This window comes from Tenrec ecaudatus, chromosome 4, assembly GCF_050624435.1.
Source record: "Tenrec ecaudatus isolate mTenEca1 chromosome 4, mTenEca1.hap1, whole genome shotgun sequence".
Taxonomy (NCBI): Eukaryota; Metazoa; Chordata; class Mammalia; order Afrosoricida; family Tenrecidae; genus Tenrec; species Tenrec ecaudatus.
Genome location: NC_134533.1, coordinates 122,417,387 through 122,489,475, shown reverse-complemented (window position 1 = coordinate 122,489,475; position 72,089 = coordinate 122,417,387).

The window sequence follows — 72,089 nt, the reverse complement described above, 5'->3', positions numbered from 1 at the left end:
AGTCTGGCTAAGGCCATTGGGACCCCGGGTTCGCTGGCTACCTCACCAGGCATGGGGAAGGTTCTGAGTAACCCTGATGTGCTGAGTTCCAATACCTCTAGCAAGGAAAGGAACCCCGAGTTTTCTTTCCCAGAAACAAATAAGTCTATCAGCTACCTGGAGTCAGCAGTGCCACAGGTTCAAGCAGTGTCTCTGACTCACTGGGGCTGACTCTCTTGATAAAAAGCTGGGGCTATCTATCTGGAGGGTCTAGTTGTCCCTTTACTATTAGGTGAGTATGCAGAGCTCAGCAATGCAATTATCCCAATTGGGATTCAGATCTGTTGGCTGCAGTGGTCTCCAGCATCCAGGACCTCCAGAATGCCACACAGACATCCTTGTGATACCTCAGAGGGACAGACTATCCTGGGCTTCCTTCCAGCATGGGTGTGTGTGTGGGTGGAACAGGGGCACATGCAGCTGGCTCATCTCATGTCTTCTGGACATGTTATCAGGAGAGACCAGTCACTGGAAAAAGAGACCATTCTTGGTAAAGTAGAAGGGTAGTGGAAGTAAAGGAAGGTCCTGGACAAAGTTGATTGATGCAATGGCTGCAATAATAGGCTCAAGAACAAATGTGAGGATCTCACAGACTGGGTGGTATTTTATACATGAGGTTGCTATGAACTAGATTGATTCAGTGGCATCTAACAATATTTATCTATCTATCGATATCCATCTATCTATCTATATATCTTTTCCAACAATTTTATTGGAAAATAATTCACACATCAAACAATTTAATAGTTCAATTACATCAAGAAGAATTGTGTGGTCATCATTACAATCAATTTTAGAACAATTTATTCATTTTTGTACTAATCATTTTTAGCTCCCCATCTTCCCCAACCTCCCTACCATACCACACCCACAAGGTCACCATCTCTACAGATTTACCTACCCTGGATTTCATATACAGAAAAACATTAAAAGCAAGCAAACAAACAAACCCCAACAACGTAAACAGATAACAATTCAAACAGATAAAACATCAATTAAAAAGAAAGCAGAATATATTAAAAATGAAATTGGTAGCAAGGGAGATCAAATGATAGAGTTTAAATTTTAAGCAAACTGCATCTGCAACAATCCACTTTTCAATGTATTCTGCATGTTAGCAAGGCAACTAACATCCCTGGTCCATGGTCAGAGGGGACTCACCAGGGGCTTAATCCATGTGCATTTGCCCTTCACCTTTTTACCTTAAACCGTAACAGCTTTAAAATGGGTTGTGGTAGTTACATAATCTGGCGTCAATTGTGGAAGGGTGGAGTCTAGCCTGTGAATCAGATCACATCTTGATGACCTCATTTGGAGGTGCTAAGGAGATAAATAGCTCGCTGGAGGTGGGACACTCCCTCCCTCCTTGAGAGAGACATTACTGATGATGAGCCTATTATGAGCTAAGCTGATGCAATGAGACCTCCAGATCTGGAGGAGCCATGTGGAGACCCACGCCAGTGCTGAGATGCTTCTATTGCCACTGGATCCACATACTTTCTACCCACTGGCTTGCGATCTTCCAGCATTTGGCATCATTGCCTGTATTTCATTAGTCTGACGAGGAATTTATAGATTGGTATCAGACATACAGGCTAATACCAGACTTATGGACTTGATCTGGACTGGGCTGGAATGTTCTCAATATTCAATTGCTCTTGTATATAAAACTCTTTCTTTCTTTCTTTTTTTTTTTTAAGAGAGAAAAGCTTTTAGTTAGTTCAAGGATCATTTGTTGGCCTTTAGGAGTGTTTTCCAGTCCAGTCTGTTGGGGCACCATGCCCTGACCCCAAAGTCCACCTTCAGCATTCCCTAGGGACCTCGCCACTCCATTCCCTTGCTGTTCTGTTGCACCCCCTTAGTGTTTTGCCTCATTGTGGTGGGATCAGATCAGATCAGATGCAATTCCCCCACTGTGTCTCCGGTGTTGTTCCCTGTAGGGCTCTGGGTCAGTGAGGGGCATTATGTCTCATAGTGGGGCTGGTCATGTGGTCTTCTCTGTGGACTGGCTGATAAAAGCTCTTTCTTATACACATAGGAGTGTCTGTAAATTTGTTTCTATAGTCAACCCAGACTAACACATAGGTCAAACAGGAGATTAAATGATAAGATATCACATTGACCTAACTATATCTGTTATAATTGACTCTGTCTAATAACAAGGTATTCATACTCCTCAACTATGATAAAAGGGTATTCAGTGGAGGCTTAATCCGTGTGTGGACACTGCAAGTGGATTTTGGGTTTTCACTGTTATCCAGGTCCTTCTGCTCACAATTAAAGCTCTGATAACATTCCCTCCTTTAGATTTGTATTTTCACAATCCTTAGATTACACAGGCTCCTGAACTGCTTCCATATGGACTTGGTTGACATTTCAATTAGATGGTTGCTTGTTTGAAAACAAGCCTTTAAGACCCCAGATGCTATTCTTTCTGATAGCCGGGCACCATCCAGTTTTTTTCTCACGATGCTTTACTATAACACCCATATCTTGACGCTGAGCATCAAGCAGGGCCATGTCTTAAGAACGAATTGTACCTAGATTTGGGATAGAATTAAGAGAAAGCTCCCAATCCATTAAGGCATCTGTGGTTTATATGTGTCTGTTTTTTACCTTAGAGACATTATTGCCATCATTTTTTGTTAGATAACTTTATCAATAATCAATGGGGCATCATTTCTCCTGCCATTCTGGGTCAAAGCAACCCTATAGGGTCATGTAGAACTGCTACTGTGATCTACTCACATAATTTGGACTTTTTAATAAGAGAATCAAGTCTCTGGAGAAAGACATCATGGTTGGTAAAGTATAAGGTTAGTAAAAAGGGGAAAATTATCAAGGAGATGGATTGGCATAGTGACTTCAATAATAGTCTTACAAGCAACTATAGTGAGGATGGTGCAGGAGCAGGAAGTGTTTTGTACTGTTGAATATAGGGCTTCGATGACGTGGAATCGACTCAACAACACCTAACAGCAGCAACACAATGAGCAAATCATTAATTTATCTCCTCTTTTCCATATTTGTACTTTGACGGTTTTTCTTAATTAACATTGGCCAGAAATCCTAGGACAGAGGTAAGCAAACTACATCCCATGGGATCACTTTTGACCGTTGCCTGCTTTTCTAACTACAGTTCTATTGGAACACGACAATAGCATCCCCTTGCCTATTACCTGTGGCTTTTATGCAATACTGACGAAGTTGAGTAGTTGTGCCAGAGACCACATGGCTTGCAAAGCATGAACCATTTGCTCTTTTCCTTCCCCCAGGGTGTCAAGTACGTATGAATTGATAATGGATATTATTGCTTCCCCCCCTTGATTTTAATGAAATGCTTATGTAGTTCCACTAAGGTTAGGACTATGGTGGTTTTCTAAACATACTTGCATTCTTTACAAAAAATTCTCTTTTCAACCAACATGGGTGATCGTGAAGGGCAAAGGAGACCACGTCTCAAACAACAAGGGCTGGGGCGGGGTGGGGGCGAGAATCACATCACCGTGAATGAGGGGGAGTGCGTGATGGGGACCCAATGCCCATCTGTAGACAGCTGGACATCCCTTACAGAGGGGTAGTGAGGAGGAGATGGGCCACTCAGGGTTCAGTGTAGCAACAGTGAAACTCAAAACCTTCCTCTAGTTCTTGAATGCTTCCTCCCCTCCCAATTATCAGGACCCCAATTCTACCTTGCCTTGCGGACCTGGTTATACCAGAGGATGTACAGCGGTGCAGTGGGGACCTGGAGGCACAGGGAATCTAGGACAGATGAACCCCTCAACACCAGCGGTGGGAGTGGCGACACCAGGAGGGAAGGGGGTGTAGAAAGGGAGAACCGATCTCGGAGATCTATGTGTAACCTCCTCTCTGGGAGATGGGCTATGGGGAGGTGGGTGAGGGGAGACGCCGGGCAGTGTAAGATAAGATAAAATAATTATTTATAAACTATTAAGGGAGCAGGGGGAAGGGGAGAGCGGGGAGGGTGGGGGAGGGGAAAAAAAGGAAACCGAGCTGATTCCAGGAACCCAAGTGGAAGGCGAATTTTGAGAATAACGAGGGCAACGAATGTATAAGGGTGCTTTGCTCAATTGATGTATGTATGGCTTGTGATAAGAGTTGGATGAGCCTCAATAAAAAGATTTCTTAATTAAAAAAGATACTCTTTTCATTAAGAGATAAGATCTCGGTCTCTTCACCTTGAAATTGTGGCTGCCTCAAGGAACACGGTGCAGGGAAAGCGATGCTATTTGACTTTCCCAGCAGTGAGCAAAGACCTTTCCTGGGTCTTTCTCCTGGGGCACTCATGTGGGCACCTTCAGCTGCCATGGAAAAAATGGAGCTCCAATCTGTACTGAAACATGCTGCTGCTCCATATGGACCAGAACATTATTGATGTATACACACCTTAGAGTAATCAACCATCTGCGATCAAGGAGGCTTCATTTGCCCAACGACCAAGTTCGGAAGGGTTAGGAAAGGAGGAATGGATACAAGAAATACAAGGAGGAAGTGGGATAAGTGATGGTACAATGATGGGATGTCAATGAATGAGATGGAACAGACTGTGTAGGCGTCATTGAATATACAACTGATGAGCTCCATTTTATACCTTCACCCAAATTCAAAATAAAGAAAAGTTTTTAAATCGAGATATTCTTAGTTTTCCACCTGGAGATGCCACAGAGAGAGAGGATGTTTGGGAAAGCAAGCTGTTGCAGTCTTTTCAGCCTAGGCAACCAATCATAAACTGAAAAAGTCTGAGACATGGTCCCAGCTTCAGTTCCCTCTGACCACAAGCACATGAAAGATCCCTTCATGAAAAAGCTACCCCAATCAGATCAGTCAATGCCAGGTTTGTGGGAAAACAAGTAATTATTCCCCCATGATGCTGGTTTTGATTGATTTGATACACAGAAATAGATGAACAGTATGCAGCCTCCTTAATTACATTAGATATGTCTTTAGCACACATTGCATTGGGCAAATCTGTGTAAGATCTCTTCAAAGTTTTGAAAAGCAAGAATATTATTACTTGGAGCAGTAAGGTATGCCTGACCCAATCCTTCATATTTCCTATCACCTCATCTACATGTGAAAGTTTGACACAGAATAATACATTTGAATTTTGGTGCTGTCAAAGAATATTGAAAGTACCATGGATTTCCAAAAGAACAAACACATCTATCTTGGAAGAAATAAAGTCAGAATACTCCTTTGAGGCAAGGATGGTGGGACTTCATTTCATGTACTTTGGGCATGTTGTCAGGATGTTGTGCTGGGTAAAGTAGAGGGGAAGAGAAAAAGTGACAAGATGGATTGACCCAGTGGCTTCATCAATGGGCTCCAACATAAGAACAAATTTGAGGGTGGCACAGGATTGAGTCACGGTGGGTCATGTTGTACATAAGGTCACCCTGAACTGGAACTGACTGGATGGCCCCTAACAACAGCAACATGCCTTATCGTGCTAAGGAATAATTCAGGAATGCCTACAGAATTTTAAAACTAAAAATGCATATGTTAACTAATAGCTTTTTAGAAACTGTGAAAATGATTGTCTGACTTTTCTCTTTAGAGACAGTACCATGATAAATGATACGAATGGATTCCCAACACTAAACTAAGTAGCCCTGGTGGGGTAGTAGATTGCACACACGTCAGTGGTTCAAACCCACCAGTTTCTTCTGGGAGAAATGAGGCTGTCTGCTGTCACAAGGATTTAAAATCTTGGAAACACACAGGGGCAGTTCTACTTCACCCCGTAGGGCTGCTCTGAGAAAGAATTGCCCCGGGCAATTGCCCCGGGCGAGTGGGATGAACACGGAATCATCTTTGCATCCCTGAAATAAAACCTGCTTGGTTGTTACCGTGTACGTTTTACATGTTACTGAGTTCTGTTTGATAATTTTATTGAACCATATTTGACTTATGTTCACAAGTGAAATTTCACTGTGGCTTCTTTATTTTTGTGATATTTTCGCTGAGTTTTACTTTCAGCAGGGGTTGAAGCTTATATAATGTTGAGGTATTCTAAGAAATAGGGTAGGGAATTATCATTTGGTTCAGGGCCTTAAGACGGGCACCTTGCTAATGAAGAACGCTAAAATTTAAGCTTCAGTTGATCATATATCTATCTTCATTTGTGAGGGTTAATCTCACTTTTTGACTGTTTGCTGAGTGCTCGGCTCGGGAGAAAGATGCAGCCGGTTGCTTCTGTGAAGATTTACAGTCTCCCAAAACCCTAGATAAAGTTGTTCAGAATTGGAATCAGCTCAATGGCCGTGGGTGGATACCATGAATTCAATGATCAAATACAGAATGCCTACCTCACAAGGCAGAGGCATTGACAGATAGACAAGCATGCCTTTAGCAATACAGTTGGACCAGTGCTATCTCAAAGGAAGGAGCAGGACCACAGAGGTTCATGGGAGGGGTGCCAAACCCGTAGCAGAAGAACACTTTAAAGGTACAAAACACTTAGATACGTATTCTCCCATATGCTTACTGCACCACAATATGACGCAGAGAGTCAATGACTGGAGCAGTTAATGTGCTCAACTGCTAACCAGGGTTGGCGTCCACCCAGACGTGCCTCTGAACAAAAGCTTGAAAGCCTTCTTCTGACAACTCAGACATGGAACGCTCTGTGGAGACCACTGGGGGTTGCCCTGCATCGGAGATTTGCTGTCTACGATTTGTGTGAGGGAGATGACGCAGGCGGATGCATGCTCACTGAATAAATCCCGCTAAGGGCTCGGCCTGAGCAGCGAAATGTAGTGTCACCTTTCAGGCTCTCCACCGGGTCCTTGGATTCACTGTGTTACACCATCTTCTCAAGAATACCATTGGAGGGGAATTGAGTCATGGCTTGACAGTGCAGAAACTAAAACGACAGAGACTTAAGTAAGTAAAATCAAGTGATACAGCTGCCTCAAAGCAAGGAGGTGATCGGGGATTTGAAAGCAGGTGGGTCCTCTGATCCAAAGACCTGTGTTTCCACCTTCCTCCTCAAAAAGGGCCCAGTCTGTCTTACCTCCTCCAATTGTTTCCAAATGGAAGCATATGTCTGGGCTGGTTGTTGAGTCTGAAATAAATAGTTCCTTTTAGACTGTTGAGACAGTCAAATGCTTTCAATATGCTCTCAAGGTTGGTGATTGGGGCTGAATAGAAGCCAGATGTCCTGGATTTCAGAGCCATATCTTCTCCCCCACCCCCAGCTCCAGCCCCATTAAATGGAGGAAGCTATGGAGAAACCAGACCACTGATACTGCTTTTCCCATATTTCTCTTTGTAAGGAGGATGAGGTTGGGCCAGAGCAGACTGTGGGCCCGGGTGAGATGTGGACGGGAAGAAAAACAGCCAGGAAGAGTGTGCAATCACTTATTCCAAGCCTGTGGAATCCGTTTGCCACCTGACCTTTCTATCTGCCCTTTCAGTTGACAGCGTAGACTGGGCTTCCGGCTAGGAGGAAGTGCCTGCCGTCAGGCTGTTGATGACTAAAACAGAACCATCAGAGCACGTGCCAGCTCTGCTTCCCCCATGCACTTGGTGGATGTTTTTCTTCTTCATTTTTTGTTTTCTTACTGTTTGTCAGGATGGGGTGCCTTTGAACTTCTTTAGAGACCTGGTTTTCATCAGAACATGCAGGAGTTGGGGGCGGTGGGAAACGGGGTGGATGCGATCTTTCAAAACAGTCGATTCTGCACCCAGCTAACTCACCCCCTTCTGTCTTTGTCTGAAAAGGTTTTTGACACGGTGTTTCTATACGTGGCCTGCCTTCCCGACGCTGGAGTGACAGCTATTGTCGTAATATAGGGAGGGAGCTATGTTTACTTAATGATAGCATGTCGCAGCTTGTCGTTTCTTTATTTTCCTTTTCAATACTTGCTGTCACGGGGACACGCCATCGGCCTTCAGTCCTGGGGCTGTGGTGGAACCTCCTAGGGTAGAAAGGTGGTTAGAAAGATGATTTATTGGTAAAGCTGGGAAATATCAGCGCGAACACAAAAATATTTCTGCATGCCTGGCTTAGCTCTCTGCTCCCCCATCTCGACATGAAGCAGAGTCTGTGAAGCACAAAGGTCAGCCTCACCATGCGAAACACCCAGAGCGCCTCATCTTCCCCTGACCTTTCCTGGTCTGCTTAGCTCCTAGACCCGAGGCATTGTGCCTGGAAACAGCAAGCAAGCGCTGATCGGACCAGATCTCAGCTGGTGGCAGTCAACTTGTGGCCGCTGGATGTAGCTTCCTGATAGCAAGAGCAGCAGCATAAAGTGTTTACATCCTGTTGGATCAGCTATTGTCCTTCCCTTCGGTTCAAACAACCAAGTAGAAAATACTTCAAAATGCACCATTTTCCCCAATCTGGCCCATATCTACTGAGATCCAGCCCTCTCCCACCTCATCTTCTTTGTCCCAGCTTTGTTTCTTTATTTTTTTAAAAAAGAAGAAGCAGTTTGCTTTCAAATTATGGAACATTTCAAACATACATAAAGGACAGAAAAATACATAGACACCTGTGTACCCATTACGTTATGGCATGTGTAAACCTCAAACACATAATGCTGAGTATAAAATAATCCTGAAAAATAATATATACAGTCAAATTATTTATGGAGATTTTTAAAGCACTCAAAGACAATTTTGTCTCCCCCTGTTGAACAGTGGCTACTGTTCTTTGTGATTTGGTTTTAATATCACCCCTCCAAATTCTTCGCTTGCTCGGCGGAGTAGTTGCTCCTCTCCCATGCCTCAAAGCCAGGCGTGGACACAGGTTCCATTGCGCCGCAGTGCAGTGCGTTTTTCATAGCCATCTCTCCACTGAATTGTGAGCCCCTTAAAGACAGCAAATGGTCACATTCTTCTTTGCATACTCGAGATATAACCTCATGGCTATAATCTCATTGGAAATTCAGTAAGACTAAAATATCATTTTTTGTGGCTTTCCAAAGTCCTTTATTAGGCCCGCCAGGGCGTGAGCTGCACTTGGTGGGGTAAATGATCATTATATGACACATAAAAACAATCTAAAACTAAGCACAGGAAAGAATGATTTGAAGTTGGATTCCACGGCCTGATAGCAACTGGCTTACTGGTTTTAAATGTAATGCCATTTAATTTTTATTTTTATTACTTTTAAAAATCGACCATTCCTTCTTTTTTCTCCTCATTCACTCATTCATTCATTTGTGTGACACATATTAATTGAACACCATCTAGATGGCACTGCACTAGCCTTTGGTGATAAAATAATAAGCAAAAACAGTCTTCATCAAGCTTCCTGTGTAGGTAAATATCATTTGGAGATTTTGAAATTATCCTAAACAATACACAGCATGCAGGCTGGTAAACGGTTGGTAACCGCTTGCACAACTGTGTTATGCTAGAATGCTGATAGTAAGATGAAATGCTTCCTGGTGCTTTGACAAAGTTCTGAGGACTTAGAGATTTTCCTGACGCTAATTGGGAGGGGTGGGGATTTAATTCACTCTGTTCGGCTCTTCTCTCTGTAGCAAATTGCTTAATGTTGGACCCTTTGATGCTGGCAGGTACTTTTAGTGGAATATGAGTGCCGTTGCCCTTTCTTACAACCTGCACTGTTATGTGGGCTGAAACCAATTAGACCTAAATTAATTAGCAAGAAAATGATGGGCCCACTTGCTGAGCCATTCACAATACCACGTGAAGAACGAGAACCGTGTTTGAAGGATGCTGTGGGTTTCTGGCCAACCAGGATGATTGAAGTATTTCCAAATATGGAAGTAAATTCAAGCCATTACGGGATTAAGCGATCCACTTCTTTTAACCCATGAAAGCCCTCCGTTATGAAAGGCAAAGCAAGAAACTATGGAGAACTCCTTATAGACTCTATGGATTTTAATAAACATTGGGATGAATTTAGATGCGCAGACTCATTATGTAGTTTGATTTTATAAGCCCCCAAATAGTCGAAGAAATTGATGTCAGAAAAACTTAGAAGGATCAATATCCCAAAGCACTGTGTAAACTGTAGGCTAGAAGTCTTTCTGCTGAAAGACAAACTCACCCCTTTCTCTCTCTCATTCTCCTCATCAAGATATTGTTTTGTTTTATTTTTTGTTGATGTTAGATGCCATCAATTTGGTTCCCACAGTGACCTTACTGCCTGGTCCTGCACCACCTCACAATTGTTCCTACAATTGAACCCATTTTTTTGCAGCCATGGTGTCAGTCTATCTCCTTAAGGGACTTCCTCTTTTCACTGCCCCTCTAATTTAGCAAACATGATACCCTTCTCTAGGACTGGCCTCTCCTGACAACATGGCCCAAGTATGTAAGATGAGGTGTCGCCATCTTTGCTTCTAAGGAATATTCTGCCTGTACTTCTTCCAAGACAGGTTTGTTTTCCTTTGAGCAGTCCATGGTACTTTCAGTATTTTTCTCCAGCACCTCCATTCAAATGCATCCATTTTCTTTGGTCTTTATTTCAAAGTCCAAATTTCACATGCATGTGAGGCAAGTATGCCCGAGCCAGGCACACTTTAGTCCCCCAAATAACAAAGTAATTGAAATTGCTTTTCACTACTTTAAAGAGGTCCTGTGGAGCAGATTTCACTATTACAGCTCATCTTTTGCTCTCTTGACTGCTGCCTCCTTGAGCAGTGACTGTGAATGCAAGTGAGACAAAATCCTTGACAACTCAACGTTTTTTCCAGTCGTCACGATGTTACCTATGGTCCAGTGGTGAGGATTTTGGTCTTCTTTTCTCTGAGTCATATTCCATACTGAAAACCTACAATCCTTGATCTGCATCAGCAAGTGCTTCAAGCCCTCCTCACTTTCAGCAGCAAGGTTGTGTCGTCTGCATACCGCATGTTGTTAATAAACCTTCCTCCAAACCTGTTGTTTACCACATTCTTCTTCATATAAGCCGGTTTCTCTGATTAGTTGTTTAGCTTATGAATTAATTAAATATGATGAGAGAATACAACTCTGAAACACCTTTCCTGATTTTAAAACAGGCAATATTCCCTGGTTCTGTTCACACACTTGCCTCTTGATCCATGTCCAAGTTCCTCAGGAGCACAATGAAGTGTTCTGGAATTCCCATGTTCTCACGGTCATCCAGAGCTTGCTATGATCCACACAGTGGAATGTCTTGGCACAGTCAATGAAAACGTAGCAAACACCTTTCTGGTATTCTCTGCTTTCAGCCACGAGCCGCCTGACATCAGCACCAGTGTCCCTTGTTTCCCCTCCCATTCCAAAGCTGGCCTAAACCTCTGGAAACTCACTGTCTATGTACTGCTGCAACCACTGTTGGATCATCTTCAGCAGAATTTTACTTGCAAGTGATGTTAATGATATTGTTCTATAACTTGAGCATTCTGTCACTTTCTTTGGAATGGGGACCAATAAGGATCCCTTCCTGTCAGTTGACCAAGGAGCTGTCTCCCAAATGTCCTGGCACAGACGAGCGAGGGCTCCCAGAGCTTCATCAGCCTGCTGAGACATTTCCGTTGGTGTCCAGCAATACCTGGAGTCTTGTTTTTGGCTAACGCTTTCAGTGTAGCTTGAAATTCTACCTTCAGAACCATTGGTTCTTGGTCCTATGCTACCTACTGAAATGGTGGAGTGTTGATTCGTTCTTTTGGTTCAGGGTCTGCATATTCTTTCATCTTTTATTGATACTTCATGCACAATACAATGTTTTGCACATAGAAGTATTCAATATTGCAACTTAAGAATTGAGCTTTTTCTTGAGTTCTTTTCAGTTAAAATATGCTAGGCCTGTTTTTACCTTTTGGTTTTATAATTCAAGGTTTTTTCACATTTCGTTATAGATTTTGTCTTCGTCTTTTTGAGCTGTCCTTTGAAATGTTCTATTCAGCTCCTAGGCTTCATGCTTTCTTCCATTTGCTTTAACCACTCTAATATTAAGAGCACGTTTCAGAGTCTCTTCTGATATCCATGTCCGTCTTTTATTTCTTTCTTGATTTTTAAGTGATATTTCACTTTCCTCATACATGGTGTTCTTGACTTCCTCATCAGGTCTTCAGTCATCGGTGTTCCGGGCGTCATGACATTGAGGAGGTTTATTTGTTTTATGGGGACCTTGTCAGTTCTGCTGTTGAAGCCTCACCTCCCACGACAGCGCCCCTGGTTTCATTCCTGGCCGACGCACCTCAAGCACAGTCACCACACCTCTGTCAGTGGAGGCTGAACAAATTTCAGCAGAGCTTCTAGGCGAAGATGAACTGGGAAAAAATGCCCTCATTTACTTCTGAAAGTCACTCAGTGAAACCCTATGGAGCTCAGACCTTTGTGCCTGGGGACCTCATTAGTCAGGGGAAACGAAGAACTACAACCCTTACTTTATATCCTAATTAGTTTTAAATCAAGTTTTGTCTTTTCAGATACTTCTTTCCAACTGCCTTTTAGGCCAGGCTTCTGTTTCCATTCTTCTAGTTTATTTCTCTGGTTGTCTTTGATGCTCTTAGTCCCTTTGAATTCCTCTAATTCTCCTTCCTAGAGAGTTCCCCCCCCCCCTTTCTATACAAAATAATGTCAGTGTGATTTTAACCACCTAATGATTTCAGTTACCATGCTTACGTGGATGGCACCCAGGTCTCAGAGACCTGATGGCATAGTGATCATGTGTTGGCTTGCAACCTGCAAGGTCAGCAGTTTCCAACTGCAGACTCCTTTTTGAGTTCCAGAATCACATACCTAGTGACTAGCAGGGCATCTCCACATTGGCATTCCTTAGGCATTAAAACCTTACATGTACATAATTGTTTAACGTCTTCTTTCTTAAACCTGATCTCCTGCATTAGGTACCCAGTGATGCTGTAACAGAAAATACCTCCAATGGGTTGCTGTAAAGAACAGGAATTTATTGTTTTATGATTTGGGAAGCTAGATAGGTGAACCAGGGCATCAGCTCTCGGGGAAAGGACTTCCTGGTCAGAGGCATTGGGAGTTCCTTGGTTTTCCTTGATTTTTCATGTCCACTGTATGTGTGTATCCAGGCCTCTTCTTCTCCTTCTATAAGTTATCATTTCAGAAATGATGAGGCTTAGGACTCACTCTATTTTGATATGACTTCATTAGCATAACATACTGAAAACATTTTTATTTCCAGAAAAGTTCCTGCTTATGTACAAGGGTTAGGACTTGCAACACCTATTTCAGGTGGACACAATGCAGTCCACAGCACCAGCCGTGACTGCCATCCCTTATGGTCCAACTGCTTAAGTTAAAAATCTAAGCATCATATTGACTTCTTACTCTGCTTTGCCTCCTTATATCAATTTTCAAAATAGTTGATTTCATGTTTGCAAGTTCTCTCAAACATATTCATTTATCTTCATTTCTGTTGTTACCTTCTTAGTAGAAGACATCATTTTTTTCTTTAATTGCTAAGAACCCTTCATGTATAATCACACATATTATCTTATACATTTCTAATCCACATTCGATATGGCCAGGCTGATCTTTTTAAGGGTTGAGTGAATAATGTTATTTTCAAAGTGTTCATGGTTCTCCAAAAGCCTGCGGCTTAAACCCAAATGGTTTACCATGTCCTTCACGAGTTAGCCTTTTGTCTTCAGCAAAATTTTACTTGCTGATAGTATTTTTCCCAATAATTACTGCAGCCTTTGGCCCACTTCTATAAATCTCTTGCAGTCAGTTGGCCAGGTAGCTAGTTGTCTTCCAGCTTTCTCGGCATAGATGAGTGGTGTCTCCAGCACCGCATCAGTTTGTTGGAGCATCTCAATGGTATTCTGTCGATTCTAATGCTGTCAGTTCCAGTTGGACTGATTCCACCAGTAAAATCAGTTCTTGGACATAAACTCTCTCTTGAAATGGTTGAAAATCAAGCCTTTTTTATTTTTTGGTACAGTGGGTATGTACTTTCTTTTATAAAATTTTTATATGCTGCACACATTCTTTCCTTGGCTTCAGGGACAGTCCTCTTATGTCTTTTTGTTTCAGCCCTTTCTCGTGATTCTATTCCAATACCTTTCACAAATCTTACCCACCCCAAACCCTCAATGTCAGGATTCTCCTAATAGTTTTTGCCAATCCATCATAATAAGATTCCTCAAATTCATATCTATTTTGAATCTCACTCTTAAATTCTAAGTCCAGATGTCAAACTATGAATTGCACATCTCTTCCTGGAAGCTTTGCAGACAATCTCAATTCAAAATAGCCCAACTCACACTAGTCTTCCCTCATTCTAACTTGATCTTAGGTTTCATATATACTAAGGATGGCGTCACACACAACCCATTAATTATCAAGTTTCGTTTACTCCCTCTCCATTTATCTCCATGTCCATCACTGGTCAATGTCCAGGACGTCATTAGACGCTGTATGGCGACAGCAGGCTCTGGACAGGCCTCTCATATCGTCCCGCACAACCTAAGCTTTACACAAAAGACCAAATAGTTCTTCTAAAATTGGTATTTGCCCACGCTGATTGCACGGTTGAAGGGTTAATGCTCCCATCAATGCCAGAACATTCTCCGACTCCGGAACGTGCATTCAAGATACTTAAAAGATTTTGCCTCTTTCCTCAGTTTCTCCTTCGGCTCCTTCCCTCTCAAGCTGTTCCCTCTGACCCTTTGAAGCTGGACTAATCCTGGGCCTCATCATAGAATTTTCACTAAACATGACCATTTTCATTAAAGATTTCTTGAGCATATTAAGCAGGAGGAGATTGTTCCCTCTGAGCATCCTTAGTGCTCCTGGAACATAGGCGCATCTCTGTCTGTTTATCTAGAGTGCAGTGTCCATGTTATTCTCTGTCCCTCCCCATCCTATTGCTGTCAGCAACTGCTGACCTCCTTAGAAGCAGGGAATGTTTTTTTTTATGTCCAATACCTGTAGACATGCAGCTGACCTTTATTACATTAATAGTATATATTTTTCTACATGTAGGTCTGGGATTAAAATAAGGCCCAACCTTGCATATATTCCTTAAATCATGCCTTGAAGCATTCTACTTGACCCAGAAATGCAAATTGTTTTAAAGATATCTCACCCTTGGTGTAGTTTATAACAGAGAGAGCTATGACTCAGTCTTTGCATTTCTCTGATCTTTTTTTTAATCATTTATGTTCTAACGTCTTAGACAGCAGAATAGAACAAACAAATAATTCAGTATTTTAGCTTCACTGGCCTTTGAAATACACTTTTCCCCTGCCTATCTATGTTCCTTAAACCAATCTTAGGAAGCAGCTTATGGGAAAAATTGGTAAAAAGGAAGAAAATTAGCTCTTTCCATTAAAGTTCATGTTTAAGTTCATTTAGATCCATGTTGATGAGGTTTTCCATATATTGTTCAATGACACAGAGCAGGAGCTTCCTATGCAGTCAGGCCAATAGAATAGAATTAAACTATAACAACCATATTATATTAATCCATAATTGATCACTTGCTGTGCTCAAAGTATAATTATCAGCACTTTCTGTCTAGTATCTTACCTAATTCATACACTAATTTTAAGAAGGATCAATCTGTGGAATCATATAGAGCCTAGACAGGACATGGACCATTTAGGAGACAAATACCCAAATATCAGTTCTATCTTGCTCCGTCACCGAGAGTGTGGATTGAAAGAGAAGAATGGGGTAAGATGAATGAAGCTGGAGAGTTAAACTGAGACATCTTTAAGAATCTTACAAATCGTGTCTGGGAGTCTGTGCTTGTTTCTAAAGAATCATAGGGAACCGCTGGGGAGAGATTTTATTGTCCACATGTTTATAAAGATTGCTCTGATTGCAGAGTGAAGAATGTACTCAATGGCCATAAGACTGGAGGGAGAAACACCAGTTAAGATTACATAACAATCTAGGTAAATCATGATAGTGAATCGAACAAATGTGGTAGGATCCATAGAGTCCAGAAATAATTAGAAAGTAAGATGCACCACAGACAGGAAACCAGCCTCGTATTAAAGTTATTAAAGTGGAACCTTAAGCAATTCAGGAAGCAGCTGTTTTCTCATCTATAAAAAGTGAGATAGAGACAATAGCAATATTACAGGGTTCTTGGGAAGATTATGACATAATACCTCTTGGGAAAGACAGAATACTGACCCCAGTAAAGTATCCATATCCTGGAAACTAGGAATGTTACATTACCTGGCAAAGGAACTTTGCAAATGTGATTAAGATTAAAGACCGTGAGATAAAGAAGTTGTCTTGAGTTATCAAGGTGTTCTAAATCTAATCACATGAGTCCTTAGGATCAGCCCTGACCATTTAAAGGCTGTGTGGTCAAAAGAGTGTGACTTTAAACCCTGAGTTTTTTTTTTTTTAATGTTATGTTGGGGGCTTTGGAAATGAAGAGTGGGGACCATGAGTTGAGACTTGTGGCATTTTAGAATGGTCTCTATAAGCTGGAAAAGTTAAGGAAATGAATTACTGTATTCCCTAATGCCTCCAGACAGGATTGTAACTTTGCTGCTATTTTTAATTTCTCTCAATAAGACTTGGATTGAACATTTAATCAGTATAATTGAAAGATAATATAGTTAGTAATTTATGTTATTTTAAGTGTACAGTTTTGTTGCAATTTGTTATACCAGCAATAGGAAACAATTCCACACGTAGTGGGTTCAGCCTCATACATAGCAGGTATTCAATATAGTGAAGTTACTCTCACCAAATTGAATCCATTGATTGTGGTCTCTGATTCCATGTGGTGGAAGAGAACATAAGAAGGGTGCTTGCGATCTTGGGTCATGCATTAGTCTGGGAACTTTAGAGAAACAAATCCCCAGAAACTCATGTATAAGAGAGAGTTTTATATAAAGCTTAAGTGGGCATCAAGAAAACATCCCAACCCAGTGCTGCCGAAACCCACAAGTCCAACATTAACCTATTAACCCATATGCCCAACACCAATCCACAAAGTCCTCCTCCATCTCACAAAACAGACACAATGATGCCGACTACAGGAGAAAAGCCAAGTCAGTGAATGTGTAAACATCTCAGCGCTGGCAGGGGTCTCCACATGGTTGCTCCAGCACCCAGGACTGCATTGGGGTAGGTTCATGTGGCTTCTCCTTTCAGGAAGTGAGCCTTGCCAGCTGAAGCAGGGAACTGGCTAAGGCAGTTGCACCGGAGTCCGCCATCAGAAAGCAAGAGACCCGAGAATTAGAAAGGCAAGGCTCACCGAACCATTTATCCCTCCGCCCTTTAATTAACCCCACCTGTGTTTATCAGCCAGGTTGGAACAATAAACTAACTAACTCAGGTCAGAATCCATCCGCCAGGAAAATTCTGTAGCTGTGGTTTACTTTGGAGAAAACGGAATTTGGGGAATCTGAGAGACATCCAAGTGGACACAGTGAGTCGTTGACTGCATTTAGGGTAGTTTCGATAATTATCATAACATGGATGAGATTGCTTCATTATTCCCAATAGCTATAATGGAAAAAATGTCTTGTTTCACTGGTCCCTGGTCCTCAAACTGACTCTCAGTGCCATAGACCCTGGATTGCCTAAGTCCACAGGGGACATATCTGTATCCCTGTCAACTCTTTGGGGGTGGACTCAATATCTTAGACATGGCCATTTGGTCCAAGAGGATTCTGAAATTAGATGTCATTGCCCTTTCTTGATGTAACACAATTCAACCAAATGAAAATTGCTCCTACACTGAAATCCGTTCCAGGGTATGGACTTGAGTGCTAGTAACTACAGGGTGAAGGATTGCCGGTGGCATAGTGGGTTCCCACTGGGCTGCTAACCGACAATCTACCAGCTGCTCCGTGGGAGAACGACGAGGCCTTCTGCGTCCATCCAGCCAACCACCCGGTCCACCTAAAAGGGGCAGTTCGATTCTGTCTTCTGGGTGGTCTGTAAGTTGGCATAACTGATGCCTAAGAGTTGGCATCTGTTCAATGGCAGTGGGATTTTACTTGAAGGGTGATGCTGCTCAGAGTGATTTAAAAACAAACAAACTAGCAACCCGTTTTTATTGTGTTTTATGTCAAGATTTACAAGGCAAATTAGTTTTCCAATCAGTAGTTCATCCAAACATTTCTCTGTGACATTCGTTGTAGACTGAATTGTGCCAGCACTCTCCCAATTTCTTCCTTGGGTTTCCCATGATCTTTCATTCGGTTTCCCTCTCCTTCCCTTTACTCTCCTGTTTCATTCTGAGAAAATGTTGTCCTTTTGGTAATATAGTAAATTGTTCTTAGGAGCACATTCTTCGCAAGTGTTTCTGCTTGTTTTATATTCCTCTCTAGTCTTTGGCTCAAACGTGACCTCTGGGAGTGTATTCATTTTCGTTAGAAAATTGTCTCTTATTTCACTAAGATATAGATCCAGTAGAGGGATTGCTGGGTCATATGATATTTCTAGTTCTGGCGTTCTCAAAGAAGTACCATACCATTTCCACAGTGGTTGTCCTATTTTACAGCCAAAACAGTAAAAATATATAAGGATTCTTGTTTCTCCACACCCACATGAGCGCTTATTGCTTTCTGGCATTTTGTTTTTGGTTATTTTGTGCACATGTGTGTGTGAAAATGTCTACTGATGATAAGCAGTGATATATCTCATTGTTGTTTGAGTTGCACCTCTCTAAGGGCTAGTGGTCCTGAGCGATTCTTCATGTGTTTGCTAGCCACCTGAATATCTTCCTGATGCCGTTTCTGTTCATGTCTTCTGCCCACTTTATAATTGGATTACATGTGATTTTGTTCCTGAGGTGTTGAAACTTTCTCTAACTGTTAGAGATTCGTCTCTTGTCCAAGATTTTGTTGCCAACTCCGCCCCGTCTGTAGGATCTCTTTTTCTCTTTTTGGTGAGGTCTTGTGATGCACATACATGTTCTGTTTTTAGGAAGGCCTAGCCATCTATCTAGTGTGTCTTCTGCTCTTTGTGTATTTTTAGTTATGTTTGATAGTGCATTTATACTATGTATTAGGACCCCCGTTTCCCTCTATTTTTTCTTTGATAAACTTTATAGTTTTAGGCTGTATATTTAAGTCTTAAGTTCATCTTGAGTTTATTTTTGCATAGATCTTTTAAAATTTTTCTGCAAATGTAGATCTAGTTTTACCAGCACCATTGGTTAAAAAGATGATCTCTGTCCATTTAATGTGCTTTGGCCCTTTATTAAAGATCAGCTGCTGACTGAGTGGAAGGATTTCCATCTGAGCTTTAAATTCTGTTGTGTTGGTTGATGTTTCTATCACTGAACTTTGACTATGGTGGCTCCTTGAAGGTCTCGAGACTGGGGCATGTGAGCCCTTCTGCTTTGTTCTCTTTCTTTCTTAGTGAGTTGCTTATGTGGAGTCTCTTTCCTTTCCATCTCAAATTGGTGATTAGTATTTGCATCTTTTAAAAAAATCATAGAATCTAGGTCAGAATTGTATTGTACTTACACATCTCTTTGAGATATATTGACATTTTCACAATGTTACATCTTCCTAACCATGAGCTACATAAACATGATACATCCTTCCATTTATGTAGATTTCTTGTAATTGTGTTGTGTGGTTTTATTTTTGGAAGTCTTTGGTGTCTCTGATTTCTTTTATTCCTAACTACTTGATATTGTACACAATTATTATAAATGATACTGGTTTTCTGATTTCCATTTTAGGGTTCTCTTTGTTAATACACAGGCATCTGACTTATTCTTAAATGCTGATTTTGTACCCTGCCACATTGCTAAATCCTTCTACTACAACCTATATTTCTCTTGTTGAATTTCTAGGACTTTCTATGTATTGGATCATATTTGCAAATAGAGATGGTTTAACTCTTGCCAATTTGGATGTTATTTATTTCTCTATCTTGCCTTATTGCTCTAGGTAGGACTTCAAATATAACAGTGAATAGGTGTGGTAATTAAGTATATCTTTGTCTGGTTCCCTGTGTTAGTCCGGGTAGACTAACAAATCCATAGAAACTCCTATGTGTATAGGAAAGATTTGCTATAAAGGGTAATTGTACATTAAGAAAGCATCCTAACCCAGTCCAGTCCAAGCCTATAAGTCTGATATTAGCCCATATGTCTGAGACCAATATATAAAGTCCTCTTCGGACTCTCAAAACATATGCAATGACATCGAATGCAGGATGATCACAGGCCAATGGGTAGAAAGTATTTGGATCAGTGGTGGTGTAAGCATCTCAGCGCTGGCAGGGGTCTCCTTGTGGCCTCTCCAGTTGCCAGGGCACGGGGTCTATCAGCATAGTGCCATGCGTGTTGGTAGTAGAGAGTCTCCAAGGGAGTGAGTAGTGAGAGTATCTCAGCCTCCAAGGAGAAAATTTTGAGAATTCTCAGAATCCTCAGGAGAAGGTCATGCCCACACATTGTCTATGACCTGATTGACAGACTAGACCCCACCCTTTCACGCTTAATCCTCAAATTGACACCAGATTATATAACTACTACAGACCATCCCTTGTTAATTTGACACTTTCACATGACTCTTTAGCCATATATAATTTTCAAACAATAATAAAATCCTATCTGTACCTGAAAGGATAAAACTAAAATGCATACAATTAAAAAATGTGCCACCCTCATTTAAACATAACATTCTATGAATGAACAAAACAAAAATACACTATGTGTAACAATTGCAGTTAAGTAATACCTACACCTTCATCCTATAATCCTGTAAATATATATTCCATCACCTATGAAAGTTTATAAACCAACCGCTTCATGCCTTTATCCACCCAATTTGAGTATCCAAGATCTATACTGCACACTTATATCAACCTAGTGCTCTGAGGAAACAATCATATCCTTTGATGTGAAGAATCTCATCCCAGTTGAAACCTGTGAAGTCCTCATTCATAAGCAAAGTCAAATCAGGACAGGCTATCCATAATGTCTGCAGCAATATGAACTAGTTCACAGGTTCAAATATCTTCTCTTCATCTGGTTGGGTCTGGTTAGCTCAATGTGGGCTGCCTCACTTAGCCTCACCAGGAGGCCCATTGGTCACCTCACTTTGGACCACGGGCTCATAACAAATACTTAACAAGCCTATCCCCCTCGTGCTAGGTCATGAACTTCAGACCATACCACCTGCTCTCATCTTCTCTCTAGTTCCCATAAACCAGGTCCACAGGTGTCAGTGAGTAGTCAGACTCAACCTGCCTCTTTATTGCTCCATTTCTCCCACTTTCACTGAACAAGTGGATCCAGGTGGTCACCTAGCAAGCATTTCAGCCTGCCTACAGGCTCCCTTTAACATTCAGTCCCAGAGAGGAGTTTTCTTCATGGTTCCAGATTTTTTTCCAGCTACTGGAACAAACTACAGGTTCAAACTTCAAACTCCATAGAGTTCCTTTTTACTTCAATCTGTCAACAGCCCCTAGGCACATCTCTTGGAATGCAAATGTATGGAATACTCCAAAGCACTGGGTGGGATTGATCTCTTCAGAGATTTCTTGGCAGGCATGTCCTAAACCCATTTAAGGATCTAATTTTAATGGCTGAAGACCAGTGGGCTTACAAGCTCTCTATTTTCATACTTCCCAATAAACATTTCTATAAATCATGATATTGATAATAAGCAGAAGAGATCAGTATAAACAAAATAGAATCGGATACTAAATTCAATTCTTAACAGTCAAGGTCAATCCTTATATAGCTTATCTAAATGCTTATTTAAACTATTCTATTGATACAAAATATGGAATTAGGCCTCAGAGAATATCAAACCAGATCCAAGTATTCTGTCAGCCATTTGACCTTGTGTTAGCCATGTTCCTTAAGCAGCATGTTTTCTGAGAAATTCAAATGGAAATTTCTATCCCTGAGCTCAAAATAGATATTAACAACATTCATTTTTGCCATTCAAACAGGAATAACCAAAGATTACAACCAAACAAAGTATCAAAGCTTTAACTTCCCATATTGTTTCCAGAAAACAACCCACTAAACTGTGTAGCCATATCTGACTTTTGGCTAGCCAAGGAAGAAACACTACCATGAGGGAGAGGTCAAACAAACATCCAGTCTCCATATTTGTATTTTTTTCTCCAGTACCGCACTCCTGGGACCATAATGTCCAGTTAGACTAGAGAAACAAATCCATAGAAACTCGTATGTGTACAAGAGAAGAGAGTTTTATATAAAGGGCAATTGTACATTAAGAAAGCATCCCAACCCAGTCCAGTCCAAGCCCATAAGTCTGATATTAGCCCATATGTACAAGATGAATCTATAGAGTCCTCTTCTGACTCTCTTAACACATGTAACAATGCTGAATGCAGTATGATCACAGGCCATTGGGTAGAAAGTATTTGGATACAGTGACATTGTAAGCATCTCAGCACTGGCTGGGGTCTCCACATGGCTTCTCTAGTTCCCAGGGCACTGGGTCTATCAGTGTCCTGCCATGTGTCTTGTCAGTAGAGGGTCTCCAAGGGAGGTGAATAGTGAGAGAGAGTCTCTCCAGCCTCCAACGAGAACATTTTGGAATTCCCGGAATTCTCAGGAGAAGGCCATGCCCACACAGAGGCTTCATTGGCTGTGACCCAAATAACAGACTAGACAGACCTTCACTCTCAATCCTCAATTTGACACCTTGCCACATTCCCATTCATAACGAAGAAAATAAAATAATAAAAGAAAATTGAATGGGGCAGAAATTAAAAGAAAGACAAACAGCAAAGTAAGGACACAAGTTGGGAGGGGGATTGATAAGCTACTGGGTGGTGAGGGGCAGGAGATTAGGGAGGAGCACTTCTAATTGCTTATCTATTCTTTAACTTAACAAATCCATTTAAAACATTTTGTTGGCATAATCTTCACATATCATAAAATTTAATCTTTCATCATTACTGCAACCAATTCCATACTCTTTGTCTTTAGCTCCCTATTTCCCCTTATCCTCCCCTGTCATGTCCCTAGACAATTATCAATCCAGTTACTGTCGCTGTAGCTCTGCCTATCCTGGATTTCGTATGTAGAACATCATACAAAACACAAATAGGAAGCAAATAAGAACCACCAAGAACAACTAGACATAAAGTAGGAAAGCCTCAATAAAGAAGAAAGTAGAAACTCTTAAAAAACTGAAGCAACCTTAAAATATGTCAAAAGGGAGATCAAATGATAAGAGGTTACCTACGCCTGCCAGAAGCCACTTCACAATGCTCTCTGTCTGATAGCAAGGTTCCTCACCTCATGGGACATTACAGGGGATTCACAGGTTTACTCCATGGGGAGATCCTGCAAATAGATTTTGACCTTCAAAAGTCACCCATAGCCTTCTACAAATGAAGTAGTCACAATTTAAATGATGATACTCTCTCCTCCTTTGTTAACCAATAGTTCTTGAGTGATGATTGTGTTATGGGTGCTGTACTAGTGGAAGAGGAAATATCAGGTGCCCATAAGGAGTTTATTTTCTGCCGGTACAAACAAGAAAGTATACAAATATATACTCTACTTATGCTAAGTCTCATGATAGAGAGAGGCAGCTTGCTATTGGGACCTGGAAGAAGCATACAAAATCATTTTAATCATGCCAGTTACTCTTTTGGATTGAATTATGCTTCTTCACCAATACACTAAGACAACAAATTCCTGTTCTTTAAAGCCCCCCACACGTGGCCTTTTTTGATATTGCAGTACAAAGTAAATAAGATGGATATTTTCTCTAGGCGAGGCACTTCTATGGGTTGATTATGATTTTCAAATGAAAGGGCTTTGTGTTTTCCCCTGGGTAGCTCATCCTTTGAAGTCTTGGCATTTGTATGCAATAAGGCTCTAGGATAGACTAATGCAAAGATGCACAGGTACACAGCTTCCTAATTTACACTGTCTACCAATTACTCCCTTACTCTGTATACCAAAATGCAACTGTCTTCCCCAATTCATGACCGAACAACGAGAAATCGTACATAACACCTTACCATGGGATATCCAGTCAGCAGTTAGTGTCTGGGGGCTGAGGACGAGGTCTACAACTCTACTATGTCCTTGGACATGCCTAGGGCATGCATGTGAGTTAAGAATGGAGCTCCATTGGACCACTAGGAAGCCAGTTCTCCAGAGTGTGGGAACTAGAACTTCTAGAACAGCTTCATCACACCCTGGGCCTTGCCACCAGCGCCCAGTCCTCTAAAAATAACCACAGCCTTACAAGCTGCTATTTAGCAGGATCAAATTGGGGCTCATGTTCCCCTCTGGCATCCCAGCCTATGAAATTTTGACATTTGTTCATATCCACAATAGCACATCATTTGACTGTCCCACCTGTGCTCAGGAGTTTCCTTTGATGTCCTGTACTTGGCCTGTCTGTCGACCCACTCACTGACTTGGCCGTAGACTCTTAGTCTCAATTTGGCTGACATAGTGTCTCTGAGCCTAATATCAGATAGAAATCTAATTGTGGTCTCTGTTTAGTTGTCCTATATGCCCCAGCTATTTTATGTTTAAGAGCATTTTCCCTAAATATTCTAGAAACTTTGATGACTCTACATTCCCATAGCAAACATTAAAATAGCTGAGCTTCTCTTCTGACTCCAGTCTGCGTTCTGTCCCTATATTCCTTTACTGTACGTCACAAAGCCAATGCCCCAGCCAATATGGGTCTTCCTAGACACACACCACATTCCTGCTCATCCTTCAGATTAGCCTGTTCACAAACTTTGGCCACGACCTAGTATAATTTGCACGTACCTCCTCCCTTTCTCTGACAATGATTTCCCTATATGTTTCCCAATAGACCATAAGCATTCTGATGTTGAATACTGCTTCGTTCATCTGTTTATATCAAACATCCCGCACACTATATTAGCATTATATCTTGGCATTAAAATAGATGTTCTATTGTTTTCTGAAAACAAATGACTAGGGATATGCTCCATTTGCTATCTGCATGGAATTTTGAAAGTATAATTAATTCTGTAGTGGTTTGGAGAGATAAAACCAAAGGTTTTACTTAGGAGACAGTTTCGAATATGAAACCCTCCCGAAAATAAAGGATGTTATCGGGGGGAGAATTGAAGAAGGTCACTGAAAGTGGAGAAAACAATGCAGGCCATTCAATGACTATCAAGAAGTCCGGAGTGTTTCAAAGCACGGCAATATTGTAGAAAATGACCCATAATTGTGCCCAGATCACAAAGGACCATATTTGTCTTGCTAAGGAGTTCAGACCTTGTCCTGTGGGCAGTGGGAGTGGTCCCTGGCCCATTAAAATTTATCAATATCAAAGTAACATGGTTTGATTTCATTAGTGTGCAACGGTGTGATTATTTCTTCCTCCCTACCTTTTTAAAATTGTGTGCCTGCATTTTCTGCAAAGTAGCTCCAAGAAGAAGTTATCATCTGAATTTCCCTCCTAGGAAAATACGGTTGGCCTGAAAGAGATTTTATTTCCTCTCTTGGTTCAGCCAAAGGTGCACTTGCCACTAAAGGTCACTGTTGCACCAGAGATGTGAATGTAAAGCAAGGGCTCCTCTCTCTAAATGGATTCCTGCCAAGGGAGAACCTGACACCCTCCTGAGCAAGTTGGAAATTCCCCAGAAAAGACATCATTGGGTCCCCATTTAAGACTGGCCTGGTGACCTAAAAAATATGGCTAAGGAAGAGCTGTGTTGGAGACAAGGGAGAGATGGTGCAAGGAGGGAAGCTGGGAGGCCTGGGGAGGGTTAGGCAGGCATGTAATTAAATACCGAGATGTTCGTGTGATCTGGATCTCATTATCCTGTGTCTGGCTTGGGAAAGGCTGGATGCCCCTTTGGGTCAAGGCAGCTTTCCTCCTGCTGCTTCCTGGTTTGAATCTGGTCGACGTTAAGAAGGGTTATTATTGTCCTATGAGCCCATAGAGGTCAGGGATGTGAAATCAGTTGGACCTATCAGGCTGCAGCCTGCAGGGATGTCTGGAGAGTGAAGGGGATTTTCCAATTTTTCATGAGCTGACTCCAGAGCTGATTAATGGCGATTTTGGTGTGGTCAGAGCCCTGGTGGCTGAGTGGTTATGCTTTGGGCTGCAAACCACAAGGTCAGCAGTTAGAAACCACCAGGCACTCCGGTGGAGAAAAATGAAGCTCTCTACTCTCATAAAAAGTACAGAAACCCAAAGAGGCAGAAGTTTCTGCCCAAAAGTACAGAAACCCTGTCCTGCAGAGTTGCTATGCGCAGAAATCGACTCCATGGTAGTGAGTGGTGGCTTTGGCTTTGAGGGGCCATCAAGTTAACCTTGACTCATAGTGACTGACCCAAGGCACAACAGTAAGAAATGTTCCGTGGGCACACACCATCTCCGGGTAATTTGGTGATCAGACCTTTGTAATCCGTACATACATTGAAAAAAAATCATATGATTTACTTTATGCGATAATAGAAAACTTCCATTTTATAATTTTTAATAAAATGTGTAATGTGAATAAGGTGAAAGTTTACAGAGCAAATGATGTTCAATTTGGTAGTCCATGTACACTTTGCTTCAAGTCATTGATTGTAATCCCACTTCATCCCTGTCTTTGGGCAGATGCTGCCCCTTTGATTTCAAATAACCGATTTGCCTAAGGAGTGCTTAGGTTCCTAGTGTTCATGCTCATTTTAAACTGGGAAATTACTTGGTTCAAAATTGAGTGATGGAGCTTAGTTCAGTTCTAGGCCTGACTGAGGGCCACATACCCTAGGATTCCAGAAATCTCTATCTGATTAGTAAACCTGACATTTTTTATTTTGAGTTTTCCCCACATTGTCCTCACATTTGATGCGGACCCCAGGCCCCCTGGGCGGTGTAGTGGGTTATGTGAGGGCTGCTAATTGAATGGTCAGCAGACTGACTCCATTCAGTTGCTCTGAGGAAGAAAGATGAGACCTTCTGCTCCCGTAAAGATTTACAGCCTTGAAATGGGGCAGCTCTGCTCTGTCCTAGAAGATCATTCACTAGGAGTTGAAGTCGTCTTGGTGGCACTGTGAGAGGTACCCAAGACCTCATGTGATCTCTCTGGGCGTGCTCAGTAGTGGTAGTCAGGAAGCAGCTAGGTCTTCTGGGCTCAGGGTTGTTGGAGCTGATGTTCACAGGGTCCTTTGTTCTATTGGATTTGGACTGGTTGTTTCTATTCATATTTTACTTTCTTCACTCTTATTTACTCGTTAGGGAAAGACAAGTAACTGTCTCTTGGATGGCCACTTAAACATTTTTAAGATCCCAGTTCCTACTCACCAAAGTAGGATGTAGAACATTTTCACTGCGGACGATGTTATGTCAGCTGACCCTATGTTCCCTAAGACTTCAGTCCTCAGTCCCAAGGCCCAGTGACTCATTCCCTCAAATGCTTAATTATGTTGAAGAAATTTTTATAGCCTTGCCTCCATATTTTCATTGATATATTCATTGTAGAAGTTAGTACATCCAGAGGGGGGATACTGCCCCATAAAATGGAATTTTTTTCAAGCTATGTATTAAAATATTTTCTAAAACAACTTTATCACCTTCAATGTAATCTCCATTACACTTAATGCATTTCTCAAATTGGCGATTCCATTCCTGGAAACATTTTCAAACTCCTGTTTGGATGACTGACAGCACCTTCCTTGTATTTTTCTTCACTTCCTCTATGTCATCAAACCCCTGTCCTTTCATGTCCCTCTTCATTTGAGGAAACAAAAAGAAGTTGCATGGAGTGAGGTCAGGTGAGAAAGGTGCATGGGGCAAGAGAAACATGCTGTTTTTTTTCCCAAAACTGGAGCACTGAGATGGCTGCCTGAGCAGGTACATTGTCATGATGGCAAAACCAGTCCCCTGTCTGCCACATATCAGGTCTTTTTTCTCTCAAACTGTTGCGGCTGTCTTTTTTGCATCTCTGAATAGAAAGCTTGGTTAAAGTCCAAGTTGAGGGTGCCAGCTAGAGGATGCTTGCTTTCTGTGTCAGCTCTGGGGACAGGCCCTTGTCTCCTTTCAGCATCTGCAGGCCCCGCGCTCCCTGGACGTCTCCAAGTGTCTGGGCTTTAGTCTTTCCCTGGGTCTAGACAAGTCCCCGTCCAGAGTCCCCACATCCACTCCTGGCTCTTCTTTCTCAATGTTCTTACGCTGCTCTCTGTCCCCTGATCTTTGATCTCAGAAAACAGACTCTCAAAAAATATTGTCTCCTGTACAATGTACCCAAATGACCACCTTTTCTCCTTTAGCCAGAATTGCTCCCCACCCTTTGCCCCTTCCTGTTCCTTCGCTATATTCTGGGCTTGACTGCCTGGAACCAAAATAGCTCCCACAGCGTGTGTGTGCGTGCGCGCGCACACACACACACACACACACACACACACAAAAGTTGGACATTGAATAAGGAAGGTGAAAGAAGAACCAAGGCATTTGAATTGTGGTGCTGGTGAAAACTACTGAAAGGCAAACAGGTTTGTCTTGGAAGAAGAGCAGCTAGAATAGTCCCAAGACGCAAGGGATAGGGAGACTTTGTCCTACATTCTTTCAACATGTTGTCAGGACGTAAAAGTCCCTGCAGAATGATACCACGCCTGGTCAAGTGGAAGGGCAGTGGAATAGAGGAGGGCTCTTGACAAGATGGATTGGCACAGGGGCTGTGACAATGGGCTCAAACATCAGAACAGTTATGGGGATGGCAAGGACCATGCAACGCTTTGATCTGTTGTTGGCCATGCCTTTCACGGGGCCACAGTGAGTTGGAACTGACCTGATTGTGCCCAACAACAACAACAACAACAACAACAACGTTCTTTTGCTTAATTAACCTTGGTAATATTGTATATTTCTCTCTTTGCCCTTTGTGCTTGTTTATACCTTAAAAAATCTACTTATCAGAAATTAAATATTGCCCCTACTGCTTATTTTTGATTGCCATTTGTTTTCTCTATATATTTTCCATCATTTTATTTTTATTTTATTTTTGTTCTTGTATCTAAGGTATATTTCTTGTGGACAACATATTTAGGGATGCTGTTTTAAAGTTTTTTTCATTGACAAATTTTTTGGATCATGTTTTTTATCCATTCTACTACTCGCTACTTCTTAACCGGTATATCTAATCAATTTACATTCAGTAATTATCGATAGTTGTGGGTTTATTTCTCTTGTCTTGCTTGGTGTGTGAGCATCCATGCATGTGTGTGCTTTCTCTTGGTGCTGTTAATTTCTATGTTCCACACAATTTTCTGTGTTGAGTTCATTTTGTTTATGGATGTCCCTATCATTTTTTTTAATTACTGGGGTGTCATTGTTTACAAAGTCTTTTTAGTTTTCTTATTTTTATTGATAAGTTTTATTAACTTTCTTTGGAATTATTATATAACTTATTATTTTTCTTCCCCTGCTGTGTTGTATCTTAAGGTCATCTTGACCGCTCATGAGAAAGTTTTGTAGTTATACTCCTTAGTCCCATTTTTACTTTGTAGTTATTCTTGCTTAAAATTCTTATCTCTGGTTTCCTGCTTTCAACTTTTTGCTTCATTTATTTTACTATGGGTATTTCTATGTCTCAGATTCTGGGTGATTTTGTCATGTGGATTAATCTCAGGTTGTTGTTTACCATCCTTGGTTCTCCCTTCAGTGTTGTTGTTGTTTTTAATTGGTCTGGTTTTTATACGTTTCCTTAATTTATGTTCATCTGGAAGTCTCCTAATTTCATTGTTGTATTTGAGGGACAATTTTGCTTGATACATAATTTATGGTTGGCAATTTTTCTTTCTTTCAATGTTTTATATAATATTCCATTGTCTTTTTGCCTGCATAGTTTCTGCCAAGAAACCAGAGCTTAGTCTTATTGGTTTTCTTCTGTAGGTAGATTTTCATTTTCCCTGAGTTGCTTTCAGAATTGTTTCCTTATGTTTGTTTTTGGAAAGTTTCATGTTTGGTGATTTTCTTTGGGGTGTTTTTTATGAGGGGTGAGTCGAGCTTCTAAATGTATGTCTTCTCATACTTCATGATATTATGGAAGTTTTCTTTCAACAAATCTTCACAAAATTTCCTTGTGTATTTTCTATCCCTGTTCTGCATTTCCAGCCAAACAGAAGTCATTCCTCTTGATGGTGTCCCATATATTCATGGGCTTTACTCTTTCTCCTCCTCCTCCTTCTTTTGATTATCCTCTGGCACAGTGTTTCTCAAAGCGGGTGAAATCCATTGAAAAATTAGATTCCTACTCTTTTTCCTAGATCTGGGGCTATAGTAAAAAAGTTTTAATTGCCAGAGAGGTAGTGAGTATGTTGTTGGTGTTGTTTTTCTGGAAAGGGGATGGTAGGACAAATAGGTTTGACTGCCAAGGTTTTCCATGGTTAAAGTTGAGAGATATGTCCTAAATCTCACCACGACGTTCATTGATTCAATTCTACTTTTACCCTTTCAATGTAGTACCTATTTCTGAAATCTTAGGATTAATCTTCTGTATTTAAGTTTGCTGTTTCTATGTGGTTCCTAATTTTTAATTAAAAAATTTTTGTTCCTGTAATAGTTTCCTGAAGTATTTGAGAGTTTTGTTCTGTTTCCATGATTTTTCTGAAGTCTTTACTGATGTTTCTCCAATCAGTGGAATGAGCCTCAATAATATAATATTCTTTTGAATTCATTAACATGCAGTGCTATTTCTTCTTCTGAAATATTTTGGCTCTATAGTTTGGTCACTTGTTTGAAACACTGTGTCTTGATTCTTTCTTTTAGCTGAGGTCCATTGTCTTGAAACATTGAGGTGTGTTGTATTTTCATTTAATTATTGGTTGTATATTGATGTGTTCTGCCCAGATTTTTCTTCTTTGCCTTTGATTTATTTTGATATATTTGAGTAGGTGAGGTGGATGTGCTTTCTGTTCAGAAGCTTGGCAAGGGCTTAAGCAGTCACCAAGATAGGTGTGATAGAGGATGAGAGGGCTGGTACTGTCCCCTGTTCAAAGCTCATGTAGAGCACTTGAGAGCAATTTGGACTGGTGTTGGTTGCTACCTAGTTTATCAGGTGATAAAGGAGTAGGCGGTGACCATCAACAGTGCGCAGGAGGGCAGGAGATACAGGTGCGGCTAGGTATTGTTCCTTTGTTTGCTGTTTCCTGACAGAAAACGAGAACATAAAAGAAAATAATAAAATAAAATATTTATAGGAAAGAATGTAAACAAGAAAAAGGCAATAACAAATAGGAAATAAAATGAAAGTCAACAGAGAGGAAATAAAAATTACTAAGTGGGAGGGAAAGAAAAGACAAAAGAAAGACTAGTGAAGAAAAATTAATAAAAGGAAGAGGCTGGAAATAGAAAAATAAAAGAAATGAAATAAAAATTTAAAATATGGTAACCAAAAATAAATACACAAACAAAGGAATAGAAATAAAGGAAAAGAAAAAGATAAAGGAGGAAAAATGGGGATGTAGGTCACCTAGGCAGTGCTCCTGTCCATCGACGAGACTATGGGGTGCAGTTTGCTCAATCCTAGATGTGGTCCTTGCTTAATGAGAAGGAACCAGGTAGTATGTTTGATCCCAGAAAGAGTTCCTACCTGTTCAAAGGGAAGCTGGGGGTAGAGCACATAGTCCTGGAAGGAATTTCTTTAAGACCAGAGGCTATCTAGTGTCTGGGTATCTGGTCCTGGAAGGAGTCCCTGCCAACCCAGTGAGTTGCTAGAGACAGGGCACCCAGCTGGCACTACGTGTTCCAATGACCCCAAAGGGCAGAAAGCAAGTGCCTCCAACTGCTTGACTGGTGTGTGCACCCAATGCTCTATATACAACTTCAGGTGGAGCAGGTGCTGCACATAGGGAGAGGGTGTTGGTGGCCATTGGTTGGTAAAGATGGGGCTGGCCACATTTTTAGTCACTGAGAGGGTATGGTGGACAAGGAGAAAGATCTCCCTTTTTTAGTTGCCAGTCACCAGTGTGGGTGCTTGTGAAATCCTAGGTAGGTAAAGATGATTACTGGGGCCCTGATTGTGTTAGTTATTGGTCTTGCAAAATTCTATCATGTGATCTCCAGATTACTTTCCATCACCCAAACCATATTTTCCAACTTCTGTTCTTTCCACTTTGTTTCCAATTGCTAATAATTATCCATGAATCTTGATTGTATGTTTGATCACTTTTAGACCAAAGACAGTAGAATTCTTTAAGTTAGTGTCACTAGTTTTTGTATCACTAGTTTTTGTAGCTGGTGCATAACTCTGAAAAATAGTTGTATTAATTGAATTTCCTTGAAAGTAGATAGGTATAATTCTAGCACAGACAGCATTGTATTTCAAAATAGATCTTGAAATGTCCTGACGCTTGATAGTGTCATCCCTGACACAGAAAACCAGATGATTTTCTCATTGAAAATGGCTTACACTCATCTATTTCAGCTCACTAACACCCAGGATATCATTCTTTATGCATTTCATTTTTGTTAATTAATTTACAATTTTCCTAGATTTGTACTTTATACATTCTAAGTTCCAATCATTAGATTTTTTTAATTGATCATTTTATTGGGCACTCTTACAGATGGCATCACATTGCATATTCAGTTAGAGCAATGGTTCGCAACCCCTTTGGGGGTCGAATGACCCTTTCACAGGGGTTTCCCAATTCATAACGGTAAGAAAATTACAATTATGAGGTAGCAACTAAAATAATTTTATGGTTGGAGGTCACCACAACATGAGGAAATGTATTAAAGGGTCATGGCATTAGGAAGGTTGAGAACCACTGAATTAGATCAAGCAAAATTGTACAATTGCTACCACCATCAGTTTCAGAACATTTTCTTTCTTCTTGAACTCTTTGATATCAGCTCCCTTTAACCCTCCCTCCCCCACCCTACCACTAGGACCCACTATTATTATTATTTGCCATGTATTACCCCATCCACTATATCCATTCACCTACAATTCTGTTATTTGCTCCCCTTTAGTGGCATTATACAGTTATCCTTGCTATCAGCTCCCCTTTCTCCCTTCCTTCCCCTCTCTTCCCATATTCTCAGGGAATCATTACTCCTCTTACTGTTTCTGAAGGATTATCTATCTTGGCTTTCATGCACCAACAATCTTAATTATACAAATGAACATATGCAGGTTTAACAAGATTAATGAGGTAAAACAAAGACCATAATAGTAAGGGGAGGAAATATTAAAGAATTAGAGGATAGTTATGTGTTTCATCAATGCTATACCATACCCTAGATTTATCATCCCTTCTGTGTGGCCCTTCTGAGAGGGACTGTCCAATTATCTTACAGGTGGGTTTTGGGTCTCCACTACATTCATACTTCTTCACATTGATTTGGTTGCTTTTTTTTTTTTGAATTTCTGATACCGATTCTCATTGACACTTCATGATCACATAGGCTGGAGTGCTTCTTCCATGTGGGCTTTGTTGCTTTTCTGCTAGATGGCTGCTTGTTTAGCTACAAGTGTTTAAGACCTGTCAGAGCCAGCCAACGAGTCGAGAGTAGAACAGTCCTGAAAGGGGGAGTGAGGATTAAGGAAAAAAAGAGAGACAGAAAGTATTGGGAGGGCAACAGTGAATACTGAAGCCCCGAGTTTATTCTACATACTCCTTTTATCCATGCAGAAACAACCTGGGGTTAATTATCTCATTGTTAAGCAAGCACATTTGATACAGAAAGCAACTCTATCTTCTGCCAAACCAGACATCCTTGAGAAAATTAAACAACCTATTTTCCCAGACCTTGCATACTTTCTTGTTCTTGACAGTTTGTTCAAAATGTTAAGTCACAGAAGTCAGCAAACGCTGACACATAGGTCATGAGACTTCTCAGCCATTTCTTTTTTTTTCTTTAACAATTTATTGGGGCTCATACAATTCTTATCACAGTTCATACTAATATATACATCAATTGTATAAAGCACATCTGTACAGTCTTTGCCCTAATCATTTTTTTCTCCTTTCTTTTTTTACATTTTATTAGGGACTCATACAACTCTTATCACCATCCATACATATACACACATCAATTGTATAAAGCACATCCATACATTCCCCGCCCCAATCATTCTCAAGGCATTTGCTCTCCACTTAAGCCCCTTGCATCAGGTCCTCTTTTTTTTTCCCCCCTCCCTCCTTCTCAGCCATTTCAAGGCTGAATCTTAATGCCCTTCAACAAAGACCCCAGATGCTACATCTTTAATAGCCAGGTAACATCAGCTTTTTTCCACACACTAGTTTATGCACCCTTTTGTCTTCAGAGATTGTGTCAGGAAGGTATGTATCATGCAATATCACATTATTAGAATAAACCATTCTTGTACTTAGGTAAGATTTACCTAGAGGCCCAAAGTCCATCTGCTTTCTTGTGTGTGTCTATATATATAGACACACACACACATATATGCACACACATATATATACATCCAAATGCAACTATATTTATGTTTACAATATAAATATTTATATGTTTACATATATATTTATACCTATATATGTAATTTTTGTTTCTTCTTTCCTGATACCCCACTATCATGTTTACCCATCATCATTCACCTCTAGGTGAGGTATGGTATCCTCTTAGATACATTTAGATTGATCAAACACAACTTGCAACATTACACCCTCCTCACTGTCAATTTTAAAATCTTTGTTATTCCCCTGCTCCTGTAGTTATTGGCTTATCACTCACCTCCCTCTACATCCTCCCTTCTAATCACCATCCTCCCCCATTGGAATTGCTTATCCTGCCTATAGGTAGACACACACACACACACAAAAGGAGAAAAACCATACAAAAAGTTCCAAGTCTATAGGAGTAGATGAATATCTACTGTTAAATATGAGCAGGACCTGTTATAATCTATCAGCTCAATCCACTTGGGAGCAAAGCCGTGAAGTTCCTGAGGAATCCCGATTGTAGGCATCTGCCTCAGAGGGAAGTGATTGGCATCTCATCTGAACTGGTTGGGGATGACGCACAAAGGGGCACACAGAAAGCCTACATACAGGTGTACCGGGATTTGTGGTGTGCTCTAGACAGCTCCAACCCTGACTGCAGAAAGAGCAATGGAGATTGTAGGATAGCGCCCTTTGGACACAAATGCGGAGGACTAACAGAGTGTACATGCTGGTAAGTAAATGGATCCTGGGATACGGAACCAATCATTATATTTTTGTAGCTTTTTCTTCGCACCTTGAGTTGTGCTCCATCAGCAAATCGAGATCTGGAAGGCTCCTCTCCCACAGACTTGACTATTCATGTCACCATGGTTGAATCTACTTTGAAAAAGCATCTCTTCCTTGTTCACATTTTGAGTGCCTTCAGACAGGAGGGCTCCATGCTCCAGTACTTTCTTGGAGAATGTTCCCTTTTTGTTCACTAAGCCTTCAGTATCTGCAACGTTTTGAAGGTTTTCAGGGGCTACTTCCTCCCAAGTGGGCAGCCGAGTCCTTCTTCGTAGTGTGTTTTACTGGAAGTTCTACTCAAACCTGTTCACTGAGGGTGACCCTGGCGGCATTTGAAATACCAGCGGCACAGGTCCAACATCACAAAACCACACTATAAAACACTGACAGAAGAGCCACCACAAGTCTGAAAAGCTGAAGACAAAATGTAATGAAATGTGTACCGGTCTACAGTTAGAAAACCAAAAAGGAAGAACACACTCACTTAAACTGAAAGAATTAAAGAGAACATCCAAACCTTGAGCTACAATATGGAAAGACCCCTAAGGCAAAAAATGTAATGATAGATATAAATATAGATATATGTAAATATATATAAATATAGGTGTATTCATATATATATATGCAAATACAAAAGGGAAGCAGATGGACTTTGTGTTGCTCCTTAAATCTTACCTCAGTACAAGGATGGTTTGTTCTAATAATGTGGCACTATACGATACTCACCCTTCTAATACAATCACTGAAGACAAAATGGGTACATAGGCAAGTGTGGTGAAGAAAGCTGATGGTGCTTGGCTATTAAAAGATATAGCATTTGGGGTCTTCAGTGCTTATAGTTAAACAAGCATCCATCTAGCAGGAAAGCAACAAAGCCCACATGGAAGAAACAAACTAGCCTATATGATCATGAGGTATTGATGGGAATTGGTATCAGAAGTTCAAAAACAAGCAGCCAAGTCAATGTGAAGGAGTATGGATGTAGTAGAGACCCAACACCCACCTGTAAGATAATTGGACAGTCCCTCTCAGAAAGGCCACATGGAAGGGATGATACATCCAGTGTGCAGTATAGTACTGATGAAGCACATAACAGTCCTTTAATATTTCCTTCCCTTACTATTATGGTTTTTCTTTGTTTTACATCATTAATCTTGTTAGGCCCGTGTATGTTCATTAATACAATTAAGATTGTTTGATACATAAAAGCTAAACTAGATAACACTTCAGAAACATTATCAGGGATAATCATTCCTAAGGGTATGGAAGGGGGAGTGAGGAAGGGGGAGTCTATAGCGTTGATGACTGTATAAGCCAACAACAGAATTATGTGTGAATTGAGATATTGCTGAATTGATGGTGTAAGATGCAGGGGGTGGGGGAGGTTCCTGGGGGGTAAGGTGGGAGGGAGAGGATAAAGGGAAACTGACTTCAAGGAGTTCAAGAAGAAAGAAAATGTCTTGAAACTGATCATGATAGCAAGTGTACAATAATGTTATGATATCTGTAAGAGCTCCCCATAAAATGATTTTAAAAATGGAAATAATACAAAGTCACTATATCAAAAATAAGTAGTCAACATTCAAGAATTTCTAGAGGTAGCATATGAGCAAGAACCAAGGGTGCTGAAGAAAGAAATTAAAGGTACACTGAAAGCATTAGCCAAAAACAAGGCTCCAGGAATTGCCTGTTTCAACAGGCTAATAAAGCACTGGAAGCAATTACTTGTCTGTTGTAGGAAATTTTGAAGACATCTGTGTTAGAAAGGGTTCTCTAGAGAAACAAAACCAGGAAACATGATTATAGATAGATGATAGATAGATACAATATAATAAATAAACAGCTAATTAGTTTATAGAGCAGTACAAATGGCTCTGTGCAACCCACTACTGTGAGACAGCTAATACACTGGCAGTCCTTCAAGTCTTGAGGTCTGCCGGGTGCAAGTCAAGGGAGGAGACAGCTGAGTCCTCTGTAGAGCTGTTCAGGCAATCTAGCCACAGGCAGCAAACAGCAAGGCAGGTCACCAACAGTCAGCCAGATGACAGGGTCCGACAGTCCCCAGCCCAAGCGATGTATACTCCAGTAACGTGGTGAAGCAGGTCTTGAAGGAACCTCAAACTACAGTGACACAGTCCACGGTTGGATGTCCCACAGATAGTGTAGCTCATAAGTTGAGCCAGAGAACCAGCTAAGGCAGCTGCACACTGGTCCAATCATCAAAGAGCAAGAGACAAGAAAGGCAAGGCTTGCTGAACCATTTATCGCTCCACCCTTCAATTAATCCCATGTGTGTTCATTGGCCAGGTGGGCACAATAAACTTACCTCTCACACATCTGCTTGGCAAACTGACTGGAAGAGATCCATATTTGTCCCCATTTCAAAGAAGGTGACCCAATAGAATGGTCAGGTTAGTGTTCTCTCGCCATATTCTTTCACTCTGTCTGCTGAGCAAATAGTCAGAGAAGCTGATTATACGAAGAAGAATGCAGCATCAAGTTGGGAGAAAGGCCTATTAACAACCTCCAGGATGCAGATGACACAACCTTACTTGCTGAAAGGGAGGAGGACTTGAAGCACTTTCTGATGAAGATCAAGGATGGGAGCCTTCCTAAGAGTTGCGACTCAATGGAAAGAAAACCAGAGTCCTCAAAATGGAACACATAGGTAACATCATGATAAATGGTGAAAGGATTAAAGTGGTCAAAGATATTGTCTTGTTTGCATCCACAATCAATGCTCATGAAAGCCGCAGCCAAGAGTCCAAACCCCACATTGCATCGAGTAAATCTGCGGCACAAGACCTCTGGAAGGGGTTCAAAAGCACATAGTTTGTCTTACCTACTTTGGACACGTTTTCAGATAGACCAGTCGCTGAAGAAGGACTGATTAATAAAATAAATAAATTAATTAATTAATAAATCATAAATAAATTTATGATTGATAAAGTGGAGACACAGCCCCTAAGACGAAGGCTCATTGAGATGGCTGACACAGCGGCTGCAACAATGGGGAGGGTGGTGCAGGCCTGGGCGGTGCTGCGTTCTGTTGTACACAGGGTCACTGTGAGTTGGAACTGACTTGATGGCACCCAACAACGACAAAAGCCTCGATTAGAATGCTGTTTGAACAAGTTCAAAATGGATGTACCGAAACAAAAATGGTCTCACTCAGATTTTTAAAAAATCATTTTATTGGGGGCTCAGAAAATTCTTATCACAATCCATACATCCATCCATTGTGTCAAGAACATATGTACATTTGTTGCCATCATCATTCTCAAAACATTTGCCTTCTACTTGAGCCCTTAATATCTGCTGCTCATTTTCCTCCTCTCTCCCCACTCCCCCCACCTCATGAACCCTTCACCATTCATATATTATTATTATTTTGTCATATATTACACTGTCTGATGTCTCCCCCTGCCCTCTTCTCTGCTGTCCCTCCCCCAGGGAGGAGGCTATATGTAGATTCTTGTAATCTGTTCTTGTAATCACATTCTCTCCACCCTCCATGCATTGCCACTCTCATCACTGGTTCTGGAGGAGTCATCTGTCCTGGATTCCCTGTGTTTCCAGTTGTTATCTGTACCAATGTACATCCTCTGGCCTAGCCAGATTTTCAAGGTAGTATTGGGATCATGATAGTGGGGGGGAGGAAGTATTTAAGAACTAGAGGAAAGTTATATGTTTCATCGTTGCTACCCTGCACCCTGCCTGGTTCATCTCCTCCCCACCGCCCCTCAGCAAGGGGTGTCCAGTTGGCTACCTCTGGGCTTTGAGGCTCCACTCTGTACTCACCCACTTTTTAAATGATATGATTTTTTGTTCCTTGATGCTCGATACCTGATCCCTTCGACAGCTCGTGGTCACACAGGCTGGTGTGCTTCTTCTATGTGGGCTTTGTTGCTTCTGAGCTAGATGGCCACTTGTTTATCTTCAAGCCTTTAAGTCCCCAGATGCTATACCTTTTGATAGCTGGGCATCATCTTGTTTCTTCACCACATTTGCTTATGCACACATTTGGCTTCATTGATCATATCAGGGAGGTGGGCACCCACTGATATAGTTTTTAGCTTTTTGATGTCTGACAACTCGTCTCTTCTACACCTCGTGGTCAGCCAAGCTGGTGTGCTTCTTCCATGTAGGCTTTGATGCTTCTCAGCTAGATGGCCTCTTATTTATCTTCAAGTCTTTAAGACTCCAGATGCTATATCTTTTGGTAGCTGGGCACTGCCAGCTTTCTTCATCACATTTGCTTATGCACACATTTTTCTTCAACAATCGTGTCGGGAAGGTGTGCCATCTTAGAATGCCAATTTATTCGAACAAAGTGTTCTTGCATTGAGTAAGTGCTTCAGTGGAGGCCCAATGTCCATCTGCTGCCTTAATACTAAACCTCTAAATATATGCGAATAGATCTGTTTCCCCACACTCATATAAATATATTTACATATGTACATTCCAGTCTTTGGACCTCTATAAATACTCTTTGTCACTTAGTTCTTTCCTCTATTTCTTTTTACTTTCCTCTTGTCCCACTATCATGGCAGCCTTCATTTAGGTTTCAGTAATTTCTTTCGGTTACCTTGCCCTTGCTGACTCCCTACCAGGCCACTCACCCCTCCTTGCTACTGATTTTGGATCACTTGTTGCTCCCCTGTCCCTGGGTTGGTCAGAACCACCTCCCTGTTCCCTCATCCCCCTCTCCCATGTCCCCCTGGAACCATTGGTCCTGTTGTTTTCTCCTCCAGACTATTTATCCAGTCCATCTTATCTAGCTAGATCTGTAGAGATAATGATATGCACCAAAAATCAAGTCATTGCGAGATAGGCAATGAGTGAGAACACAGCTATAACTATAAAAAGGGAAACCAATGACCCATAGAAGAAAAAATTAATTAAAAGAAAAAATTTTTTTAAAAGAAAGAAAAACCTGTAAATAGATAAAGTTCTGATTTTTTTTTACATTTTAATAGGGGCTCATACAACTCTTATCACAATCCATACATATACATACATCAATTGTATAAAGCACATCCGTATATTCTTTGCCCTAATCATTTTCAAAGCATTTGCTCTCCACTTCTCCACTTAAGCTCTCTGCATCAGGTCCTCTTTTTTTGGTCCCCTCCCTACCCACTTCCCCCTCCCTCATGAGCCCTTGATAATTTATAGATTGTTATTTTGTCATATCTTGCCCTATCCGGAGTCTCCCTTCCCCCGCTTCTCTGCAGTCCATCTCCCAGGGAGGAGGTCACAAGTGGATCCCCGCAATCAGCTCCCCCCCTCCAACCCAGTCACCCTCTACTCTCCCAGCATCGCCCCTCATACCCCTGGTCCTGAAGGTATCATCCACCCTGGATTCCCTGTGCCTCCAGCTCCCATATGCACCAGTGTACAACCTCTGCCCTATCCAGTCCTGCAAGGTAGAATTTGGATCATGGTAGTTGGGGGGAGGAAGCATCCAGGATCTGGGGGAAAGCTGAGTTCTTCATCGGTACTACATAGCACCCTGACTAACCCATCTCCTCTCCTAAACCCCTCTATGAGGGCATCTTCAGTGGCCGACAAATAGGCCTTGGGTCTCCACTCTGCACTTCCCCCTTCATTCACTATGGTATATATATATATATATATATATATATATATATATATATATATATATATATATATATATATATATATTGCATGATGCCTTATACCTGGTCCCTTTGGCACCCTTTGGTCTGATTTTTGATCTCTAGTCGTGTCCTTCAGTCAGGTCCAATGGGGTACCATGCTGTGGCCCCAGAGTCTGTCCTTTGTGCTCCCTCAGGGGGCTCCCTGCTCTGCTCCCATGCTTGCTGTGTCGCACACTTTTAGTATGTTGCCTCAGTGTCACAGGGTCAGTCTGGGCCAGTCCTGACTCTGAGTCTCCAGTGTTGTCCCCCTTACAGCCCTGGGCCATCAAGGGACAATGTGTCTCCTAGTGGGATCTCACTCAGATCCTATGATAGATGAATATCCATGAAAAAGTTGATTGCCTTTGCAGTGATTCTAATTTTTAGAGATCGTTTAGGGCAAAGTAAAACTGCTACCTAGGGTTTGCAAGACAGTACATCTTTATGGGAGCAGAAATCCTAATCTCTCTCCTGGTGGGTTCAAATTGCTGACCTTGGGTTAGTAAGCAGTCCAATGATTAGCCAATTAGGCCACCTCTGATAGAGGTGCAGAGTGGATAATATTTTGCCTATTATTATTTGAAAAAAAATGATGTGTAGAACTAACATCCCAAATCATGTCTTTAGAAATATAGAGTCTTGGTGAAAAATCACAACTGGGAATTTATCCCAGATTGAAATATATGGGAAACACAGCCTTTGTAATTTTGAGAAAAGCTCACTTCAGCATTGGTTAAGAGTAACATCTGATAGAAGCTAAGTGACTTTCTAATTAGTCATGATCTATTGATCCAAAGTACTTCTCTAGACAATTCATGCTTTACTTATAGTAAACAGTGAATTAGGCACTGTGCTGCTAACTGCAAGGTTAGCGGTTCAAACCCACCAGCCACTCTGAGGAAGAAAGATACACCTGTCTGCTCTTACAATGATCTACAGCCTCAGAAGCCCTAGGGAGCAGGTCTACTAAAAACATTATTCCTATGGTACTGCTATGAGTCGGAATCGACTTGATGGCAATAAATTTAGTCCGAGGTTCTACAATAAGCATATTAATGAAATATATTATCTTTATTTTTTTAGATAAATACTTTTTGTAGGCAAATTGAGAATTTTATTTGCCCATGATCAATTAATAGTAGATGATGGGATTTGAAGTCATATTTTTTACTTGGAGTGTATTACTCTTTCAATAACACCATAATTTGCCATTAGTTAAGTTTTGGATGATGGAAAGATACTTTTCCATAGCCTAGTTAGCAATGTAATACACATTACTAGGCATGTTTCACAATATATTATTTTTTAAGATGAGATAATATCAACCCTTAAATATTAAGCTTCTTGCCCAAGGGCATGTATCACTGGAGTAAAAAATAATGAACTCTTAGGTTAGGGTTTGAAATATGCAATTAAACATTGGAAGACTCTCAGGACTGCATGGAACATACTTATATTAAAATATTCAATGTTTATTAAATTCAAGTTTAACTGAGCATCTAGTATTTTATCTGGAAACCCTATTTCAACTTAGAAAAAAGGAAAGTAAAGTTCACTATTTTGGGGGCCATCTTGGAGTTTTAAAAATGCAAACATTTAGAAATGAGCATTCTGGACACACTGAAAAAGGAAAAAGACTTTTTTGGTCCTTCTTGTCTTTGCCAGCAGCAACCTTTCTGAGCTCAGATTCGACCACCACCTCCCTTCAGGAATTATTTTTCAGGGCATCCTAAAGAAAATCAATTACAGAGAAGTTTGAAGATGCAAAACGCTTCAGGACAATTATGAAAGAAACCAACCCAGCTGATATGTCCAGCTACCCAAGGGAAACCAAATCATGGAAAGAAATCCCCATGGAGCGTTGAGTAGAATATCCTTCCTCTAAATACTTTTAATCAAGATTTCCAAGAGGAAGGCAGTTCCCTTTGGAAAATAATGAGTAATGAAATCAGCCTAATTTTGTGCTCCTAGTCTAGTTATTGAATTTATTATTTTTGCTCAATTTATTTATAGATATTTGGATACCTCACTTATATTTTTTATTATTTTCCTAAAATATGCAATAAATATAATCATAATAATGATTTGACCAGATTTAAGACGTGTATTTGTTGTTGCTGTTGAGTCAGTTCTGACCAATTGTGACAGAGTTGAGCTGCCCCATACTCTTTCCAAGGCTGGAATCTTGACAAAAACAATCCATCACACCTTCCTCCCGTTACATAGTTTGCAGGTCAGCACTTAATAACTGTGATACCAGAGTTCCTAGGCCAGTGTAAGTATTAAGGGTTTTGACAGGCAGTTTCATGCTTCTGAATCTATCATAAGTATCAATGTGGGCCCAGGGCTTGTAAATAGATTTTGAAAATGTATAATTAAAGAACGGAGGAAATACAGCTTAAGCATGGCAACTCTTTGTGTAAATGGAAGTTCTAAATCCTAATTTCCTCAATATGGAAAAAAATCACTCTTTTAAAGTCCTACGATTAATGGACAACCTGTATATTGATGGGTAACTTATAACACTGTATAAAGTGAGCATTTTCATCTTTTTTCTGCTTCTGTGTCAGTGTAGTAGTGTCTTTCACATTTACCATCATTTCTCTGCACGCAACTATTTGTATTTCACTCTCTGTCAATCAAATCACTCATTATTTCCCCAAGTATTTATTGAGCACTGCCTGTAAGCACACATACGCAGAGCTGGAGAAATAGAGATACAAGGCACAGGCTTGTTCTGACATGCTCACCAGCTAGAGAAGAAAGAAGGGCCTGTGACCGATAACACATGGTGGGTAGAAGCTGAGCAGTATAAATGTGAAAGTGTAGAGAAAGCGATTAATTTTGCCTGGAGGATGTCGGAAAGGAGGGAGAACATCAGGTCAAGCTCAAGAACAGTAACTGCAAGGCAAGACTTGTTGATGGATGTAAGACATTTGGTGAACAAGAACTTTACAATAGAGGTAGAGAAAAATGAGAATGATTGGGTAATTGGGGTTTAATTTAAAAAAAGGTCTTTGTACACAACACCGAAGTTGGGAAAGAATAGGAAGTCTTTAGCAGAAGAGAAACATGAGCAGATTAGCTTTCGAGGAAAACCCTAAGAAGAGAAGAATCTTGGGTCAAGGGTAGAGAGAAAGACTGGGAGCTAAGTCATTGGGTTAGACACTGCTGTGATACATGTCCGGGAAAGAATGATTTGGAATGAGTGAAGAGCATAGATCAGAGGGATGGAAAGGGGAAGATTAGCTTTTCTTTCATTGCTTTTTATTTTGTTCTTTTGAATCTCTTCATAGTAAAGTCCCACAAAACTAAAAGAGTAGCTAAATATGCTTAAATTATGAAAGTCATTGCCAGGGTTGATAGAAATTATACAAGGATGGGATTATAAGACTTTTAGTATAGTAACAAAATTTTAGTTATTTATATTAACAATTCAAAGATGAAAACAGTAAAATATATAGATGCCAGAGAATTGAAAGGCCAAGTTAATACACTGTATGACAAAATCAAATTAGAAATCAATATCTAAAATATTCAGAGAGTAGCTAAATCTAGTGAGTGGAAATTTAACAGAAATAAACATGAAATTCTGCAATTGAATCCAAAAGATGAATGAATAACTGCAGAATTAGGGGAATCATGTTTATAAATGTGAGGAATTTTATCTATAACAGCCTAACTATAAATCATTGGCGTGAATACCCTTCTCTCAAAATTAATGACTTTTTATGTTGCTGTAGATCCTAGATCAATCATTAGTACCAGTTGATAGCATTCCATTCCATGGGAGGGAAATTGCCAAAGTGATTCATATTCAGGTTCAATTGAGAAGGCAAAATGTGTGCTTGTTTTGTCTAGAAAAGAGAAGACTCACGAGGAAGTCAATGGCTATCTTTATATAACTACTAGAAGTAACCCTTAATATTGTTGTTACCTAGGCTTCTTTGTATATGCTTCTTCCTTCTCAGGTTGTGTTCTGTACTTGAATAGTATTACATACTCTTAAACTCCTGAAAGGAGCCCTGGGGGTGTACTGGGAAGGAATTGTATTGACAACCTCAAGATCAGCGGTGCAAAACCACGGGCTGCTCCATGGCAGAAAGACAAGGTTTCCTACTTCCATAAAGAGTTACAGTTTCAGAAACCCACAGAGGCAGTTGGAGTTGACTACACAGCTATGAGTTTGGTTTTGAGTTTGCTAAGCTCATGATTAACTGTTTAGATGCTGGGTTTGCTCTCTAAACCCCATTTTCCTTTGAGCTCCAGACACGTATCCTGTTACTAGTCATTCACCTTAACTGGTATTTTAATGCTATGTCAAAATTAATAAATTCAGGTTTAACACATACTAATACCTCCACCTTGATATACCAAACATTGGTAGTGTCAACAGCTACCTAATCACTCAAGACAGAAGTCAAAGAATCATCTTTGAGCCTCAACTCTGTTTTACCTTCTACATCTAATTAATCATCTAGTGACTAGATAATTCTAGATTCTAGTCCATCAATTTTGCTTCATAAATATGTCCTAAATACATCTCCATGACTTCAGTTCCAACTACATTTTCATCTGGATTACTGAAAGGCTATCGTAAGTTGTCTCATCTTTTCTACTCTTTATCTCTACTTTACCATCAAAGTGATATTACTAAATGGCAAGTCTGGCTTTATCCTTTTCTTGTTTTAACAACTTCCGAGGTTTCAGAGATGAACTACATGGTGCAGTATGTAATTTTAACCTAGGTCTCTAGCCCTATTGTCTACCACTGTCCTACTCATCTCATTCTATCTGTAGTTATTTGAAAATATACATGTCTCATCTCTGTTCCTTACTCCTTCCCCCCATTAGATTCTTACTTCTTTTGCTAATTCCTATAAAGCAACACCAAATACTTTTCCTAACTCTCCAAATCTGGGTTAGGTGTCCACTTTTTATGCATCTGAATAGCCTGAGTAAACTAGTACATGTCTGTCTTCTCAGTACATTATAAGTACAGTAGAATTGATCCTTATTTATTAATTTATTTTCTATCTAGTAACCAGAAGAATGCCTTACACTACATTTATTAAATGTCTGTTTACTTGACTTGTCCTGTAGACAAAGGAATACATTAAGGCTCTGCTATCTCATAATGCAAGGTTCTCTGGAAGTGCAGGGTCTAAGCACTTGTCTGCTAACTGGAAGGCCAGCAGTTCAAAACGACCAGCTCTTCTCTGGTAGAAAGGTATGGCGATCTGCCTCCAAAAAGATCTACAACCTTGCAAACTTTACCGGGCAGCTCTGTTCTGTGCTACATGGTCAGTATGAGTCAGAACTGACCGAAGGGAAATGAGTTTTTGGTATCTCAAAATGCAAACCCATAAATCAATAAGAAAGCAGATTTCAACCTCCATTAGGTTGTAACACAAGAAATGCACTGGTTGCTTTAGAAAGTCAGTGCTTTTGTTTGATGGTTTGTTTGCTTTTCTCATTGATGATGTTCAAGTTCAAGTCAGAATATCCAAGCACATGATTTGTACTCAGCTGGAACCCACTGGGTGGGTGATGATTCAAAATCACCCAGTGGCTCTGTGGAAGAAAAGCTCTCTCGATCTCCGTCTTTATAGATTATAGCCAAGAAAAATCTAGGAAGCCTTTTTACTCTGTAGCACATGAGAATGCCATGAGAGGTCACAAGATAACAACAGACAACAAACTTAACACAGTTAAAGTTCAAACAAGCAGTAGGGGTTTAGATTTAACAACTTAAAGCACCCATTAAAACCCAATATTCCACAATTCTATGATTTGCATGATGTATTTCTAAAACAAAAGTATTTGCATATTCTAAAGTATATTACAGGAGCCTGGTGGTGTATTGGGTTAAACACTGGGCTACAGCTGAGAAAGATGAGGCTTTCTACTCCTGTGATGAGCTACAGTCTTAGAAACCCACAGGGGCAATTTTAGTCTGTTTTATACGGTTGTTATAAGTATTAATTGGCATGATGGAAGTTAGTAAAGTATGTTATAGGGACACAATTAATAGTCTTGGTAGAAGTTGGAAGAAGGATATGGCCATAAATATCTGTAGGTGGAAACGTTGGTCTGAATAAAGTATTTATATTCCATTGTGCATGGGGAAAATAGAAACATTTTTGTCAGGCTTCCCCTTCCCTCCGTTTTGATGTGCATGCATATTATACTAGCTGAGCCAAATAAAAACTCTCAAACTCAAACTCATTGTCATCAATTTCATTCAGACTCATTGGGACCCTCTAGGACAGAGACGAGCTGCCCCTGTGCGTTTCCCAAACTGTAAATCTTTATGGGAGTAGAAAGCCTCCTCTTTCTTCCAAAGAACACCAGTGGGTTCTCCCTGCTGACCGTGTTTAGTAGGTGCACATGTAACCAGCTAAGCCACCACGGCTTTGCCAAGCTATATATAAAGGTTAAAACTAACGGTGCAATTTTAATAATGAGCAATTATTATTCACTTCCCTATCCAAAATATTAATTTTCCCCAAAAGGGTTAACAGATGAAAAATGACTAATTTTTGATATCCCATGATATTTTCCTTTGAGGGTTCTGACGTATTGTGTTGATTTTTATACCTATTTAAGATCATTGGACTTTTACTATTGTGACAAAATACTGCACATATTATGATCTCTATATTTTTTTTGGATGAGAAGCTTGAAAAAGGAGACTGAGAATTAAGCAAATAAGACTTAATTTCCACAGGAGAGAGCTCTCTTCTGCCTTGTTCACTTAGAGAAACCTTTGCCCCTGTGGTAGTTAGATATGATGTCAACCTGAATCTACTTGAAAGTGTAGCGGTGGGGTCCAACCTATCAACAAAGTCCCAGCCTCCTGGTGGTGTTGCCTTAGGGTTGTACCCTTTTCTACAGAGAGACAGTGAGAGTTTATCCTTCCTCTCTTGCCCTTTCTCTTCATTTCTGCATCTTCAAACTCACGTAGATGAAGGCCAATGGCTCAGAAAGGTGAAATAGGATGCAGGGAGATCGCAGGCTTGCAGATGCAGCGTCTACTGGATGTAGGTGCATTGGATCCACGGCAGGGTGCAGGCAGCTCAGGGGTTGGTTCCCAACAACGGCCCACAGGGGCTGCCTCTGGAGGCAGACACAGAGTCCCAGGATGGATGAAGGTGAAGAGCTGCGATACTTTCTTGATAATAGCTACTTCTTGATACAAAGTTCCTTCTTAGACATATGTAAGCATAACTGGTTTTGTTCCTCTAGACAACCCAGCCTCATACAAACCTCAAAGAGCAAGGTCTCTAGCCTTTGTTAATTATGCTGTTAGCGCTATCCAGTAGGTTCTGACTGCTAGTGACCTTATATATACACCAGACTGAATGTTGCCTCATTCCGAGCCGTCTTCCCAAGCACGGCTGGAGCCCCGTCTTGCAGTCACGATGTCAATCCATCTCTCTGAGCTTCTTTCTCTTTTTCACTGATGCTCTGCTTTATCAAGAACGATGCCTTTCTTCAGAGTCCGTTCCTATTTGATACTCTTTCTAATGCATGTTAATGTCAAGGTGGCGTGTCACCCTCGCTTCTAAGGAGTAGTCTGGCTGTATTTCTTCCAATACAGATTCGATCATTCTTTTGGCAGTCTATGGTGGATTCAATATTTTCCACCAACATCACGATTCAAATGCATCAATTCTTTGGTCTTATTTTTTTTTTCCAGTTCTTTCAGGAATCTGGGGTAACTGAAAATACAATGAATTAGATTAGGGTCAGTTGGACTTTAGTTATCAAAGTGATAGGTTTGCTTCTTAATGCTTTAAAGAGGGCTTTGGCCAATACAGTTATGTATTTGCCCAATGTATTTGGCCAATATTTGCCCAATACAGTTATGTCATTTGATTTTTGATCGTTGGTCCAAAAAGAATGATATTCTTGACAACTTCAGTATTTTCCCTCTTTTCAGTGATGTTCCTCATTGGCCCAGTTGTCAGTTTCTTTTTCTTTATGCTGAGCTGGATGCCGTAAAGGCGGCCATAGCCTGGGAGCTTCATGAATAGTGTTTCTGTATTCTTCATGTTCAGCAAGCAAGACTGTGCATCTGTATACTCAGTCTGTTCATGGGTTTTCCTCCAACCCAGATGCTGAATTCTTCTTCATGTAACTTCTCAGACTATTTTCTCTGCATATAAGTTGGATGAGTATGATGAGAACCTCCAGCCCCTGACGCACACATCTGCTGAGTTTAGCTGCCTTTGTCAGGTACGGGCTCCACACTAGCACATGAAGTGTTCTGGGATTTCCCTTCCTCAAAGTGTTTTCCATACTCTGCTGTGATCCACACTGTTGAATTCTTATGCATCGTCAATAAAGCACATTTCTGATATTCTCTTATTGTAGACCTTTCCCTCCCCAAGAAGCAATATTCCAATAGTGCACAGGCAGCTTATTTTTATATCTCTCTTTAAGAAGGATTACTTGAATTTTCTAATAATGGATGGGCACATAACTTCATGCATAGAAAACAGCATTAGGGTTTTGCTGTGTTTAAAGTCTTTAGGGGGAAGCATCTTTCCTACTGTTTAAGGAGGAGTGTGGCATAGTGGAAAAGACACTGCACTTTGATTAGGTAACTGTGTCTTAACTTCAGATTCTCACTATTGTCATTTGGAGGATTTTGTCCACACCCATAAAATGAGGTTATTGGACATTGTGATAGTTACACAATCCCATATCAACTCGAAACTTTATAATAGTGTAGGGGTGGTATTCAACCTGTTAAGTAGGTGACCTCTTGTGGCCTTCTCATAAGGAGGGTCCTAGTAACCACCCCCCTACTGCCTTTACCTTTTCCTGCTGGTTAACCCTAGTAGCTGCCAAAGCCTTGGAGATGCATCCACTGCCATTGGATCCACAAGACCTTGCACCTATCAGCCTGTGATATTCCTGCATTCTGCATCATTGCATATGGCTGCATGAGTCTGAAGAGGGACTTATGGACTTGAGTTGGACTGGGCTGGGGTGTATACAATTACTTCTTAATATTAAGCTCTTTCTTATACATATATGAGTGTCACTAGATTTGTTTCTCTAGTCAACCTGACTTAACACAGACATATTACCTCTCTAATGATCTAATATTCTGTGTTTTGAGATTCTAGGTGTTATTTCCCCACTGTCTAATACAGTGCTTACTCATTAAATTTGACCAACTTAAATGAAGAAAACACTTAGAGCTAATGTTTTAAGTTTAAATACAAGATCCTTAACTAGTTTTAGAATAAGTAACACCTTTTGATATATTGATGCCATTTACACAGCTCCGTGTTATAGGTACCACTTACCTGCCCCCCCCCAAAAAACAACACAAGGACTATTTATGATTATTTCATGTAGGCAGACTTTTATTTGTAGTAACACAACCAAAAATTGACTCATTACCTTGGAGTTGATTCCAACTCATAGTGACCCCCTAAGACAGGGTAGATCTGCCTCTGTGGGTTTCTGTCTCTTTAATTCTTTGTGGAAGTAGAAAGACGTCTCTTTCTCCTGCCAAGCAGCTGGTGGTTTTGAACTGCTGACGTTGGGGTTAGTAGTGTACCACATAAACCACTATACCACCAGGGCTCTTGATTTATAGCAATATGTCTACAATTTTCCTTTTTTTATCAGTACTTTCCTACTCAAAGTTATCTTATAAGCCATCACAAATTTAAAATTCTCACCAATTTTCTTTAATTGTATTCAAAAATCCACTTGCATTCTTCATTGGTTATAAAATGAAATCCACATTCCTGTAGGTGCTATTCAAGGATCTGTACTATGGCTCCCACCTGCCTTTCACAATTTATCACTGGACATACTTTGCACATAAATTTCTCCTCCACCCAGATTGATGGCCTTGGCTTTACTAGGGAGTAGCAAGATAAGGTGCTTTCCTACCAGCTTGTCTTTTTTCATATTAGTTCCCCTGATGAGACATCCCATTTCTCAGTTATATTTTTCAAAAGGAATTATTTTCCTTTTTTATAATTACTGTGATTTCAGTCATTTCTTTATCCCTCCCTTATGTCTACAGTCCACCATGATAGTACTCACTATTTTGTAGGTACTAAAATTAATTAGCCAATGAGATTCAGCTCAAACTGTACTTGATCTAAGGAGCCCTGCTGATGAAATGGGTTACCAGTTAAGCTATAAAGTGCAAAAATCCAAAGGGGCGGTTCTAGTTTCTTCTGTGAGATCAACATGGGCTAGAATTGACTCAATGGCAATGAGTTTGTTGTGAGGTTGATATTTTGGCTAATTACACACTTGGAAATTAGCATGAACTGACTGGATGTTTTCTTTCTTTCTTTTTTTTTTTTGAAAGTTTTTTCCCAGAAATTCCTTCTGTCCACTACTCTGAATACCATCACAGGTGACTGGATATTTTCTTAATGTACAATTTCCCTTTGATAAAAAGTTCTCTCTTGGCTTTCAAAAGATATAGCGTCTAGAGTCTTAAAGGTTTAAAGGTAAACAAGCAGCCATCTAGCTTAGAAGCATCAAAGCCCACATGGAAGAAGCACACCAGCCTGTGAGATCACGAGGTGTAAAAAGGATCAGGTATCAGGTATCATCAGAACAAAAAATCTTACCATAATGAATGAGGGGGAGAGTGCGGAGTGGAGACCCAAAGTCCATTTCTTGGCCACTAGACATCCCCTTCCAGGAGGGTCTCGGGGAGGAGACGAGCCAGTCAGGGTGTAATGTAGCAACGATAAAAAGACAACTTTCCTCTAGTTCCTAAATGCTTCCTCCCCTCCCACTATCATGATCCCAATTCTACTTCGCAAATCTGACTAGACCAGAGAATGTACACAAATACAGATAGGAACTAGAAACACAGGGAATCCAGGATGGATGATCCCTTCAGGACCAGTGGTGTGAGTGGCAATACTGGGAGGGTAGAAAGGGGGAACCAATTACAAGGATGTACATGTGCCCTCCTTCCTGGGGGCGAACAATAGAAAAGTGAGTGAAGGGAGACATCAGACAGGGTAAGATATAACAAAATAATAATTTATAAATTATTCATGAGGGAGAGAGGAGTGGGGAGGGAGGTGAAAAATGAGGACCTGATGCCTGGGCTTAAGTGGAGAGCAAATGTTTTGAGAATGATGAGAACAATGAATGTACAAATGTGCTTTACACATTGATGTGTGTATGGATTGTGATAAGAGTTGTATGAGCCCCTAATAAAATGATTAAAAAAATAAAACATTAAAAAAAGTTCTCTCTTACACACATGAGAGTCTCTGGATTTGTTTCTCTAGTCAGCCCACACTAACACAGTATGTTAGGGTATGAGACCGTTAGAATGTATATTTCTGATTTTCTCACTTAAAGCCTCCGTGAAAACAAGGATGGAGTGTTACAGAGCATTACCCATATTTCGATGCCCATTTTTCAGGAGTATCAGTGGAGATTCCTATATTACCTGTCCAAACCACCAGTAAAGTATTGATGGTACCACTCATGTTTCTGTCTTCACAGATAATCTGTGAGTCTCTTGATTAAAACCAACAGACAAATAATGAGAAAACTTCCCCAGTGGCCTGCCCCAATGCCTGGCATAATGGACACTCAATAAATGTTGTCAACAGAAGCCACGCAGTCAGAGCTAACTTTGCTAAAAAGACTTGACTCGCTAATAAGTCGATAAAGTGAGCTGCTGTGTGATCTGTCTAAGTCATAAAAGGAGATTGCCTCTGAAAATGCGGTGTATCTTTTCTTTGGTTTCTTAGCATATTTTCATTTTGGGAATGAAACTTGAGCAGATTAAATAGAACTCAGTTTTGAATGTACAAATGACACCAAGCCTGACATTATGCTACGGTTGAAAATGATTTAGTTTCACTTGAATTTTATTTGGGGGATAATGCTTTCCTTTGGAACGAAAAATGCTAATGGAAAAATCACCTCCTGACTACAACTCAGAAGTGATATGAATCTGACTAGAAATATGATCTTGGAGGAAAACTCTCCAAGCGAAGCATCTCATGCCTCTGTCTGAGCCTTTGGATCGACATTCTCATGTTTGCCTTTCTTTGGTTTTCAGAGGTCAGGGTGGAGAAAGGCGCCAGGGTAACAAGCCAAATAGGTTTATTATGGGATGTCATGCTCACTGGGTATGAGTGCTGTCTACCAGGACAATTTTAGCTTTTATTACTAAGCTCAACTTTAATTGGACATGGGTACGCCTAGGGAAATTTGTAAAGACTGAGAATTTTTTTTCATAAATGTCTATATTATAAAATGACCATCAGGACTGAAAAGAGGGTTTAGTCAGAGGGGCCCAGCTCTCTTCTCAATAAGAACTGCTTTCAATATTCTCTTTTCCAAATGGTCATGGATTTGGAGGAGTCATTTAGGAGGCCAAGTTGGCAGGAGATGAATGTTAAGTTGTGAGTTAGGATATGGACATAAACAACGAATTCTAACTCACATTTTTCATTGGAGCAAGGGAGAAGTGGGATAGGACAGGAATGATCAGTCATCCTAGCCCAGCCTACTCAGCCATCTGGACCTAGCTAAGGAACACGGATAGAGAGAAACGCGGTGGGGACCAATGATGTAAATCAAGAAAGATTCTACGATCTTCTGTACTGTAGGAGAAGGGTATAGAAGCATTGTAGAAGTGCAGTGCTTCTTAAACTTCAATACTTCATCAACTCCTTTAGATCTTTATAAAATGAGGGTCCTGGTTTAAGAGACTTGTGTAGCTCCCAAAAGTTTGTATTTATACAATGTTCTCAGGTAATATTTATACTGTTGATCCACCAATTGAGTGTGAAAGCTCTCTTGCCTACCATATTGATCAGCCTGGTGGAAATTATGTCCAATATAAGCCATTCCAAATAGATGAGAAACATACTTTTAATTGCTAATGATGAGAAGGCTATTAAATTAGGTCATCACAATTGAAAAGGTAGTAAAGATCATCAGCTAATTAATTTCCTTTTTTCTTTTATTCTTTTGAATTCTCTTTTTTTAGAAATAAAATTATATGCAGGGCTCATATATATATATATATATAAAGTTTTGATGATCTGATGAAATCTGGAACAGAAAATTTAAAGTCTACTTTTCATCCTATTACTCCCCTGAAAGATTCCCACCCAAGTTATCTCCTTAAAACATAGGCCACTAAGTAAAACTATTTGAAAACTGCTCACCTTAATCAATGCATAGGAAATAACAATGTGGAACCAAAATATAAATATCCTGATAGCTGGTCTGATTTTTTTTAATGATACTAGTGATTTATTTGTCTCATATACTTTTCTATTGTGGATTTATTTCAAAAGAGATTTTCTTATCATCATTTTGATGCTGCTGTTTTAGTATTTAACTAAATATGTATATTTACCTTCTTTTATATTTTCATGAGAAAGTGTATTAATTTTCTTTGAGAATTTCCTATAATTTATTATTTTCTTCCAAAACCTAATGCATTCTATTTTGATATCATCTAGAACTTCTGTGGCTATATCAATCATTCTTTTGTTTTGTTTTGTAGTTGTCATTATTTACAAATTGGTGTTGCTTTCAGCTGAGCTCTCTAGAGAAGCAAAACCAGTAATATTGATATATATCTACCAATATCTCTCTATATTGGTATATAGCAATATCTAGATATATGCATCAATGTCACTGGTTTAGCTTCTCTAGAGAACCCAGCCTAACTATATATATATATATGAGGGTTACCCCCCAAATCAGATTTTTTCCCAACTATTTATTTAAATATTTTACAAATCAATCGTATCACCTTCAAAGTGCTCTCCATTACACTTAATATAGTTGTCAAATCTGCGATTCCATTCTTGGAAACATGTTTCAAACTCATCTGTTTGGATGGCTCACAGTACCTCCCTCATTTTTTCTTAACCTCTTCTATGTCGTCAAATCACTGTCCTTTCATGTCCCTCTGCCTTCCCAGAAACAAAAGGAAGTTGCACAGAGTTAGGTCAGGTGAATAAGGTGCATGGGGGCAAGAGAGGCATGCTGGTTTTGCCCAAAACTGGCACACTGAGATGGCAGTGTCAGCAGGTACATTGTGGTGGCAAAGCCAGTTCCCCATTGGTCAAAAATCAGGCCTTTTGGTTGCACACTGTTTTGGCTATCTTTTCAGAACCTCTAATAGAAAGCTGGATGAACAGTCTCACCTGGTGGAACAAACTCCAAATGCACTATGATGAGTCGGCATTTTTGTACGTTTGGGGAAGTTGACGGATGTCCAGAATGAGATGGTCATCAATTGACATTTCACCTTTTCTGAAATGAGAAAATCACTCATACACTTGAGTTTTTCTTATAGCACTGTCATTGTATGCCGTGTTCAACATCACAGCAGTTTCTGTGGCAGTTTTCTCCAGCAGGAAACAAACTTTCACAGCTGTGCTTTGTTGTTGTTTTTTTATATCACCAAACTGCTTTCACAAAAAATTCACTGTGGATTGAGAGAGAGAACCTTCCTAGGCAACGCCACTGGGTGCACTGACTCAGAGTGAGTTGCTTGATGCTCGCCTAGTGGGAAAAATGCATAGTTACATTAGCTCTGCTCTGTCTAGTGTAATGATGGGGTTTCTTTTTGGTACCCCTTCGTATATCTCTATTTATTAGATAAAATTGTAGATGTTAATTATATATGTTTATATACGATTATACTTATATATACAAATTATACATGTGTATACTAATCATATATATACACACTAATTATATATATATTCAAGAACGTGACCTACACAGTTGTAGAAGTGGGTAAGTCCTGTCTGGTTCAAGTCCATTGATCATCTGGGGATTTTTCTAGCTCCCCTAAGTTCAACTTCCAGGGCTGATAACTCAGGAAGTAGTAAGACAAACAAAGGAGCAGGAAGTAAAAACAGGAAGACCATGGCTGGTGCATGCAGAGGTGAATGAACCCAAGGTCAGCAGATCAAATTGCAAGTTCTGGTGGCTCCCAAGGTCAGTAGACAATAGTAGATCATTGGCACATGTTCAAAGAACAAGAGGTTGATGAGCCAGTTGCAGGATCCAGACTAGCACAAAGTGAAGAAGCTCTCCCCAGAGAACTTATGCATGAAGTAGACTTGAGGGAATACCGTGAGATCTGTGACCTGATAAATGGTTACACTCCACCTTAACCTTCCCGCAACTCATTGGCTGCTTAGGGAAGATCCCATTATGGAATTGAAGATCATATCACAGAAAGGACTCAACTACCGAAGCCCTGGGAATCCTCCCGAGTCAAGTTGGCATAAAACCTGAATGTCCCTGGTTTCCTATTTTCAGTCTTACAGGTTTATTTTACTTGATACTCCTACATATGGATTGGTTTCTGGGTGATATTGTCATGTGTATATTAATGTCAATTTGTTGTCTGCTGTTGTTGGTTCTGTCTTGAAGAACTCACATCAATATTTTTATATGATTGGTCTAGTTATTATAAATTCCCTTAATTTCTGTAATTTTGGAAATATCCCAATTTGGAAATGTCTTAATTGATGCTGTTGCACAGAGGGACAATTTTTTAGATATAGAGCGCTTGGTCATCCTTTTTATTTCTGTCAGGATTTTACATATGCCACCACCTTGCCTTGCATGCACGATTTCTGCTAAGAAATCAAACTCTTTTCTTATTGGATCTCCTTTGTAGGAAGCATTTTGTTTTTCCCTAATTGTTTTTAAAATACTCTTTTTTGTCTTTGGTTTTGAAAAGTTTGCCTTATGTTTTAGTGATTTTCTTTAAAAAAAATCATTTTATTGGGGGCTCGTACAATTCTTACCACAATCCATACATCCATCCATTGTGCCAAGCACATTTCTACATTTGTTGCCATCATCATTCTCAAAATATTTGCTTTCTAGTTGAGCCTTTGGTATCAGCTCCTCATTTCCTCCCTTCCTCCCCACTTCTCCCTCCCTTTATGAACCCTTGATAATTTAAAAATTATTATCATTTTTTCATATCTTACACTGCCCCACGTCTCCCTTCGCCCACTTTTCTGTTGTCCATCTCCTAGGGAGGACCTTATATGTAGATCCTTGTGATCAGTTCCCCCTTTCTACCCCACTTTCCCTCTACCCTACAGGTATCGCCACTCACACCACTGGTCCTGAAGAGATCGTCCGCCCTGCATTCCCTGTGCTTCCAGTTCCTATCTGTACCAGTGTACATCCTCTGGTCTAGCCAGATTTGTAACGTGGAATTGGGATCATGATAGTGGGGGGAGGAAGCATTTAAGAACTAGAGGCAAGTTTTATGCTTCATCATTGTTACCCTGCAACCTGACTAGCTCATCTCCTCCTCGCGACCCTTCAGCTAGGGGGTGTCCAATTGCCTACAGATTGGCTTTGGGTCTCCACTCTGCACTCACACTTATTTACAAGGATATGATTTTTTGTTCTTTGAAGCCTGATACCTGATCCCTTTGACACCTCATGGCCACACAGGCTGGTGTGCTTCTTCCACGTGGGCTTTGTTGCTTTTGATGGCTGCCTGTTTATCTTCAAGCCTTTAAGACCCCAGACTCTATATCTTTTGATAGCCGGGCGCCATCAACTTTCTTCACCACATTTGCTTATGTACCTGCTTTGTCTTCAGTGATCATGTCGGGAAGGTGAACATCATGGAATGACAATTTAAAAGAAGAAAGTGTTCTTGCATTGAGGGAGTAGTTGAGTGGAGGTCCAATGTCAATCTGCTGCCTTACTACTAAACCTATAAATATATGCATGTAGATCTATTTCCATATCATCCTATAATATATATATTTACATATGTACATGCCTGTATTTAGACCTCTATAAATACCCTTTGTCAGTGATTTTCTTTTGAGTTCTATCCTGTTTGAAGTTGATTGAACTTCTTGAATGCACATCTCATATTTTATGACATTGGGGATGTTTTCTTCCAAAAACTTTCCATGCATTTTTTGTTTCTTCCTATTCTGATCACATGTAACATAGTTCTCTAGTGATTTTTCATATAATTCTTGGTTTTCTTTTTCATTCTTTCTTCTGATTGTTTATCTAACTGATTAGTATCAAGAAATTTGTGTTGAATCTCACTAATTATGTCTTCAAGTGATTCAATTCCATTTATTTTTCTTTTCAATGTGTCATCTAGTTCTGAATCTAAGTATTAATCTTCTGGATTTCTATTTTCTTTTTAATACAACTTACAATTTTAATTTATTTTTCTGTATAGCAATTCCCTGAATACTTCCAGAATTTTGTTCATGTTTTTCTTGTTCTGCCTGTGTTTTCCTTTCTTCCCTTTAAATTTGTTGAAGGTACTATATATATAAAATTTTGTTTAATTTCTTATCAGGTGGTCCCAAAACCAGTTAGTCCTTGGGATAATTCTGGCTCTGTTTTTGGTCACTTGTCTGCGGTATCTTGTTTCTTTGTGTTAACTTAGGTCATCTGTGGTGTTAACTTAAGCCATGAGATTTTGTTGTGTTATATCTGTGTTTATTGATTGATTTAATGTTGACATGTCTTGCTCAACCTTTGTATGAATGCATTTTTATATACCTGGATGAGTGGAACATGTATCCTACTTGCTGAATGGCCGGAAGCACTGAGTCATTCATCACCTGATTCCTGGTGAATGTGGCAAAGGTGGAAATATGTGCACAATTCTTGGCTTATCTAGGGATGTTGATGTTTGGCTGCAGTTGTATTGACCACAATATGTCATTTTTCACTTGGTGTAGAATCAGGTGGTGACTCTACCCAGTGGGTAGGCTATAGGAGATGTGGGTTCATGGGTTGTGTAAACACTGTGGCTATCTTTGGCAAGGTAAATCAAAACAAGAGCAACAACAAAAGAAAAAAATTAAGTAAAACTTAAAAGTAAATCAAATGAAGAAAAAAAGTACAAATGGGGGTAAGAAAAGTGAAAACTGAGAGAGAGGAAGAGGGAGGGTGAAAGAGAGAGAGAGAGAGGGAGGGAGGGAGGGAGAGAGAGAGAGAGAGAGAGAGAGAGAGAGAGAGAGAGAATAGAAATGAGGGAAAGGAAAATAAAAAGAAAGCAAAAACCAGGGGAGAGGGGTGGCATGGCATCTGGTTGGTGCACTTTGTTGGCTGAGGCTATAGAGGCTGGCCTGGAGCAGAGTTCTTCTCCATCTAGATGACTGCTGGGATTGAGTCAGTCACCTGGTCCAGGATAGTATTGTATTTTGGCTTAACTAGTGGTGAGGGCTACCTAGTCTGGGACACTCCTACCACCTTATAGTATGACTAGCAATCTGGCACCAATCAAAACAGTGACTTCCATGAAGATTAATTAAATAATAATTGGAGGAATTTCAAAGAGATGATCTTAATTGATTTTCTCAGAGAACACAGGGAAATCACAAGGGCTTTTAATAAGGAATTTCTTTTCTTCTGTTTTTGATTGTTTTATTAGGGGCTCATATAACTCTTATAGCAATTTATACATACATCGATTGTGTGAAGCACATTTGTAAATTCATTGCCCTCATCATTTTCAAAACATTTGTTCACCACCTAAACCCCTGGCATCAGCTCCTCATTTCCCCCCTCCCTCTCCATTCCCCCTCCCTCATGAGCCCTTGATAATTTATAAATTATTATTTTCTCATATCTTGCCCTGTCCGACATCTCCCTTTACCCACTTTTCTGTTCTTAATGAGGAATTTTTGAGAAATTTAAAAACTGCATTGTTAGAAGAAAATAAGGCAAGGAGAATTGCACCAAATTAATTTTTTTTTCATCCTGACAATGTACCCTGTTTTTAGCAAAGGCTGTCCTAGGAGAATTTAGTTAGAACTTATTCCATCCACTGTACAGCCATGATCCTGCCCCTTCAGACTTATTTTATCTCCAAACCAATATATCTCTATCGATATCTATATCATATATATATAAAGGAAAACAATTAATTCAAGGATGTGCAAACTGCTGTTTTGACATGGTGCAAATCAAAAGGTGCAACTTTCTTCAGGAAAGGCTTACTGTTGTTAGGTTCCATGGAGTTGACTCTGACCCATGGCGACCCTATGCACAAGAGAAGGAAACACCATATGCTTCTGTACTCTCCTCACAATTGTTCCTATGCCTGAACCCTATAATAAAGCCCCTTCATCAATCCATCTCATTGAGGGTATGGGTTAGCGCGATGGAATCATGCTTTCAGAAATGTTAAGTTTTGATATTTTCATTTAATACTTTGTAGCACTTTTTCACTCATCCTCATACTTCTTTATCCTTTTCTTTGAATCGCAGGTTTCCAGGATTACCATTCATACACCTGTTGCATTTGATTGCCTGGTTGTTTGTTGCAGAGGGTCTGGGTATGTTGTCTGTCTAATCTATATCTTTCCAGAATTCCTCCAGAAAACCATTTCTTAAACATGAAATGTTATTAAATTTAAAGGATCTTTAGATTATAATAATAATTTTTGAAGCTCTAAATTATCTCTGGTGCTCTACTGGGTACATAGACAAAGGAATCCCATGTTTTCTATATCTCTGGCATTGAACTACTTACATCCAAGGCAAACAACAATGAATAAGAATTTTTGTTGTTGCTAGGTTGGCCATAGAGTTAGTTCTGACTCAAAACAACCTTCTGTACAACAAAACAAAACAAAACAAAAACCCCCCAAATATTGTCTGGTCCTGTGCTATTCTCTTTTTTTCTTGCTATTCTTATAATTGTTGTTATATTTTAGAACTGTGTCAATATATTTCTTTGATGTTCATCCTTTTTTGTTGACCCTTCACCAAGCAAGATATTCTTCTCTAAGGATTGGTTTCACCTGATAGCGTGGCCAAATTATATGAGACAAAGTACTGCCATCCTTACTTTTAAGGAGCAGTTTGGCTATACTTGCTCCAGACAATTTTTTGTTCTACTGACAATCTGTGGAACGCTTAATATTCTTCACAAGCACCACGTTTAAATGCATCTATTCTTTTCCAAGTCTTTCTTATTTGTTGTCCAGATTTCACATTCATATGAGGCAATTAAAATATGACTCAGACACACCTTAGTTCCCAAAGTGGCATTTTTCATTCCTTAATATATTAAATAGATCTTGTGTACCAGATTTTCTTACTGCAATATGTCATTGGATTTCTTGCCTACAGCTTCTATGAACATTGATGTGGTTTCCTGCATAACAAAATCCCTAAATTTTTCTTTATTTATCATGATGTTTTCTCCTGGTCCACTTGTGAGGATTTTTGGCTTATTTACATGGAATTTTAATCCCTACTGATGTCTTCAGACTTTGCTCTTCACCACAGTGCTTCCAGTCCTCCTCACTTACAGCATGAATGGTGTGTCATCTGCATATTGCAGGTTGTTAATAAAACCAAGCAAAGACAAACTCATGACCATTAATTTGATGCTGACTCATGGCAACCCTATAAGACAGGGTAGAATTGTCCCTGTGAGGTTCAGAGATTTCTTCATTCTGGCAACTGGTGATTTTGAATTGCTCATCTTGAGGATCTCAGCTCAATATGTAACCACTACATCTCCAGGTCTCCCAGGTTGTTAATAAATCTTTCTTTAATCCTAATTCAAAATTCTTCTACATGGAATCAACCTTCCTAATTTTTTTTTGCTCAGCATACAGATTGAATACGTAGAATGAAAATGATAAAACACAGACCCCGAATTTTCTTAAATTTAAATCGTGTGTTATTTCCCTCTTCTGTTTGCCTGATTGCTTCTTGATCCATGTACACATTTCTCATGAGAAAAATTAGGTGTTCTGGAGTTCCCATTCTTCACAATGATAGCTATCATTTGTTATGATCCATACAGTTGAATGTCTTTGCATAGCCAATAAAGCACAAGGAACCGCCTTTCTGATGTTCTCTGCTTGCAGCGAAGATTTATCTTATGTCAGCACTGATATCCTTTGTTTTTATGTCCTTTGCTCAATCTACTTTACATTTCTAACAGCTCCTTGTTGATACTCTGCTGCAATCGGTTTTGAATTATCTTTAATTAAATATTATTTGCATGTGATATTAATGATATTGTTGGATGATTTCAATAATTTTTCATCATTTCATTGGGGGCTCAGAAAATTCTTATAACAATCCATACATCCATCCATTGGGTCAAGAACATAGGTACATTTGTTGCCATCATCATTCTCAAAACATTTGCCTTCTACTTGAACCCTTAATATCTGCTACTCATTTCTCCCTTCCCTCCCCACTCCCCCTACCTCATGAACCCTTCATCATTCATATATTATTATTATTTTGTCATATATTACACTGTCTGACGTCTCCCCCTGCCCTCTTCTCTGTTGTCCTTCCCCCAGGGAGGAGGCTATATGTAGATTCCTGTAATCAGATCCCCCTTTCTACCCTACATTCTCTCCACCCTCCAGGCATCGCCGCTCTCATCACTGGTTCTGGAGGAGTCATCTGTCCTGGATTCCCTGTGTTTCCTGTTGTTATCTGTACCAATGTACATCCTCGGTCTAGCCAGATTCGCAAGGTAGAATTGGGATCATGATCGTGGGAGGGGGAGGAAGTATTTAAGAACTAGAGGAAATTATATGTTTCATCGTTGCTACCCTGCACCCTGCCTGGTTCATCTCCTCCCCACAACCCCTCAGCAAGGGGTGTCTGGTTGGCTACCATTGGGCTTTGAGTCTCCACTCTGCACTCACTCACATTTTCAATGATACGATTTTTTGTTCCTTGATACTTGGTACCTGATCCCTTTGAAAGCTCGTGGTCACACAGGCTGGTGTGTTTCTTCCATGTGGGCTTTGTTGCTTCTGAGCTATATGGCCGCTTGTTTATCTTCGAGCCTTTAAGTCCCCAGACGCGATATCTTTTGATAGCTGGGCACCATCAACTTTCTTCACCATATTTGCTTATACACACGTTTGTCTTCAGTGATCGTATCAGGGAGGTGGGCACCCACTGATATGGTTTTTAGCTCTTTAATGTCTGACAACTGGTTTCTTCTACATCTCATGGTCAGCCGAGCTGGTGTGCTTCTTCCAAGATGTGTGATGGGGGAATAGGGCACTGACCCACCCAAGGGGAGGGTATTGTTTGTGTCTCCACAGGGAAAGAAGGACCAGATATAAAGCCAGTGCTAGATGACTACAGAGTGCCGGCAAGGAGTGGGGAGCCAGTGGAGGTGCCTGAGGGCTCAGCCCCCAAACCAGCTATGTGGACAACTGCCCCTCACCCCAGAAGAATTTACTTGAGAGGACAGCACTGAAGCTGCACTTAGGGGAGAGGGGCATGCCAGATCAACACAAATGGGAGCAAAAGAAGGGAGAGGAAGAGAGAGTGGATCACAACCTGGCCCAGTAAGCCTGGAGGACAATATCCCCACTCTGAACAGCCAATGAACAGAGTGGACAATATGGCTGATCCCACTAGGAGGCACATTATCCCTTGATGGCCCAGGGCCCTAAGGGGGACAACACTGGAGACTCAGGGCCGGGACTGGTCCAGACCGTCCCTGTGGCACTGAAGCAAAGCACTAAAAGTGTGTGACACCATGGGAGAAGAGCAGGGAGCCCCCAAGGGAGTACAAAGGACAGACTCTGGGGCCAGAGCATGGTACCCCATTTGACCTGACTGAAGGACACGCCTAGAGATAAAAAAATCAGACCTTTATCTATTTACATGTTTTTCTTTCTTTAAAAATTTTTTTCTTTTAATTAATTTATCCTTCAATGGGTAATTGGTTTCCCTTTTTATTGTCATAGCTGTGTTCTCACTCATTGTCTATCTTGCAATGACTTGATTTTTGGTGTATATTATTATCTCTACAGATCTATCTAGATACGATGGACTGGATGAATAGTCTGGAGGAGAAAACAACGGGACCAATGGTTCCGGGGGGACACGGGAGAGGGGGATGAAGGGGCAGGGAGGTGGTGTTGACCAACCAAGGGACAGGGGAACAATAAGTGATCCAAAATCAGTAGCAAGGAGGGTGTGAGTGGCCTGGTAGGGAGTCAGCAAGGGCAAGGTAACTGAGAGAAATTACTGAAACCCAAATGAAGGCTGAGCAAGATAGTGGGGCAAGAGCAAAGTAAAAGGAAATAGAGGAAATAACTAGGTGACAAAGGGTATTTACAGAAGTCCAAAGATTGGAATGTACATATGTAAATACATTTATATAAGAGTGTGCATATATTTAGAGGTTTAGTATTAAGGCAGCAGATGGACATTGGGCCTCCACTCAAGCACTTACTCAATGCAAGAACACTTTGTTCTAATAAATTGGCATTCCATGATGCACACCTTCCTGACACGATTGCTGATTTCAATATTCTATTGGGTTACCTTTATTTTGGAATAGGCATAAATATGAATCTCTTCCAGTAGGTTGGTCAGGTAACTGTTTTCCAATTTCTTGATATTCTGTCAATTCCTGGGTGTATTTTTTGCTAATGACTTCAGTGCAGCTCAAATTCTTTTTCTTGATCATATGCTATCTCTTGAACTGGTTGAATAGTTCCCAGTTCTTTTTAGTACAGTGACTTTGTGTATTCCTTCACTCTTCTTTTGATGTCTCCTGCATCATTCAATAGTTTGCCTATAAAATCCTTCATTATTCCAACTCAAAACTTGCATTTGCCCTTCAATTATTCCAACTTGAGATATGCTAAGCATGTTCTTTTCTTTTGGTTGCACATTTCATTATAACGGTTTATAGAGCTGCCTTTTGAAATTTGTTCAGCTCTTTTGTTTCATTATTTCTTTCATTTGACTTTAGATTCTATGTGTTCAAGAACAAGTTTTACTGTCTTCATGACATTCACTTGGGTCTTTCCTCTCTGTTTAGTGACATGTTGCTTTCTTCATATATCATGTTCTTGATGTCATCTCACAATTCATCTGGTCTTGGGTCATTACTGTTTGCAGCCCAACACTTACTCTGGAGCCCTGGGAGTGTAGTGGATTACATCCTAGGCTGTTAACCACAAAGTCAGTGGTTCAAATCCACTAAGCAGTCAACCAGAGAAAAGGAGACTGGCTGCTCTTGAAATTATTTACAGCCTTGGAAACCTGACAGAGGGTCACCGTGAGTCAGAATCTGCTTCATGGCAGTGGGTTTGTATTACAGTTGCCAATAATTATTAATATATCTTGATTGAATTTTTGATAAATTTAAGACTGAGGAGGTTGGTAGAATTGTTCCATTTCTTAATCATTCATTTTGATGGTTGGTGTATAAACTTAAGAATAGTTTTATGAACTGACCTTCTTTGTATGTGTATAGTTATTATCCTATCACAATCATCATTAGACTTCAAGACAGATCTTGAAATGTTCTTTATGTTGATGAATGTACTGCATTGCTCTTGAAATTGTCGTTCCCTGAATTGGAAATCATATGATAGTCTAATTCAAAATGACCAATACCAATCCATTTTAGCTAATCAATGCCTCCCATTTCACTTTTGATGGCATCTAATTTTCCTAGATTTAGACTTTGTACATTCACATTTTCATTTTGAACGGATGTTAATAACTTTATTTCTCATTTTGAGTCATGCTTTGTTTACTAATGATGATCTCAAAATCTTTACTCTAGCCACATCTTTGAAGCTAACTACTTTGAAGAGGCAGTTCTTCTCCGGTCATTTTTGAGGGTCTTTCCCGGTTATGGAACTCATATTCTTGCAATTTATTGGACAATCGACTCCTGATATTCAGAAAACTTCCAGAGGCTAATCTTTTTTCGAAATAATCTCTTTCTTCTTTCTAGTCTTTTCTTAGTATGGAAGCTCCATTGAAGCATGTTCACCACGGGTGACCAAATTGGTACTTGAAATTCTGGTGACAAAGGTTCTAATATCATAACAGCACCAAAGCCATCATAGTATGACAAGCTGACAGACAAGAATTAGGACTTTTGTTGTGGTGGTGGTTGTTATTTTATTTAATTAAATTATTTTTATATCATTTTATTAGGAGCTCATACAACTCTTATCACAATCCATATAGACATCAGTCGTGGAAAGCACATCTGTACATTCGTTGCCCTCATCATTCTCAAAGCATTTGCTCTTCCCCTAAGCCCCTGTCATCAGGTCCTCCCTTTTTCCCCTCCCTCCATGCTCTCCCCTCCCTCATGAACCCTTGATAATTTATAAATTGTTATTTTGTCATATCTTGCCCTGTCCAACCTCGCACCTTCACCCACTTTTCTGTTGTCCATCCCCCAGGGAGGAGGTTATATGTAGATCCTTGTAATCAGTTCCACCTTTCCAACCCAATCTCCCTCTACCCTCCCAGTATCGCCACTCACACCATTGGTCCTGAAGGGATCATCTGTCCTGGATTCCCTGTATTTCCAGTTCCTATCTGTACCAGTGTACATCCTCTGGTCTAGCCAGATTTGTGAGGTAGAATTGGGATCATGATAGTGGGGATGGGGTGGGGGGAGGAAGCATTTAAAAACTAGATGAAAGTTGTATTTTTCATCATTGTTACATCGCACCCTGACTGGCTCGTGTTCTCATCAAGACCCTTCTGTAAGGGGATGTCCAGTGGCCTACAAATGGGCTTTGGGTCTCCACTCACACTCCCCTCCTCATTCACAATGATATAATTTTTTGTTCTGATGATACCTGATACCTGTTCCCTTTGATATCTCGTGATCACACGGGCTGGAATGCTTTTTCCATGTGGGCTTTGTTGCTTCTGAGCTAGATGGCTGCTTGTTTACCTTCAAACCTTTAATATTCCAGATACTATATCTTTTGATAGCCGGACACCATCAGCTTTCTTTACCACATTTACTTATGCACCCATTTGTCTTCAGTGATTGTATCAGGGACGTGAGCACACAATGGCTTGATTTTTTTTGTTCTTTGATGCCTGATAACTGATCCCTTCGGCACCTCATGATCATGCAAGCTGCTGTGCGTGAGAGTTAGGGCTTTTGTAGTGTGGAAACATTTGCAGTGTGGAAGTCCAGCTACCATCTGACTTAGTTCCAGTGAAAAGTCAGGGATGGAAAACCCTGAAAAGAAAAAAAGAGGGGTATAAGTGCCTGTTTTTCTCCTTCCATTCATTTTAGTAGGGAGCAAGCCATGTAGGACATAATGCATAGATTAATTAACTAGAGCTGGGATATGCACCAGAATTCATTTATGTACTTATTTGCAAAGTCTTATCTGAAAAAAAAATCTCTGGTTATGCTCAAGAGGACAAATTTCCTGTCATATGATATAATACAAAATGTCCTTGAAATTTTGCCAAGGGGAAACACAAAGTTGAGCCCTGAAATACATAAATTATGGAGGTGTGATAGTCAGTGCTGTGCGTCACCGGGCAGGAGACACTGTGCGTGGTTCAGCAACTCTACCCAGGAGCCTTTGCAGAAGGGAAGGTTGAGGAAGGAAAAAAACCTATGAAGCTTTTTAAATACAGAGACTTCATTACGTTTATGAGAATCTGGAAGGAACAGATGCTTTCTGTTTTCAGTTATAACCATTTTCCTGGAACACAGTGTATCACACATGTGCTTCTTGTTCCATTCCCTAGACTTAGGGTGTTTGTGTAAAGAAAAGAGACTCAGCAAATCCAAATTGTTTTACTTCAGCAAAATAAGTGATCATTTTTATCAGTAGTATCATTTTTAGTTATTTTCTCATAGTATGTTGTGGTTATAATGGATTAATGACCAAACTACAGCCTGGAGGCTCCTGAGAAGCCAGGTTAACTAGTCTTTATCTCACACATTTTTGGCATGCTACCAGGAAAGGCACTCCTGGAACAAAGAAAACATTCGAGTTAGTGAAATAAAGGTCAGCACAAAAGAGGAAGGCCCTCAAGGAGATGGGTTTACCCAGTGGCCCCAACGATGGCGTCCACCATCACCGTTGTGAAGCCAGTGCCGAGGCAGTGTTTTGTTCTAGTGTACAGGGCCACTAAAAGTCACAACCAACTCAGTATCACCTAAGAGCAACATGGCCTAATGGACTGTACGTCAGCACAAATGTTTGAGTGGGAACCAAGGATTTACTTTCCCTGAACATTAAAAAAATTAGATACAATGCAGAGGTGAATGGGCCGTTGCAGGCTTCTCTAGGAAGTAGAAGACTGGCTAAAAGAATAACCTATTTATTTATCCTCTCTCTTTTCTCTCCCCTCATTAACTCATCTCAAAGTCCTTTATTAGGTATTATGGTAGTACAACAGTGAAAGTAAATTTGATCTCTTCTTTAAATACTTAACATCATAGAAAGTAAGATAAGAACATACAAGTCATAATAACTTGTTGCTTAAAAGGGTGATCCTGTCAGACCAGCAAGATCAACATCACTTGTGAACTTTTAAACTAAACTATAAAGCACAACCGAAGTGATTCACATGCACATTAAAGATCGAGAAATCCTGATACAATAAATACCAGTACACTGTCTTTCCAAGTCATAGTGTCCCTTTATAAAACAGAATGAAACATTACATGACCCTGCCTGTATCAGCCTGTGGTTGTTATATACTCAGTTGTCAATTTGAGGATTAAGAGTGAAGAAGTGGAGTCTGTCAATCAGGTGATAGCCAATGAGGCCTCTGTGTAGGTATGGCCTTCTCCTGAGGATTCTGGGAACTCCTATAATTTCTCCTTGGCGATGGGAAACACACTCTCTCTGTTCCCTCCCTTGGAGATGCTCTACTGACAAGGCTGACACCCAGGGAGAAACCACATGAAGCTACCCTGAGGCAGTCAGAGTTTTGGAGCTGAAGGAACCACGTGGAGACCCCTACCAGTGCTGAGATGCTTAAATGCCACTGGTTTCACAAGATTTCCAACTCACTGGCCTGTGATCTTCCTGCCTTCGGCATCATCGCATGTGTTTTGTGAATCTGATTTGGACTTTATGATCCAAATATAGATTGGTGTCAGACATAGGAGCTAATATCAGACTTGATCTGAACTGGGCTGGGATGTTTATTCAAATTCAATTGCTCTTGCATATAAAGCTCTTTCTTATATACATGAGTGTCTATGCATTTGTTTCTCTAGTCTGCCCAGACTAACACACATCTTCAAACAAATAAGTATTGTTTGAGCTCGTTGCAGTCACTGTGTCAATCCATCTCAATTAGGATCTCCACATTTTCTATTTCACCATGCAGTGTGTCTTTTTTGAAGGCCTGTTCTTTCCCCAAAGCATGTCCAAAGTACATGAGAAAAAGTATTGTCATCCTGGTTTCTAGCTGAAACTCCTCCAACATAGATTGGTTTGGTTTTCTGGCAGTCGAAGCTACTTTCAATATATTTCACTAACATTACAACTCAAATACATCAGTTCTTCATGGCCTTTCATACATTGTTGTTATTAGTTGTCATTTCCACTTAAAAGCTACCCTCTATAATGGAAAAACACTATGCTAATTTTCTTTCTGGAACTTATAAAGCACACACGTCAGAGTTTTCATTATTACCCAATTACAACAATGCTTTGAACTTTATAGTTTCATCTGCTTGCATTACAAATATGCACTGTTGTTTTCCATTCAGGTTATATTTGTAAAGGGCCAATTTACTCAAATTTGGGGGTATTTTAGCTGCAATACACTGGTAACTACAATATTTGTGTCCTTTTCAATAACTTTTGAGAATGCAGTAGCAATTAAAGGATGAGAAGGTGAACATTAAAAAAAGACTACTGAGAGGGACTTGTCTCATCAGAGCACGTGGGAGCAAATGGAGGGGAAGAAAGAGAGTGTGGAGCACATCCTGGCTCACCAAGCCTTGAGGACGATACTCCTGCTCAGAGCAGCCAATCCACAGAGAAAGCAATATGGCCGGCCCTACTATGAGACATGAAATCCCTCACTGACTCATTGCCCTACAGGGGACAACACTGGAGACACAGGGTGGGAATTGCACCCAATCAGATCCCACCACACTGAGGCAAAACACTAAGGGTGTGCAACAGAACAGCAAAGAGTACAGAGCAACGAAGGCCCCAGGGAATACCAAAAATAGACTTTGGGGCCAGGGTTTGGCACCTCATCAGACTTGACTGAAAAACACTCCTAAAGGCCAACAAACAGTCCTTGAACTAACTACAGATTTTTCTCTTTTGTTGTTGTCATTGGCTTTTTGTTGCTGCTGTTGATGTTTTGGTTTCTTTTGTTGCTTTGTTTTGCTCTGTCTTGTTTTTGTGCATGTTATTATCTCTGAAAGTCTGTCTAAATAAGATAGGCTCGATGAACAATCTGGAGGAGAAAACAATGGGACCGATGGTTCCGGGGGTCATGGGAGATGGGGAGGTTGGGGGTGGGGGGGAAGGAACTGGTGTTAAAAAACCCAGGGACAAGGGAACAACAAGTGACCCAAATCGGTGGTGAGGAGGGTGTAGGAGGCCTAGTAGGGCTTGATCAAGGGTAATGTAACTGAGAGGAATTACTGAAAGCCAAATGAAGACTGAGCATGATAGTGGGACAAGAAGAAAGTAAAAGGAAATAGAGGAAAGAGCTAGGAGGTAAAGGGCATTTGTAGAGGTCTAAATAAAGGGATGTGCATATGTAAATATATTTTTATATGAGGTTGGGGAAATAGATCTATGTGCATATATTTATAGGTTTAGTATTAAGGTAACTGAAAGACATTGGGCCTCCACTCAAGTACTCCCTCCATGCAAGAACACTTTGTTCTATTAAACTGGCATTCTATGATGCTCACCTTCCTGACATGATCACTGAAGACAAAGCAGGTGAATAAGCAAATGTTGTGAAGAAAGCTGATTGAGCCCGGCTATCAAAAGATATAGCATCTGGGGTCTTAAAGGTTTGAAGGTAAACAAGCGGCCATCTAGCTCAGAAGCAAGAAAATCCACATGGAAGAAGCACACCAGCCTGTGTGATCATGAAGTGTCAAAGGGATCAGGTATTAGACATCAAAAAACAAAAAAATTAAATCATTGTGAATGAAGGGGAGTGCAGATTAGTGACCTGTATAGTCCGGGTACTTTAGAGAAACAAATCCACAGAAACTCATGTATAAGAGAGAGTTTTATATAAAGGTTAAGTGCGCATCAAGAAAACATCCCAACCCAGTGCTGCCCAAGCCCACAAGTCCAACATTAATCCATTAACCCATATGTCCAACACCAGTCCACAAAGTCCTCTTCTATCTCACAAAACAGATTCAATGATGCTAACTGCAGGAGGAAAACCGAGTCAGGGAATGTGTAAGCATTTCAGCTCTGGCAGGGGTCTCCACACGACTGCTCCAGCACCCAGGGCTGCATCGGGGTAGGTCCATGTGGCTTCTCCCTAGGGATGTCTTGCAGGAAATGAGTCTTTCCAGCTAAAGCAGGGAACTGGCTAAGGCAGATGCACCCTAGTCCGACCATCATACAGCAGGAGACCTGAGAACTCGAAAGGCAAGGTTCACTGAGTCATTTATCCCTCCACACTTCAATTAACCTCATATGTGTTTATTGGCCAGGTTGGCACAATAAACTAAGTATCTCAGGACCCAAGACCCATGTGTAGGTAACTGGAAATCCCCTTAAACAGAGTTGTGTGGAGAAGACGAGCCAGTCAGAGTGCAGGGTATCAACAATGTAACATACAACTTTCCTCTACTTCCTAAATGCTTCTTCCTACCCTACCATCATGATCCCATTTTATTTTACAAATCTGGCTATAACAGAGGATGTACACTGGTAAAAATAGGAACTGGAAACACAGGGAATCAGGACAGATGATCCCTTCAAGTCCAGTGGTGTGAGTGGTGATACCGGGAGGGTGGAGGGAGGTTGAGGTGGAAAGGGGGAACCGATTACAGGGATCTACATATAACCTCTTTCTTGGGGGATGGACAACAGAAAAGTGGGTGAAGGGAAACGTTGGACAGTGTAAGATATTACAAAATAATGATAATTTATAAATTATCAAGGGTTCATGAGGGAGGGGAGAGCGGGGATGGAGGAGAAAAAATGAGCTGATACCAAGAGCTCAAGCAGAAAGCAAATGTTTTGAGAATGATAAGGACAACAAATGCACAAATGTGCTTGACACAACGGATGTATGCATGGATTGTGATAAGAGTTGGATGAGTCCCCAATAAGATGATTAAAAAAAAGACTTCTGCTTAGTTACTAATAATACTGTAACTAATAATGTGTGATTCAATTTAGAAATATTTTATGAAACAACTTTCTTGTTAGTATTTCCATTATCAAAGAAATATTACATGTAATTTTTTTACATGTAAGTAATTTATAGCTACATTTACTCTCTATTTTATGTTTATACATGATCATAAACATTACTAAGGATTC